At 46.5% G+C, this 60,948-nt stretch overlaps 6 protein-coding genes across 6 annotated transcripts; 1 reads left to right on the top strand and 5 right to left on the bottom strand.

Moving 5' to 3' along the window:
- Positions 1-12,561: 12,561 nt before the first annotated feature.
- J7T54_005263 (Zinc knuckle) lies at positions 12,562-13,683 on the bottom strand (the record flags this gene model as incomplete). Its single annotated transcript, XM_051506204.1, has 1 exon — positions 12,562-13,683. The coding sequence occupies one exon, from the start codon at positions 13,681-13,683 to the stop codon at positions 12,562-12,564; it is 1,122 nt and encodes a 373-aa protein (XP_051362408.1).
- Positions 13,684-18,285: 4,602 nt separating this feature from the next.
- On the top strand, positions 18,286-19,516 carry J7T54_005264 (FAD-binding domain-containing protein; the record flags this gene model as incomplete). The annotated part of the gene is made up of 4 exons (XM_051506205.1): positions 18,286-18,376; positions 18,498-18,794; positions 18,870-19,209; positions 19,276-19,516. 4 exons carry the CDS (start codon positions 18,286-18,288, stop codon positions 19,514-19,516), a joined length of 969 nt encoding a protein of 322 aa, XP_051362409.1.
- Positions 19,517-21,080: 1,564 nt separating this feature from the next.
- Positions 21,081-22,765, bottom strand: J7T54_005265 (uncharacterized protein; the record flags this gene model as incomplete). The annotated part of the gene is made up of 4 exons (XM_051506206.1): positions 21,081-21,183; positions 21,470-21,745; positions 21,883-22,602; positions 22,731-22,765. The coding sequence occupies 4 exons, from the start codon at positions 22,763-22,765 to the stop codon at positions 21,081-21,083; spliced, it is 1,134 nt and encodes a 377-aa protein (XP_051362410.1).
- A 2,100-nt stretch (positions 22,766-24,865) lies between these two features.
- On the bottom strand, positions 24,866-26,065 carry J7T54_005266 (DUF1620 domain-containing protein; the record flags this gene model as incomplete). Its single annotated transcript, XM_051506207.1, has 3 exons — positions 24,866-25,583; positions 25,641-25,780; positions 25,856-26,065. The coding sequence occupies 3 exons, from the start codon at positions 26,063-26,065 to the stop codon at positions 24,866-24,868; spliced, it is 1,068 nt and encodes a 355-aa protein (XP_051362411.1).
- A 4,956-nt stretch (positions 26,066-31,021) lies between these two features.
- Positions 31,022-31,648, bottom strand: J7T54_005267 (uncharacterized protein; the record flags this gene model as incomplete). The annotated part of the gene is made up of 1 exon (XM_051506208.1): positions 31,022-31,648. The coding sequence occupies one exon, from the start codon at positions 31,646-31,648 to the stop codon at positions 31,022-31,024; it is 627 nt and encodes a 208-aa protein (XP_051362412.1).
- Positions 31,649-47,013: 15,365 nt separating this feature from the next.
- Positions 47,014-47,989, bottom strand: J7T54_005268 (short-chain dehydrogenase; the record flags this gene model as incomplete). The annotated part of the gene is made up of 4 exons (XM_051506209.1): positions 47,014-47,042; positions 47,143-47,181; positions 47,238-47,846; positions 47,911-47,989. 4 exons carry the CDS (start codon positions 47,987-47,989, stop codon positions 47,014-47,016), a joined length of 756 nt encoding a protein of 251 aa, XP_051362413.1.
- Positions 47,990-60,948: the final 12,959 nt, after the last annotated feature.

Here is a 60,948-nt window from a genome sequence, read left to right on the forward strand (position 1 = left end):
CTATCTAGGCTACCGTAAGTCCACTACCCCCGGGGAGGTGGACTGTTATAACGATAGCGAGGGTAAGAAGTAGCGTGATCGTACCGAGCTCGCCGCGTACTAACTTTATCTAAGTCGCTAGCACTAAGTGCTAGAAGTATGCTAGTAACGGCCGGGCCTGCGAGCTTACTAGAGGTACTTGGATATGCTCCCTAGCGGTAAAGCTATACGCCGACCCTTGAGTCGCCTCTATATCGCTATGAGGTATCTGCTAACTCGTAACTAGACCGATAGGACTACGGCCCTAGAGCTTAAAAAGCTCTAGGCCGCTACGAAAGAGAGGGCGAAGAAGGCTAAGACTACCCTAGCCGCCGCCGCTGCTAGTACTCGCGGCTCGCGCGCCGCTACCTCGCGGGAGGTAGCTTCGTTATCGCGGCGTATTCGCCGTGCTAATAAGCTAGCCACCCGGTAACTAGCGCTATCGGAGTAGATCGCCCGGCGTCTCTACGCTGAGGATATAAGTCTTGCTTTTCCCTTTATCCTTGCTTTATACTCGCTACTAACTCGCCGGTAGTTCGTGCCGCTCCCGCCTCTATTGGATAAGGAGATAACCGAGGAGGATAAGTCTAAGGAGGATTAATAATAATAGTATCTATCCGTCCGTCCGTGCCCTTATACTATAACCTCGCCGCGCCTTCGTGGCGTGGCGTAGCGTCGTTAATTTTACTATAATTAATTCCCTCGGTGCCCGTTTAGCGCCTTTTACCCCTTTCTATTTCTATATTTACCCTAGCTCCTTTCTCTCTCTTTATAAACTTACTACGATATCGCCGCGTAGGTATTACTTATAATCCTCGATATAGGCGAAGTCTATAAAATCCGATTTCTTTTAATAAGTATTTTCGCTATTAGAGTAATCCTTCTATTTTATAAGATATAACCTTCGTCGGCCGTTATATCGGTAGCCTATAATATATTCTACTTCTTATATTAGATCTTCGAAGAAAAGGTAATCACTCGGCTCTATCGGTACGAGTTCGCTATTATAATAGGGTTCTAGTGATAATATATTAAATACGTTATAGACTTTAACCGCCGATAGTAACTTAATCTTATATATAAGGCTATAATCGCTAATTACTTCCTAAATCTAGTATAGTCTTACGTACTTCTCTACGAGCTTACGGCTAGGTCGCCGTAAGTTTAAGTTCTTCGTAGAAATCAGCACCTAGTCTCCTACCTAGAAAGTTCTTTACGATTGTTTCTTATTATAATACTTGGCGTAGTATTCGCCGGCTATATATAGCGATTTCGCCGTTTCCTCGTGGCTTTTACGTAAATAGCTAATCCTTTCGTCTATAGCCGCCGAAATTCTATCTATATTTACCACGGATCTAATACTTCTTAGTTAGAATCCTCGTAATAACTTCGTAAGTAACTTACTAAGAATACTATATATAGCCGTGTTATATATAAACTCGGCCAAGGGTAGCTACTATACCTAGTCGGTTTAGTGTTTTATGTAGTAGGTTCGTAGGTAGTGCTCGAGGTTCTGATTCTACCGTTCTATCTAACTGTCTGTTTGCGGGTAGAAGGACGTGCTAAGCCGCCGCTTGCACGCTAGTAGGTAGCAGAAGCTTCGCCAGAATCTACTTATAAATAAGACTCCTCTATCTAATACGATACCTTCGGGTATTCCGTACTAGGAGAAAATCCTCTCGAGGAATAAGGTCGCTAAGCCCTCGTTACTAATCGTCTTCGTGGTCGTAATATAGTATACGTACTTCGTGAAGCGGTCTATTATAACGAGAACCGTGTCTTTATTCTTATCTAGCCCCGATAAAGGCGGTAGGTCCGTGATAAAGTCTATCGAGATCTCTTACTAGGGGCGATCTAGCGTCGGTAGCGCTACGAGGTAGCCGTATAGTCGGTATAGTCTAGGCTTCGTCCTTTAGTAAGTGCTATACTCCTTAATATAACGCTTCGTGTCTTTTCTTATACCTCCTTAATAGTAGTCCTAGCGCAGCCGATCTAGTATACGGCGCACTCCCTAATAGCCCGTAGTTAGATCGCCGTGAGTTAGCTCTAGAATCTCTAGGCGTGGTAACTCCGGTATAAACACTTTATTATCGTAATATAATAAGCCTCTCTCGTTAATACCCTAACTTCCTAGCACTCTAGCTAGACTTTCGTAAGAGTTAGCGGCTTAGTCTCCGCGTACTCGCTATATAAAGGCATCCCCTTACTAAGCGTTAAGTAGCTAAGTTACTAAGTCTACCTCCTCTAGCGAAGTTACGGCGACGCTCTTACGAGTCCCTTACTTACTAACCGGAGGTAGCAGGTCCTCGCCGGACGCGCGCCGAGTCTGAGCGCCTTACGGTTTAGCTATTAGTCCTATGTTCCTATCTTAGGCTCGGCTTCCTAGCTTCGACCCCGTAGCGACTACTTTACTTATACGGAGGAAAACTAGGAAGCGCGACTTCCGTAGCCGAGCGATAATACGAGTATCACAGGCCCCTTAAGTATTCTCCGTTCCTCTCGGAGTCCTTATCGTGCCTACGACCTCGCTACGAAAATATTATAAGAAAGTAAGTAATCTATTACTTCTTGCCTAACTTAATTCTCCTTTATCTCGAAGATCAGCCCTTCGAGATAACGCGTCTACGGGGTTTATAGCCCTAGGCCTATATTCGATCCTAAAGTTAAACTTAGATAGCTTATCTAGAGCCTAGGCCTGTTTGTTCGACAGCCGCGTCTTCTTAGCGAGATAGCTATGATTTAAGTGGTCTATGATAATATAAATCTTATGGTTAGCGTAGGCTAAATAATATCTCTATACCTCGAACGACTCTATAATCGCTAGTATCTCTAAGTCCGGTGTCGGGTAGCGGAGCTCTGGCCCCCTTAACTTCCGTGATACATACGTAACGGGGTGCTAGCGATCTCGATACGACTACGAGAGAACTACGCCGATAGCGAAGTTAGATATATCTATTTCCACCCTAATCAGAGCCTCTAGGTCGAAATACTTTAAAATCGGTTCTTTAAGGAATTATTATTTAAGCGTCTTAAATACTTCGATCTCGCGGCTTCTTAGTTATATTAGCCCTTTGCGGTTGTTTTTTTATTATATCCGTTAACGGCGCTATAATCTTGCTATAGTTCTTAATAAATCTCCTATAGAAACCCGCGAAGCTAAGGAATAATAATATCTCCTTTACGCTACGAGGTTCTAGCTAGTTCGCCATAGCGTCGACGCGGTCTTACTCTATCTCGATTCCCTTTAGCGAGATCACGAAGCCGAGGAAGGATATTCGCTTCGTTAAGAACTCGTACTTCTTAGGGTTAGTAAATAGCCCTTAGTCCCTTAATCGCTATAGTACCTCGCGAATATACTACGAGTGCTCGGCAGGGTCGTCGCTAAATACTAGGATATCGTCTAGATAGATAATATAGGTATAGTCTATAAGTCCCTATAGTATATTATTAATATACTCTTAGAAGGTCGCCGGCGCGTTAGTTAGCCCGAAAGGTATTATAAGGTACTTAAAGTACCCGTAACGGTAGTGAAATACTATCTTCTACTTATCGCCCTCGCGGATACGTAGCCGATAATATATATCTTTTAAATCGATCTTTATATATAGCTTCGTTACTTATAGGCGGTCTAGAATCTAATTAATTAACGGGATCGGTGCGCGGTTACGGCGAGTTATCTAGTTAAGCGCTCGATAGTCCACGTATAAGCGTAACTTATCGGTTCCTTTCTTTAGTATAAAGAGCATAGGAGCTCCCGCCGGGCTAATCGACCTCTTAATCTATCCTTTAGCTATAGCGTTATCGAGGTATTCGCGGAGAGCTCGTAGCTCCTTATCCGCGAGGTTATAGATAGGTCCCTATAGCGGTGTTTTATTAGGCTCGAGGTCGATAGCGTGCGTGCGGCCTCTAAGTAGCGGTAACTTACTTACTTTCTCCTTATCGAATATATTAACGAAGTCCCTATATTCAGGCGGCAAGGCCGCCGCTGCCTCGCTATTATCGCTTTTATCTCCTAGCTTAGGTAGAACTTGGTAGGCTGCTTCTAACGAGATCACTACCCTTAAGGCTCGTGCCACGCGGCGAATCTGCCGCGGACTCGAGATAAGTTCGAAGTCTCCCTTTATTAGTAGGTAATTCTACTTTCCTTATTACTATAATACCTACGGGTCTACGAGTCTGAACCAGTCTAGTCCTAGTAATATATTATTAATAAGGTCTATAATAACGATACGAAGTCGGTGCTTCCTCGTGGTGCCCTAGTTATCTATAATCTCTACTATCCTTATATACTCGCTATATATTATTATAGGTTTCCTATCCTTACCCGCTCCTATAAGGGGGGTAGTTAGTAATAACGTATCGAGGTCGCTAATATATCGCGGGTTAATCGAGGTTAGGGCTCTTGTATTAAATACCGCCGGTATATTTACCTAAGATCCGCCCTTTCGGACCTTAATCCTCCGGGTGAACGACTCCTTATTATCGCGACTAGCGCCTTCCTAAGCGCGGCGTGCGTTCAGGGGTTCTCTATTGGTATCCGCTGCGGGTGCGTTACTACCTCGCTGCTATATTAACGTGCCGTCGCGGACTAGTGGTGGCTATTAACGTTATTAATAGGCCTAGTTTTTGTCTATAGTATGGCTATTCATTCCGCACTCCCTATAAGGTAGCTGCGTACACGCCGACTTCATATAGGAGCCTCCACACTTCTAGTATTCGAGTCCGCGGCCTATAGGCTACGAGGTTAGTGTGAATTCGCGGCGCGGAGGATTCTCTCCCTCTCGCGGTGTCTAGTGGTTCGATGGCTGTTATAGGTGTTAGTAGTAAGGTCTGTAGTTATTATAACTTTAGCGGCTCTAGCGTGGCGCCTTAAGATTGTCTATATTAAGAACCTCGCGGCGAAGTTACTACTAGGTCGTAGGGACCCCGTTACTAATAATCCGGTCCTAGTATTACTATGTTATATTTAGGAGCGCTTAGTAAACTCGGTTCTCTTCCGGGCCCGGATTCGGTAGTTCGGCCTCTATAGCTTCCTAGGCGTTAAGGAATAATTAGCCCTTCTATTGTTAGTATATTAAGTAGCTAGCTAGCTGTTTTTGCGTATCGAAGTAGCGGGTTACTACGTCCGGGCTCTGGTCCTTTAACTATTACTTAATTATCGGCTAGGTGAAATATTCCACTCCTCCTTATTGCTGTACATAGGCTATCTATCGCCGCTTGATACTATCTTTCAGGCATAAGCTAGCGTAGAGAACAAGTATCGAGTCCTCCGCGAACTAGTCGCTAGATACTATAAAGATACCCTTAAGGTTAATTAGGAAGGACTATAATTCCGATTAGTTATTTCTATAGTATTACGGTATAAGTATATTGATCTTCGTGAATTAGTCGTGGCGAGCTCGCTTCGGGCGTGCTTCGACTTCGACGGGAGGTGCGTTCGAGATTAATAGGTTCCTAAGGAGTTCTACGTCGTACGGGGGGTCTTCGCCGCGTTAGAGGGCTTCCAGGTATGTACGCTTCTTACGATCCACGTGGACACGATATGCCTTAAGGAGACGTTAGTATAGCTCATCGCCTTCGAGTTCGCTTAGAGGTCGCTACGTGCTTAGCGTCGGTGTTATCTATAAGGCTCTTATTTCCGGCGAGAGGGTCTACGCCGTTGGAATTTCGACCTAAGGTCTTCCTACGGGAGATCCTTGCTATATAGCTACGTCTTCGTAACGTCCGCGCGATTGATTAGAGGCTCGTGTTCCGACTATTATACCCTTCACGGTCCCTTCTTCCAAACGTTAGAATAAAAGAGATTAACCTATTAGAACTAGGTTTAATAAAGAGAGTGAGAAGGTGTATAATATCGAGAGGGCGTAGCTAGATCGCTGCGAGTACGGGGTCCTTAGTGACTATATTAATCTCTTGATCTTCCTAGAAGCATTCCTCGGCTGCGAAGGTTCTTCCCTTAGTGCGTCCCTGTGCACGTGACCTAATCGGGGCTTCCTGAGCCACTCCCAGCCACAGGGCCAGTGGCTTCAGCCACTCCTGATGCCTGCAATAACTTTGGTATGCAACATGTGTCTGACACGTATATAATTAGGTAGGAGTGGGGCAGGGGTTGCCTTTCCGCACGTAAAGGGGCGAGGGAATACTAAGTCCGTAGCTTAAAGAAGTCTCCTTTTGCTAGAGGAAGGATTTCATGGCTCTAATAGAGGAAGTTTGATAACTCCTTTAAGTAGGCTAACGCTAGAGGCTTAAACATCCCAACGTCAAGAGGCTGGAGCCTATGGGTTGAATGAGGAGGATATATAGCAACTAGAATCCTATGGCTGTTGCAATAATCCAGAAAATCTATTGTTACATGAGATGAGTGGCTATTAAGAATAAGTAACTGGTAGCTAGTTCGAGCGTAGTGTGACGTTCGGGTCTAGACTAGCTACCGGGTAGATAGAATAGAAGTCGGGTTATGAACTAGGTACACTAGGATGTCGTTGACTTGAGCGGTCGGGTCACAGTCTATGTGCGAGATAGTAGATCTTGCGTAGACAATTGTATTGATAGCTGAGGAGCTGGTAGAGACTGACTATGGTGAAGCTAGGCTTCCTATATACTAAATGAATGTTGTGTAGTCGACGATAGTCGACTGTCGTCTACGAGCGCCTGTCTGGTGTAGTCGACTGTAGTCGCTGGTCGTCTACAGTCGTCTACCATGCGTGGTGTGCGAGTGACGCATGATAGGCGGAAAAAGTGGGGGGCACGTGAGAGGCGCATGCGGTCGCATGTCGGGTCGTAATATGATGTCTCCCCTTCCGAGATTCTGTCCTAGAATCAACCAAAACCCGTTGGTCGTCCTTCGTAAGTTATGCTCGGCAACTTCTCCTTCTTATTATGCCTGACCGTGTGCAGAAACGCCGTACTACCTATAAGGAAATCAACGACTCTTGTCGCGCCGCGTTGATCGAGGCCGTTCATTTTAACGGAGACGATAGCAAGATGCCTTGCACTCGTTGCTATCGTGCGAACCGTGTTTGTCGTATGAGTGACGACTCTCGTCGTTGCGTTGCGTGCATTGAAGCGCGCAAGGTTTGTGATGGTAATAGCGTGGCGTCGTATCGTACGTTTTTCTTTTTTGCGGTGTTTTCGTTACGTGCTGACTCGGGTGTAGTGACGCGTGCTGTTAGTGAGTAAAAGAAGGTGGAAGCGGATTTAGAAAAATCCGATAAAGAGTTACAAGAGTTGCTGGCCCGTCGTGCTCGGTTGTAGCGTTAGCGTGACCTCTTGCGCAAACGTACCTCGGAGCTTGTGGCTCGTGGTATGCGTGATCTAGATGAGGAGGATGGTGTGCGTTCTCAGGAGGAGGCTATCCTTGAAGAGCAACAGGTTACTGGTCGTGCTCAAGAGTTGGGTGCGTTTGGGATTATTGATTGGAGCGCAATGCCCGATATGTTTCCCTTTGATGATACTGTCGCAATAGGTGGCGGCAGTTCTTGAGGTGTTTGGCGGGTTCCTATGTATTTTCGCTGCTTACATAGCCTTTCTATTTGATAAGGTATCTGACTTCTCCGTTTATTATCTGTTTATCGACGATCCGTTCCGGTTTATAAAGTTCTTCGAGAACTTCTGGTTCGTAGTTTGTTTTTGCGTTTTATGGTGCTTTTTCGAGTAATAAAATATAAAAAACTAGGTACATCCTTATACTTGAGGGTAGTGAAAGTTTGTAGTTGGTGTCTGAGATAGCTTCATCGATTTTAAATAGTCCAAGTTTTTTATGATCGAGCTTTAGTAAAGGTCGAGTTATTATGAAATTTTTGCGTAGTAGGTAGACTATGTCTCCCCTCCGAAAGATCGGTCCCTTCGATCTTTTCTTGTTATAGTATTTCGACATTCGTGTGCGTACGAAATCGAGTTGTTTTTTCATGTGTTTATATAGTGAGCGTAACTGGTCTGCTTTAAGCATTGCCTTTTCAGCAAGTGGTCCATCCCTTGGTGTTTTGCTGCCAAACTCGGGTTCGTATCCGTAGTTCGCGTAGAACGGTGAGATTTGTGTTGATTCCGTAGGTGCACTGTTGTAAGCGAGTTGGGCGAGTGGTAACTTCGAGACCTAATCGTCTTGTTCGTAGTTGATATAGCACCGTAGGTATTGTTCCAACGTTTGGTTAAGTCTCTCTGTTTATCTATCCGTCTGCGGGTAGTAAGCTGTGCTGAGCTTGTGCTTGGTTCCCAATTAAGCCATTAGGGCTTGCCAGAACTTAGAGGTAAATGTCGTTCCTCTATCCGAAATGATTTCTTCCGGAAGGCCGTGGTTGGCCACGATGTGTTTGAGTACGGTGTACGCGAGTGTTTCTGCGTCCGTTGCTTCTTAATATAGTAGGAAATATCCGAATTTGCTCATTCGGTCCGTGATGACGAATATACTGTCATATTCGACGTTGGATCCTGGTTCAATTGACTTGGGTAGTTTTGTGATATAATCGAAGGCTATTGATTCCCATGGTCTTGAAGGCACTGGTAGTGGCTTCAGTTCTCCGTATGGTTTGTGTCGAGCAGCCTTGCTACGTGCGTAATCTTCGCATTATCCGACGATACGTGCGACGTCCGCTTTAATCCCTTGGTAGTCGTACGTTCGTCGAATTCGTTCTAGAGTCTTTCTGACTCCTTGGTGTCCTGCCGTAGGGTGCGCGTGGATATCAGTTAAGATTTCACCACGTAGCGGCGGTGGTATCCAGAGTAGTCCGTTCCTGGTGGGTCCTTTTCCTATTTCTGTTGCACAATCGTTAGGTATTTCCTTCGTGTGCTTAGATACCCAATCCAGTATTTTGTCGTAGTGCGTGGTGTCTGCCTCAACTCTGTACGTGAGAAGGTTAAGTGACATTTGCACATAGTTTCCTTCCTCGTTTTTCTGAAGTATCTGGCCCTTGGCTTTTGGTACTTCGGTATCGTAGTCTGGTCGGCGACTGAGTGCGTCTGCTCTGCCGTTTTCCGATCCCTTCCGATGGATAATTTTAATATTATAGTCCGCTAGGAATTCCGTATAACGGATCTGCCGTTTGCTGAGCTCCTGTGTGGTGGCGAAGTAGGTGATGTTCTGGTGGTCGGTGTAGACTTTGGTCGTGAACTTGGTTCCTAACATATAGTGCTTGAATTCCTTTATGGCGGATATAATGGCCAAGAATTCCTTGTCGTATATGGGGTAGTTTAGTTCTACGCCGTGGAGTTTCTTCGAGAAGAAGGCGATTGGTCTTAGGTTATTGTTTTCATCGCGTTGGCTAATCTATGCTCCCATGGCGTAGTCTGATGCATCGGTCTCCAATTCGAGTGGTTTTTCTGGGTCGAAGGTTACGAGGACGGTGTTTGACAAGATAATGTCTCGTAGCTCCTCGAACGCTTATTTTTGTTTATTTTCCCATTCGAATGGTGTTTCTTTCTTCGTGAGTTTCGTTAGTGGTGCTGCGATTGTTGCAAAGTTACGTATGAAACGCCTGTAGTAATTCGCAAAACCCACGAACGCTTGTACTTCCTTGAGATTGTTTTTTAGTTTAGGCCAGTCCTTGACTACGCTGATCTTTATTTGCTCTATCAGGATTTCGTTTGGTCGAATAGTGTGTCCTAGGAAGATGGTTTCTTGTATATAAAACGCGCTCTTCTTTAGATCTACTAGGAGGTTCGCGTTTTGAAGTGTCTTCAGTACCCAATGGACGTGTTCCTTATGTTCCTCAAGGGTATCCGAGAAGATTAGGATGTCGTCTAAGTATGCCATAACGAAGATATCTAAGTTCTCCCTGAGTATATTGTTTATTATTCGCTAGAAGGTAGCTAGAGCATTGGTGAGGCCGAATGGCATCACCAAATACTCGAATAGACCGAGTTTTGTGCGGAAAGCAGTTTTCTATTCGTCTCCCTTTTTCATGCGGATTAGGTTATAGGCTCCTTTTAGGTCAAGAGCGGTGAACCAGTTCTTGCCGTGAAGTCTATCCTTGAGCTCGTTGATGAGCGGCAGGGGTGTCCGGTCTTTGATCGTAATGTCGTTAAGCTGCCGGTAGTCCACGACTAATCGTAGCTTGCTATTTTTCTTTGGTACGAATATGACAGGGTATCCTGCTTCCGAAGTGGATAGTCGAATGTAGCCCTTTTCGAGCATTTCGTCGATATATTCTCGCAACACTTTGAGTTATTCTCCATTGAGGTTGTAGAGTCTTTGGTGCTTGGTCGAAGTACCGGTTTTAAGACAGATTTCGTGATCCCATCGGCTGTGTAGTGGTAGCCCCGTTTCCAGGGTTTCCTTAAATAGTGAGTGGTATTTCCTGTACTCCTATGGTATATTTTTCAGCCGTTCTTCTTCCGTGATAGGTTTCGTTTTTCTTTCTTTCTGGAGGGCTTGATTTGCTTCGAATATCTTTTGTATGATATTAGCGATGATTCGTTTTCCTTGTTTATGTCGTATACCCGGTTGTAAGGCCTTCTCGGTCAATACTGTGGTCTTTGCCTGCTTCGACTCGCTTGTGTTCTTCTGTAAGGTTTCTCCAGAGGCTGAGTCGTCGCGAATATTCGCTTTGTTCTGGTTGAATAGTGATTGTCGCGTTATCGTGTCCATCCACGCTAACTGGCTATTGCGCCAATCGACTACCGGATTACTTCTCTATAACCATGGGTGACCTAGTATCATATCGTAATCATGTAAGTCCATAATATCGAAGACGATTATCTCATAGTGTCCTTGTATCGAGGCCTTAAGATGATCGGTCTTACGGTCGATAGTCCCACTATTATAATCGAAACTTCCTCCTTCGGCATTATAAAGCTTATATGTTACTTTCTTGTGATTCCATGGCAGCGTGCGTTGGTTAACCACTGCTAGTGAGATGTAGTTTCCCATCGATCCACTATCCAATAGTGCTCGCAATCGATGTCCGTTAATCCAGACTTCTAAAACCGTTTTCTGTCTTCCGCCTGTCTCCACGGAGTAGAGGGTCTTTGGGTTTCCTTCGTCGTCTTATGCCCTTTCTGCAGGCGACGTTAGTAGTTTTTTGACGGGTAGCATTCTGTGTCGATGTTATTATCCTTAGAGCCGTAGTTGCTGTGTGACTCTGATGGTGTGGAGGGTTCTTCGTCTTCCTCCTCGTACGGGTGGTGTGCACACCCGTAGCAGTAGACTCCGTAGTCTAGCGTGCATCCTTCGTAGTGTCTGTGTGCCACGCATTACGTGCATGCCTTTCCGTTCGGAACTTGGCATTCCCTTGCCTTTATTCTGTGGCGTAGGCGTAGTGTTTCCTTGGCCCTTTTATATCGTTCGCGGTCCGTTTCGCCTTTAAAGATATGGCTTCGGTCTGATTCCTCGATTAGATCGTACGGCAGTCGTATGCCTTCGTGGTATTCATCGTATCCCTCGCATGCGTGACCGTACTTTAGTGCGCACTCCCTTTTTATTAGGAATTCCTTCATAAGGTTTCCCTCTTTCTGGCGCCTTGCCTTCGCTATAATGGCTTCCTTTTTGGTGAGTTTGAGACCGAGTAGTGCCTTCGCTGCATTCTCGTGTCGTTGGAGTTCTTCCGTTTCCTTTTGTTCTCTGGTTCGGTGCTAATCGAATACCTTTTCCTTGATGTGCTTGGGACAGTCTATCGATAGATATTTGCTCTATGTCTTCTGGTTTCGTGCACATACTTCAGGGCACTTGGCCGATTGCCTTAGCACCACGCATCCCATGCTAGGTTCTATGTGCACGCATTCGTAGAATTCGGCTTTATCTTTTTCGTAGGGGTCGTCGATAGCTCGAATATCTATCCCTTTTGTCGGGTAGACCTGATATCTCCTTTTCTCGGTCATGTGGATTTTGCAGAAATGATATATACATGAGATCTATGATAATTCGCGATGTTTTTCCGTGTTAGGATTTATCCTTGGGTCGTCCCCTAATAGTATCTTTCGATCCTATTCCGGACTATTTTCTCCGAGTGTCGTTTGTGCGTAGATAACTATCCAGAGGTCCTCTCCTCGGGGCAGGGGATCGTACCGGTCGTTGGCGGCGAAGAGCCAGTCTTACGACGTAGCTCTCCCGTGTAGGAGATTTGTTTCGAGTATCCTTTTTTCCTGTAAGATTTCTTCTTCGCTGTCCATAGAGTCGGTATCTAACGACTCTTCGTCTAATTCTTGAGTTCGTCGCTATTGTTCGACGAGCTGCTTTATTTGTTGTTCTTCAGCGTCGCTGCTGAGCTCGTCTGGCTTATCCGGCGATTCGTCCATGACGTCCGGGTGTCTTACTAGTCCCGTAGTGACCTTACGCATCACGGCCAAAACGCGAGATTGATATAGTGCCCTGGGGAACCATCTTGAGTTTTCCTTGCCGTTTCGGTGAATCTGGTAGCTGTCGTCGTAACAGGCTGTCCAATGGAGTTCCTCATGCGTTGGCGTCCTAGTTGGTTTTCGTTGGATAGCGGAGAGGTAGTCCCTATACTCCCGTTCCCTGTCCTCGATGGCGTCGTGTCGCTCGTTCGTCGTGATTTCGTATCCGGCCCTAGTTATGTTTAGTTGCTTCGCCTTACCTTTAGGTACTGGCTTCTAGTCCTGCTTTCGTTCCTTCTTTTGGGAATGGTATTCGCGCGCAAAGTGTCCCTTCTTACCGTAACTATAGCAAGTGAGGTTCTTTTTCTCGATCGCCGCGAGTTTTCGTTGTATGGCGTCCAAGTCCATGGGTCCCGCATGAGTTCCTCCGTGAGCCGTACTTAGGTGGAACCGGGGTCTTCCTATGTTAGGGTAGATCTTGTTTTTGTTGCTGCGATCGCGGTTCGAGGAGTTGGTGAAGTATTGTCCCCTCTTCTGCTGTCGCCTTTCGAATTGTCGGTTGTCGATTTTAACTGCTATTGCAATATACGTGGCAAGGGCGGCAGGTCGGTCCTCCTTGTAGAGTTTATCCTTGACCTCGTCCTTGAGGCCCTTGTAATAGGCTGCTATTTTGTCTCCCTCGCTCTTCGTAGTTCTGGATGCTATTTGGACAAACAGAGCGCTGTAGTCCGACGCTGATCCTTTCTGTTTTAACGCTTCTAGCTGGTTCTCGGCTAGGCGTTCTTTATCAATGGTTCCGAAGGTCGCCTTTAATGCTTCCTTAAAGTTGTAGTAGTATGCGAAGATGTCCTTTGTATCTTGCTTCCGGTGCTGGTAAACGTGGGTTACGAAATCCCTAAGCGTGGGCTCGAACCACGCCAAGGCGGCTCCCGATAGACATCCCGCTGCATGGCGTACTTTGTCCTCTTCCGTCCTTAGGATGGAGGGAAAGTACTGTTGATAGGCTCTGACCTGAGTCAGGAACCCTTGAAGGTCCTTGGTCGTACTATCGAATGGTCCCGGTTGGCGTGGCTTCATAATCTCTCCTGGGTCCTTGCCGGTGATTTGGCGAATAGTGTTATTGCTTACGTTGTTTATTTCGTTTCTTAACTGCGCGTTCTGTTCCCGTTGTAAGGCCATTCCTTCGTCGAAGTTGCGATACGCCTCATCGTACTGCTCTTTGTCGCGAGTCTGCATGTCGGCGACTTGTTGTAGTTGTCCCCTGAGTTCCTGGATTTGGCCTCGGAGGATATCAGCCTCGTCTTCGGACTCGTCCGAGTTCATACCGATATCTTCCTCTGGTGGGGGTTGGATGGGTTCGGCGTGCTTGCCCTTGGTCTTGGAGGATTCGCCAGCCATGGTGTCGTATTGCTCAAGTACTTGACACGGTAGTATACTGAACAAGAGCTATCAATGTGTGACGTTCGGGTCTAGACTAGCTACCGGGTAGATAGAATAGAAGTCGGGTTATGAACTAGGTATACTAGGATGTCGTTGACTTAAGCGGTCGGGTTATAGTCTATGTGCGAGATAGTAGATCTTGCGTAGACAATTGTATTGATAGCTGAGGAGCTGGTAGAGACTGACTATGGTGAAGCTAGGCTTCCTATATACTGAATGAATGTTGTGTAGTCGACGATAGTCGACTGTCGTCTACGAGCGCCTGTCTGGTGTAGTCGACTGTAGTCGCTGGTCGTCTACAGTCGTCTACCATGCGTGGTGTGCGAGTGACGCATGATAGGCGGAAAAAGTGGGGGGCACGTGAGAGGCGCATGCGGTCGCATGTCGGGTCGTAACACGTAGTGTACAGTCTCTCTTTCAAAGACCTCTTTGAGCCAAGCTAGGCCTATATCGTTGTTGGTACATCTAGAGGGTGATGAGGTAACAAAGACTGAGTGCTTGTTTGGATGAATAGCCTCTACCTAGGCTGATTTTAGAGCTCCAGCGTTCGACTGGAAGATAATAGATAGAGAGAGAGGTGTACTATCTGAACAGATGCAGGGCAGGGTTGTAACCCACTCTCTAGAGCCATCCTGTAGGCTAGAGATAACTCCTCCTCTTTCATAATGCCTCTTACTAAAGATCCTTTTAGACCTTCCAAGGATCCTAAGTAAGAAGCCCTTTTCATCCATATTGAAGATGTGAGAGGGCTGTATATTGTACTCCTTCATCTTATTGTGTAACAGCTCAAAGTATAACCTATACTTAGTTGCTGAATCAGCTTTGTGATGCTTCTGGTCCATAGGCCTCTGCTAGCGAGAGATGAGATGAGAAGAGTTCCTGTGGAGGAAGCGAGAAACCCAGCTTTCTGAGACCTCTACCGAGTAGGGAGGACGCAAGTCTGCGTATTATTGTTCGGGAAGGAGGTGTACGCCTCTTAGTGAGGGATTCAATGTATTGTTCAAGCTCCTTTTCGTGTTGTGGGTGGATAGAGAGGTGGGCGAACGCGCGCGGCTGAGTTTTGCCTTGGTGTCTTCGAGCTCGCGAACGCTCATTAATGCTGTATTTTTTTTTTGCAACTTGGCGATACGTAAAAGGTGCGTCTGGTTCGCGGGATTCGATTGCTTCAATTGCTTCCTGAATCGGGTCTATATTGGTGGAGTTATGATGCGTTTTGTGTAGGTGGTTGGTGTTGGTGGGGGAGGCATTACGCGACTAGAGGCATTACGCGACTAGAGGCATTACGCGACTAGAGGCATTACGCGCACAGACAGGTTACGCGACCTGTTTCATTGCGCGCACAGACACATTATTGGCTTTAGTCGATAGGAACACGCAAAGTTGAATTTGTGTCAAAATTCAAACTACCTTAAATCCTGGCCCCGCAATAACAACTCTAGCTAACCAAATGATACAAGCCCCTAGAACCATTGCAGCCCCAGAAAACAATTGAAGGCCTAGAAAATTACCATCCATAGCAGTAAGAAGCTGGCCTCCAATAGGATTTCCAAAGAGCACTGCGATACCAACGCAGAAGTAAAGGACTCCGTTTCGCATGCCGATTTCTGTGATGTTAGATAATTGCGCAACAACAGAAGGACCCAGGGATACGTAAGCGCCTGAGGAAAAGCCGTACAACCCCGCATAGACAAAGACTGATAAACTACTCTTTGCAGGAATCCATAACGCTAGTGTTAAGATGCCCGAGAAGATGGTCGCAACGAAGATAACGTTTAAACGACCGAACTTGTCTGCTAGAATGCCTGGTAAGAATCGGCCAAAGATACTGTAAACTGAGTTAGCAACGTTAATCGAACAAAGATAGTAGTAACTGCTCACCTTGCGGCATTGAGGACAGGTATCAAGTACTGAGACAGGTCGACTGGTATGCCAGCTGCCTGGCCCTGAGTGATCAGGAAATTGATTGGAAGCCAGAGTCCGAGGGAGAATATCGTCATTCCTGTGAGCAAGATAACGAAGGAGACGTCTTTAAACTGGTCGATGTATTTCCGAGGCGAAAAGACCTTACGTGTGTGCACCAAGAGCGACTCGACGGTAGAGATGGCGACGATGTTGAGAATCAGCACGATAAGAGCGACAGCGCGCATCGTCCACGGAAAGCCGATCCTACCAACAAGCCTAGTCACCATGATCGGGAAAAAGACCCCACCGATTGAAGCCCCCGTTGCCGCGAGCCCGAACGCCGTAGCTCTTTTTTTCAAAAACCAGGTTGATATTGCGCCAGCAGACGCGTAGTAGATGCAACTCGCGCCAATAGAACTGCAGATGGCCTGCGCAAGAAAAATTTGGTAAAACTCGGTGCTCTGGGCTGTCATGAGGAGGCCGAAGACTTGCAGAAACGTGCCAGCGAGGAGGAGCCAGCGGGGCCCGTTGTCGTCGAAGAGTTTGCCGAAGATAATTCCACCTCCAAAAATAATTAAAATTTGAACCGAAGATATCCATGATATGGTTGAAGACGAGTATGATTGGAGAAAATGGTTTTGATAGTAGGCTTGGAAGACGCCCACCGAGTTTAGCCAGCCGAAAGAGGAGGTGAAGGCGCAGAAGGTTCCAAAGCAGACAAGCCAGGCGTGTAGACCGCCATCTGGCGGTCCTGAGGGTATCATAGTCTGTTCTATATCGGAGGACTTCTGTTGCTTGCCATTGTTCGATTGATAGTTTGCAGAAGCCGATGGTACAGGAGGCAAAATGGTATTCCTGGTAGGATTTTTGGAGAAGTGAGATGACGCAGATGACTGATCCGAACGTTCGACTGGCAACCTGTCCTGGAATGCATCTGGACCATGTATTGGCTCGGGATCCTGCCCGTGTTGGATATCCGGATTACTCATACCACCGATTTAATGGCACTGGGGACGCGTTTAAGTAAGATTTTGAGTGAACGAAGTGCTTCAAGTATGATGTTTGATGATTCCGCTAGAGCTAGAAAGTAACCTCAGCATGCGTTCAGGTATTAAAGCATTTGACTCCTTCTACCATTTGTCAGACAGGACCAAGTTCAACTGAAGATGCAAGGACGATTCACCGAACCAACTGCCACCTCCGACGCCCTAACCACATTGGGCATAGTGGCGGCCGCCGCTCGGATCTCATTGACTGTAGCGGCGGCCGCCGCGCTAATTCTCTTGATTAGGCTGACAAATTCGCTTGGCAGGCCCAGGCAATGAATGTGTAGGTTAGCAAGCCCACACAAGCTGTCATATTAAGCTAAACAAGCCACGAAACCTTCGCATACGACGGGATGTTGTGGCCTCCTTTTTTTTTTTCCCACTTTGCTAAATCAGAGATACATCTGGAATCATTAGGCAGGCTCATCCTCTCAAACGAAAGATACATCTAGAACTATCAGGCGTACTCATCCACTCCAACTCAGACATTCATCCGAAACCATCAGGCGTACTCATCCACCCCACTCAGTATTTATCGCCTCCTCGGGTAATAAAATGAACCCCGCTGAGCCATTCACAAGGCATCAAACGAGCTATGGTGACCTCTTTGGCCCTTTCGTATCGTACCGCCACCGCCCCTTCTGTTTCCCCTAATCCTGCTCTGACCACCACGTGGCGAGTTCCTAGGTTGAACGGCAGGCAGCCGTAGGACCTAGGTCAACTATACGTCATTGGTTTCAGCTCTAATCTAGCACGGGCTATGCTGACTCACGGGCACATCTAACAGAATTCGATGGTTGAGACCGAACGACAACTAAGTGATTGGAACTGGAGAGCATACTACTCGTAGTGACTCATCACTCAACCAAGGTAGCTATCGACAGCTGAACACTAACCCTAATACTATTATAGATAACAATTTCTTCTTCGTGGCGCAACCTAGCGGTACGCCACGGGAAGCCTTGTGGGTCTAATTTCTCTATAGCTGATATGAGCAGTATGAATCGTGGGAATATTGTCAGCACTTGAATGTATCAGCGATAGTGTTTGTTCAGCTGTGAAGACTGCGATGTTATAAATAAGACTTAGAGGTGAGTATTCCAGAGTTGTATCATACTGAACCACCCAGGTTTCTCTTACTACTCGCCGTTTCTAAACGTCTTTGCAATCATTCGTCACCATGGTTCTTTTCTCTAAGAATGTGGTAACTTTCACGATGATCCTGTCGGCCGGTAACGCCGTCGCGCAGACATCACAAATAACCCGAGATTTCCGTGGAAACCTCTCTCAGGAGGCAGAAATATACTTGCCTTCGGATGCCAATTGGCAGACCGAAACAATCCAACGATGGACGATATTCCAACCCTCAACCCCGGTTTACGTAGCAGCGATTAAACCCGCCACGGCAGAAGATGCGTCTTCTATTGTAAGTGCTTGTCTATTTTTGTCATTCTTGTTTGATGTGAAGACGACTAACCAGATCTAGGTGAAAATTGCTGCACAACGCAACATCTCGTATCTAGCTACAGGTGGAGGTCATGGACTCCCCATATCTCTTGGTCAACTCGATGACGGAATCTCTATCGATCTGAGTAACTTCAAAACTGTGACTATGGACACCAAGTCTCAGACGGTGACCGTTGGAGGGGGTGCTCTTTTCAGCGATGTCATCCCCACAGTTCTCAATGCGGGTTATGAGATCGGTATGTTAGTTCCGAATACACAGTTTGGAATCGCCAACTGAGACTTATAATAGTAACCGGGGTTTGTTCATGTGTAGGCATGACAGGCGCTACTGTTGGTGGGGGTGTCGCTCGCCTTCAGGGTCGGACCTGCACGGCCTCACTGCCGACACTGTGGTTTCCTACAAGGTTGTCACTGCGGCCGGAAAAATCATGACAGTCTCCGACTTCCAGAATGCAGATCTATTCTGGGCTATGCGAGTTGCCGGTCAAAACTTTGGAATCGTCCTCGAAACTACCTATAAGATTTTCAAAGTGACCAACGGCGGCAAGGCTTTGAATGTCGACCTTATCCTGCCTGCCAGCGCCAATGGTACGCACTGGGGACTTATCAAGAAGTTATCCATCAACATGCTCGACGAACTCTCCATGTTTACGGGTATCTAGTATAGCGATTAGTACGGTGGACTTAGTATTCTGTTCAACGCTGTCTATTATGGTCCCGAGAAGAAAGGGCGCCAACTCCTCGCGCCTATCATCGCCAACAACCCTCTCGTAACCAAGATCAGTTACATCAACGCTATTGATTTAATCCCTACCTCGTTGTTTGGACGCTTCAACGATCCGATGTGCAAGAAAAGTAACCACGTCAGCACCTACACGGTTGGCCTCAAGCAGATTGACATATCCACGTTCAACACCATGTTCCACGACATGGCAGATTTCTGGAAACAGTATCCCCAAACGACAGGTAGCACAATCTATTACCAAACTCTTCCGGTCCAGGCTGTGAAGGCCGTCCCGTCCGGCTTCAACTCGTACCCGACATCGCATCGCGAAATTGAAACGCATGTGTAAGTGTCTATGTCTCTAATTTACTGCACCCGAAATCAAAGACTTATTCTAACTCGCAACTGTAGACTTATGACGTACAACTACAACGATGCTAGTATCGACGCGATCGTGAGCGACTTTGCCGACAAGAACCGTCAGAACCTCGCCAAGACGAGCGGCTTCTCGGAGCTAGAGCTGTACACGACCTATGCTCATGGCGATGAGGGCGCTAAAATTTGGTATCGCGACAGTCTCCCTCGTCTTCAGGAACTGAAGAAGTATGATCTGGAGAATAGGTTCCGTTTCTTCAACCCCATTGTTGCCTAGATAGCGGCCTGTTGTTGCCTATTTTCCTCGGTCTTTTGTTTTTGTAGATTTTGTTTTCAATCGTTGAATTCACAGGCGCTTTATCCAATTTGTTATTTACATAGTTCTAGACGATCTAGCCAGAGGTAGGCATGTTACTCAGTCAGTTTAATATACACACATGTTCTGACGGTTTTACTCGGCCACTTATTGATTATTGAGAACTGGTTTCTATCTACTATCGATTCTGAGCCTGCCCATTATCACAGCTGTGTTCGGGCAGTAAACATTGAAGCAGGGTCTGCGTGATGAATTGCCGACTTCCCATAGGTGAAGTCAAAGCGACTAAATCTACCAGGACTTCCTCCAGATCATTGATTACAGATTTAGTTGCCGTCTAAATTAGATCAAGGGGGCGAGAAAAGGCCGTTCACAGTAAGATCCCAGAGGCAGTCTCGTTCTAGACTCCTGGGTGGAGTTGACCCAACAAAGAAGTCACCGAGAAGAAAGTCGCCGCTAGCGTGCACACGCCAATCATGTATGACAACAGGGGTACAGACGATATGATAACGAGTAGCCTCGCGCACTCGCTATTCAAACTGTTCTTTTGTTTCGAAAGTCCCCCTAGACACGATGTGGCCAAGCGACTTATTGACAGGCGTAGTTCTGTCCAGCCTGAATATGTCCGGTACGCATACCACTCCTCTGTCAGACTTTGGGAAGTAGTTGTGAAGACTAATCTGTACAAGAGCGAGTGCATGGATTTACAAGCCCCCCACCCGTCGTCGCTTCCGTCAACAATGGTGGCACTCCTCTCCGTGTGCTCGCTCTGGGAGATTCGATCACATTCGGCTACAACGATCCGACCGGCAACTCATACCGTCGCGATCTAGCCTACTTGCTGTGGACCGGTGGCAACCCAGTTAGCATGATTGGTTCGGTCAAAAATGGGAACTGGGACAACAACGAGAGCGACTCCTTCATCTACCATACCCTCGACGATATCTTAGATTCTGGTAGTCCCGAGCCTACTCGCGAAACCGAAAAACCCAATATCATCACAGTCCACGCTGGCACCGTCAATGTTGTACTGGACAAGAATGTAACTAATGCACCGGAACGGCTGGGGAACCTCGTTGATTTTGTCACAAGCAATAACCCATCGGCACTGCTGGTCGTGGCGCAGCTAATACCAAATACCAAGACAAATGTTAGCGCGTACATTGACTGGTACAACGAGGAGATTGTTTCTGTGGTGGTGAGGCGAGCAAGAGAAGGCAAAAAAGTAATTCTTACATCGATGCACGGTGTCACTACGAAGCATGTTCCCGACCATTCGCATCCTGGCCCGGCGGGTTCACGGGTGATGGCTCAGCGATTTTACGATGCTATTGTTGAGGGAAGTCGGAGAGGTCTTGTAAGGGCGACAGAGGGTTCATTCGAGGATCATGGTGCGTCTTCGGTATCACTGTCTGGTAAGTGCAATGGGTTGATAGGGGACAGGGAGGAGTGATCGGAGGGTGGGCTTCAAAACCAGCCTGTAGCCCTTATCTCAATCGCTAGTGTAGACTCATATCTTGTATGTCTAGATATCAACCTCTTCACGGTGCTGGGAAAACTCGTCCAGAGACGTGCGAAGACGTTCTTCAGCGGACTGCAACAAGCCATCCTTTTCCCATTCGGTCTTTCTGTATACATGTTTGAGCGTCGCTCGAATCAGATATGGAAAACTCGGAGCTGTGCACAATGTGGTGCACACTTTATGCATCTCGACGATATCGAGAACGATGTTAATAGCGGTGTTCAGAGCAGCGTGCGACTTGCAACAGTCCTGCTGACGTTGGCGCCTTTCGATAGCAAGACCTGCTTGCAGGTCAAGTATGCGCCAGTGAAGAGCAAACAGCGCTCTGTCCATTTTCTTAGTACATTCAAACCGCGTGGCAGAGCACGGTATGGCGTTAACAATACACTGACCTGATGGTGATTGCTATCGCCTCGCAGAACTTTTCTTGTCCAGCACTGCACTGTTGCATAAGCGCTACGAGAAAGGATTGTAGTGTAGCATCCAAGCCGTGGAGCTGAAACAGCTGGCTACTGGCATCTGAAATATCCAAGGCTTTCGTAACTTGGTCGAGAAGCCACGCTGCTTGAGCAGCACGACCAAAACTCTCAATACCAACAGAGGTCAGATAGGAGACGGGTATGTGGGGAACAATCTCGGCGTCAAGGAAGTCATCCCGTTCCAGTAAGCTAAGATCAATGGGGAGACGAGCAGTTTCACTTGCAATGGATGCCACCAGCGGTTGGCCAGTGACAGTGATGTCAGAGTAGAAAATCCTGCGCAGGATCAATCTTCGTAAGCGGCTGTAAAGAGAACAAGAGCTTACCGTTCAGAAATGAAGATGCCCCACCACGTGTTGGCTGCTTCTTGGACTTGAAGCCTGTAGGCCAGAGCGGTACAAGCCGCATCTATGGGGCGCCAAGGCGGCTGTGGCGACTGCTGGTTGCATACGTGGATGCGGGCTGCGTAAGCCATGCGGGCACAGCCGGAAATGGAGGCGAATGCCTTATCTGGACGACCGCTGATATATTCGTAGACTGCCAGCAACAAACCAGCCTGTAGCAGGTAGAGAGACGGTGGACACTGTGCCTGGACCTGCACGAACAAGGTCATGGCAGTGAGATGGAGCGAATCATAATCGACCTGCGAGGGGTTTCGCGAGCTGGCATGAGCGCGTCGCTCCAGCGTTGGGCAGGAATGAGTCAGACACATGGCTAGGAGAAGGACGGAGAACCCGGCCGACGGGACGGCACCCGGGCCGATAAGATCGTGCTGAAAGCGTGACCGGGAGATGGTTGGGAGATAGCGATGGATGCCCTTGAAATAGCGAGAGCTGACATCGTCGACGAATAGGCCCGCAGCGCGGATGGAGCGCTGGACCAGGACGTGGAGATTTATCTCCGACACCGCAGGATTGCCTGCTGGAACCGTGAAGTAGTGCAGCGGGCGCGTAGATAGGAGACCAGCCGCAACGGGAAGGTCTGGACCTCGTACGGCGAGGGGAGTGGGGGTTGGAGCGTTATGGTATCCGCACCTCAGGCCCTTCCTGCTCGTGTCAGATGAGGCCAGGTGGATAAGTGCAGACGATAGCGAGATGTCTCACTGAACACAGAAGCTGCAGCGTGGAAATGCTTTGTTGCACTTCTTCTTGCGGGCCTTGCAGGCGGCGCATACCTGGGCAGCGCGGGACTGGTGGGCAGGACGGGCATGGGAGTTGTCGGCACTGGAGCTGCGCGCGGAGGGGACTGAATCAAAGGACGATATGGCTGCCATATTCGCAGCGTTTGCCATCCACAACTTGTTGGTGATGCACTAAGGGCAGATCAAACAGGTGGAAAAGGGATGATCAATTCAAACGTCCTTGGGCAGCCAGTCGGTCAGCCTAAATAGCGGCTGCTCCTCGGATCGTGTGCGCGCAGCCTGATTGGCTGCGGCGTTATCAATGCTATCTTATCGCTATCGTACCTATACGTGTACGTGACCAGCACGTGACACCCACACACAGCGCAGATACATCTTGGTTGAATGGCCACACAACCTCCAAAGTGTATCAAATAGCTGCTCTCTCTCTCATCGCTGTAATCACAAGATCTAGGTGCCACGGGTGGATACCCGTTTTCTTGAAGGCTGAGAGGATCGTAGACCTCTTAAAGGCTTGTTGCCGTACACTCTCGATCATACCTAGGAACTCCAGCTTCGTGATATTCACTACCCCGTCTCGCACGAGGATATCAAGGGCTTTAGCGTGGTAGTGCTTCAAGGGCTAGGAGACCAAAAAATCCAGAGGCTGGAGAAGGTATGTAAGTTACGGAGGCATCGAGAACGGCACGATTTTATGCTATTTATAGTAGCTAATAAACTCCTTCGTGTGGTGTGACCCGTGCCTATCTAGGATTAAGAGGCGGTATCCGGATAAGGAGGCGGCGTGCTAGTTAAAGTGTTTAATCCACGAGAGGGCGATTTGCTCGTTTAAATAGCCCAATAAAGAGAGTGTGATCTTCGTAGCTAGATAGAGTTCCTTTACTCGGTACCACTGATCTATACGAACCTTACTAGAGAGGATCAGGAAGGTAGGGATAACTTGGCCGCCGGCGGAGATAGCCTCAATCGTGTTACGGTTCTACTAGTTGCTGGCGGCTGGGTACAAGACCTAGCCTAGTTCACCCAGGCACGTGACGCGTGCCCACGAGGACGCACAGACCTCGCAGGGTCTTCACAGGAAAGGGGGACCGTAAATTCCCTCTTTTTTCTATTTTCCTACCTTATCGTTAGATAGACTCAATCTAAGCTACCAAGTTGTTCCAACAGGGCTTAGCCCACAACAAATCGCATTAGCTGATTCCCTGTTTTCTGGCATCGAGAAGAGATGCTCTCTCTTTCGCTTCGTCACGATAAACTAGTTCTTGCCTATGCCTATACGAAAGCCCGTCTCGTCTATATTCCAGATGTTATTAGGAGGGATACTGTACTCCGTTATCGTGGCCTAAAGGCGTTAAAAATACTCCTCCGTACGATCCTTATCTTCCGAAGCCTTACGCTTAGTATTAAACTTCCTTTGGAGGACTTTAGTATAGCCGTGGCGCTTAATAAAGCGCGTAGCCTAAAGCTGGCTAACTGCCTCGGAGTTATCGCCGCCTAGCCTCTCGCGAAGAAGCGCGTTTATAGCGTCAGAGATAAACTCAACACGCACAACAAAGTTGATCTTATTAAGGCGATCAACGTACGGGCAGATCGCAATTTCTTCCTCGTTCGTAAGCTTCGTATTCGTGGTAGGGCGCCCTTTCTTCGGACCGGCACCCTCTAAACGACGGCGTAGTCGGCTTCGTGGGCAGCCGAATTTCTTCGCAACGGTGGCAATTGGGGTATTCGGGTCTTTTCGTAGGTAATCGAGGGTATCGTTTACGCGTATTTCAGCTTCAGAAAGAGCCGTAGAAACGTGTGGTGTTGGCATTATCGCGAGATTGATACGTTGCTACGAATGAGTGGCCGGTGTGGTGATGAGCACCACCTTATTGGAGGTGGGGCGTGGCACGAGTATAGTCTATGTGCGAGATAGTATATCTTACGTAGATAATTGTATTAATAGCTGAGGAGATAGTAGGGACTGACTATGGTGAAGCTAGGCTTCCTATATAGTAAGGTGATTACTGTCTTGGATAATGATCTGTTCTGCTTGTTCGCAGTGATTCGTGATGATCGCAATAATCGCGGGCGCGATTACTCGTGTGAGTGGTGATCGTGCTGTGAGTGGGTAGAAAGAGTGGGGTGTGCTCAGAAACACGTGAATGCCGCATACTGGGTCGTAACACTTATGCAAGCTCCTGCGTATTATTCTCCCTTCGCTCATTCGGCCGCGCCGGCGCCTCATAAAACACACCCGGCTGCTCCGTCGTCCCCTGCTGATCCTTTGGCGCCGCATTCCAGTACGTCGGCGGACTTTGGCCACTCATGATATTGATCCTGGGGTCCGTTATCGTTGGGCTCCCGGACACGGTCATGTACTCGGTCGGGGACTGGGGGCTTCCAGCACCCATGTAGGATTGCTGGACTTGAGGACCCTGTGTCTTTGGGTATTCTTGCGGATACATGGGTGGTACTGTCTGCATCGGGGGGTACTGGTTTTGCTGTTGCTGTTGCTGCTGCTGCTCCCCTTGCTTCCGCGTTCGGCGACGACGCATGTAGCAGAAGAGTGCCAGTGCACCTATTGCAATGGCCGCAACACCGCCAACGACGCCACCAGCAATGGCCCCAACGGGCACATCATCATCGTTGGGTCCTGGTTTCGGCTTGGGGTTGCGCGTCGTTTCAGTCGGAGTGTCGCTCTCGGATCCTGGATCTAGAATGTCTGTCACGATTCGGGTCGTGGTAGTTCCGTCACGTAGATAAAACGCAGTGAACTCCCTTTCCCCTTGTCCGTCGTAGGTGATGAATGCCTTCTGATCGGTGGAGGTGTTCGTCTGGCCACAGACATAATCCAGGATGTCGGAGTAGATTGACACAGTCTGACAGAATGGGAACTCGAGGTCACTGCGAGTAAGGGTCAGTAAGGCAGCACTGCCTTTCTAAGGCTAAGAAAATACGTACCAGTACATCGCATATCTGTCTGAGCTAGTTGTGGTCATGGCTAACCGCTCTTCCAAGTCGTAGCAAGTCGTCGCAACTCCGCAGTCGTTGCCCTCATCATCACAGCACATGGCCCTTCCATTGCCCAGAGCCGAGGCAGTCTGAAACACGCAGTGACGTGTTGACTGAGCGCACGAGTACAAATCGGTAGAGTCGGCATTAATATACGCACAAACGTTATCGGCAGCAACATATCGAGTCTCGCCATCTACCAGGTCTCGACGGCGAAGCTCGGGAGCTTTTGGACCAGTTGTCGGCTGTGGACTAATTCCAAGGTCGTCATAGTGGACGGCAAGGTCGGTGGCAATGGGCAGGTTTGGCTTGATCAAAGCTTTGGCCTTGGATGCTAAGGCCAAGATGCTGATAGTTGTGCTTCCGGATCTCATCTTGCGGTAGTTAACGATGCTCAGGACATGAAGAGCTCCTGGACGAAAACAGGTGTAAGTCAGGTAGGTGCTTTTGGGCACTACACACTATTATACAAAAGGCGCCTGGGGCTCAATCTGGGATTACAGAGCGCGATATTAGTACATGCCAGAGTCCAGAAGCCCCGTGACTGGTATCCAGCCTGATCAAGCCAGCCACGTTCACAGCTCTCTGTCTTAGAGGCGGCTGGCTTGCTCTTCTCACACAGGTCGAGGCTCGACTAAGTCGGGAGCAAAATGGCCACATTGCGTCTTGGCCCTGCAGATGCCTCAATCCGAGGCGCGGTTTATCGCTATGCATTGTCTTCTTCATTGGTAGGATACACCTTAGCTCGGAGAGCTGAAAGCGAAGACGGTGCTGGCCCGGCTACGCGACCAAGCCACCGCATGATGTGGTGCAAGGTATACCCTGCTCGTCTTCCTGGATGCACAGCAGACTCAACGTGGTCAACTCGATCTTGCCTTGCGAGACAAGATGATCCATGAAATTCACAACGTGTGAAGACACATGTCATTATCGCCCTCCTTCACAATTCAAGCACCTAACAATATAATGAAGCACTTGACAACTGGAAGACGAGAAAGAGGGATAGCGGCAGGCGAGGCTGGCTCAGGATGTGACATGCATGCTAAGCAAAAAAAGCGCCACGCCGCTGATCAGCCGCAGTATTACTCAGAAACGGACTAGAGTTCATTGCTAATGTCGCAGTTTCTGCCCCCCTTCACTCGACGTTCAAACGGCTATTTAGGTGGCTACCTCTTTAGGGTTCTTTATTAATAAGTTCTATATCTAGACGAGGCCATGTAATATATACATATGGGTTCTGCACCGCACGGCGCCCTTGTCCCGGGTGTAGTTAATATATGTAGCAAATTCTTCGCAGAGAAAGTCATACCTTAAGAGAGTTATAGTTACTCCCGCCGTTTACCCGCGCTTGGTCGAATGGCTTCGCTTTAATATTTAGAGCACTAGGCAGAAATCATATTACATTAACACCACTTCTTGACTATCGTAATTCTATGTTTTAATTAGATAGTTAGATTCCCCCTGTCCGCCCTAGTTCTAAGTTATTCGTTAACCGTGCGCCGGACGGCCGAAGCCTGCCAAGGACATCAGCACCTAGATGCTTCAGGTCACGTGTAGATAGCATAGATAAGTGGTTGCAGCCAACTAGGCTGCGCCTATTCGATCCGAAGAGCAGCCGCGCGATGGCCGACCGAGCGCCTGCAGTAGGACGGACGTTTGACTTGATCATCCTTCCTTCCACCTCCATCAGCTTGGGCCCAAAGATCCTAGTGACGGCGGCAATGCCACCTGTGGTGGTCTTGACCTTGCCTCCTCGCCAGGTGAGAAGGACCTTTATCACATCCTTCCCGCTCTCCCAGTTCCCCGCCGTGACTCTGACGATACCCTCTGTTATCATAATTTGATCTCCCTTCCTATTAAGGGCCTCTACCATGCCCGCGAAGATAATACCTATCATAAAGCCCGTCTCGTCGAAGTTATAGATATCGTCATCTAGAACCCCGTGCTTAGCCTATATATTCCATACAAGGTTAAACCAGCCCTTAATAAGTCCAGGATCCTCGCATTTAGCCCGTTAGTGATTATATTTACGAACCCAGCGCGTGCGAAGTTCTTAGTAGCGTTTAATGAAGTTAGAAGCCTAATGCTTGCCGACAGGTGGCGCGTCGCGTACGCGTAGTAGTTGATTGGCCATATCCTCAACACCAGATAGTCGAGGAGGAAATGATCGCGATGAGGCTAATATTACCCTGGATTCTTTTGCAAGTTCATCCATTGTTTAATCGTGGTGATAATTGGCGAGGAAAGTCAATGTACGCGATGGGTGGTGAAGATAGCCCGCTCGCTTGGGTGGTCCGCTCGCTTGGGTGGTCCGCTCGCATGTGGATTAGGATGTCGTTGACCAAAGCGGTCGCACGAGGTGTTGTGGGCTAGGCCCTATTAGAACAACTTGTTAACTCAGATTGAGTCTATCTAACGATAAGGTGGAAAAAGGAAAAGAATAAGGAAATTGCTAGCCCTTTCCTATGAATACGCTGGGAGGCCCGTGCGTCCTTGTGACGGTTGGGTCAAACCAACTACAGGGTAGGTAGATCTGAGGTCGGTTTATGAACTGAGTACACTAGGATGTCGTCGACTTGAGCGGTCGTGTCACAGTCTATGTGCGAGATGGTAAATCTTGCGTAGACAATTGTATTGATAGCTGAGGAGCTGAGTAGAGACTGACTATAGTGAAGCGTAGCTTCCTATATACTAAGGGGATCATTGCGCGAAGCAGATGATACTCGTGAGATGATCCGGATCATGGCGACACGTAGATGATCCAGTGTTATTGGTGGAAATTGGTGGGATATGCGTTTTGTCACGTGCGGGCCGCATGTCGGGTCGTAACAGTCCTTGAGGGCTCACACCACGTTTTTAGGTGGTCCGGGCTGGGTCTCGTACCTAGCCGCAACCAAACTAGTAGAACTATAACACGAGGGCTCGGATTAGGATCTAATATAGTCGCGATAAGATCCGGAAAGAAAGGAAGAATATATATAGGACCGGGGGCGAGTAATCGGGATCCAGCGCGGATATATCAAGATCTAGAGCGGGGGCTTAGATCGCGACCTAAATTAGGGAGGCGTCGTCGGGATCTAGTATCGAGGTGTCACGGTTCCACCAGTAGCTTGCGGCTAGGTACGAGACCCAGCCCGGACCACCTAAGCACGTGACACGAGCCCGAGAAGACGCACGGGCTTCGTAGCGTATTCATAGGAAAGGGGCTAATAATTTCCTTATTCTTTCCCTTTTCCTACCTTATCGTTAGTTAGACTCAATCTGAGCTACTAAGTTGTTCTAACAGGGCTTAGCCCATATGAGAGGTGGGGTGTGACCGGCCTTAACGACGGCGCTTAGGCCTCCGATCAACCCCACTTGGGTCGCGTAGATCAGGCTCGTCGCTAAGTGCGCTAGATATCGATATCCCTTTAAAAACTGTGAACATCAAACTCACCCCCGCCGCCAGCCTATCTGTGTATTCTGCTTTCAATCTTCAAAAAGGGTGGACCTATTGAGCACCACTACTTTAATGCTAGAAATTACCATAGCTACCGTTGAAACGACCAAATCCCTGCGTAGCACTATTTATCGAATCAAAGGCCGCCACAAGATTGTATAGAGGTTACAGGAGGAGCTTGCAGACCTTATCAGTATTTTAGAGACGCTATAGGCAGCCGAATACCTCGAACCCTTGATACTACCTCTCCTAAGAAGTCCTATTAGTCGATGTAGCGAACTATGCCATGATTTCGAGATCGCTATAGAAGGGTTTCACGGGAAATCACTAAAGATAAGCTTCCGAACCTGGGTTAAGACGCGTTTCATAACAGACGATATCAATCAGTTCATAGAGGTCCTAGGCGTATATGAAACAACCTTATCGGTGGCTTTGGCCACTATAACTATACTAGTACCCTATTCCGCCGTTTCTGTTCTTTACTGACACTCCTAACCCATCCTCTTAGGCACAATTCTACTCTCTCTCAGCAGACCCTAGAGGAGTGTAGTAAGATAATCAAGGATATTTCGCATAGTCTTGAAGTTTACTTATAACGAATTAATAAGAAGTTAGCGATATTATCTAAGGGGAGCGCCGAAACATTAGGGATAAGAATAGATATAGAGGACAAGAGAACGATAACGACGCAGCGCCTTTAAATTGGTGAAGTTTCGAGGTCTGAATTCGTGTCACAGCTGGTCAAGAGCGGGGACCCACCCTGCACCTGGCAGTCACGTGAACTCGCGCCTGCCTTTGCATTTTGTCGCGATCCCGACCGTCTTCTGTTGTAGCTCTTCGAGCTACGTCTTGTACATAGAGCCTGCCCTACCTGAGGAGTGCCTATCCGTAGCAATAGACCAGATCAGCCTGACCGAGTGTTCCCCGTCCTACCTGCCGACCGACCCCCCCTGACAATTCGAGTCCTTGATAGATCGAGAACCTTCTCCCTAACCACAGGCGACTCCATATCCTACTAAAAACGCTCAGAATTAGTTCGAGGTATATGATTTGACTAGTAACGCGTTAAGTGGCAGCCGAAACGACTCCGTAGAGATTATCAACCGCTTGCAGGAGCGTCTTTATATACTGACCTCGGATATAGCTCCTAAAAATAATAAGGGAAGGTTATAGTTCTAGGAAGATATTAAAACCATAAAATAGTGTCTAGAGGTATGTAAAAAAGCTTCTAACGAAATCTCCTATATTAGTACCGACGTAGTTACGGATGTAAGTAGCGATAAAATTATAGTCACCGCTAAAGTAAATATATTCAAAGCCAAAAGAGCGATCCCTAGCGGGGGGGCGAGGGCGATTGGTGGTCAGATTGTTGGTTATATGTCGGATAAGATGCTTTAGAAGATATTAAAGGGTGGAGATTCTGGCATACTTATGAGCATGAAGGACGATAGAATAGACACCAGGGCCCCGTCACTACCTCCTAAGGCTTATCCCGAATCCTTAGTAGATCGAGAACCTTACCTTCTGCCCTAGTCGATCCCCGACTCTAACATAGATACTCCGATTTAGTTCGATATACGGGCATTATCGTTTAATATCCTAGATAACCACGGACACGTCTTCGCCGAGACCGTTAGCCGTTCAACGGAGCGCCTCGATACACTCACTTTGAATGACATAACGAGCGGCGACGATGAGACATCACCGTTACACAGAGACTTGGAAACCTCGAGATAGGCTATAGAAGCCTTTGCTTAGGTGAACCGGGCTGGGTCTTATACCTAGCCGCTAGTAACTGGTAGAACCGTAACAACCACGAAGGACTTATATTACTTAAGTACTAGTAAAACGTCTTACTACGTATACTTAGTCTTTAATATAATCGCCTAGTCTAGAGGAAGACAAAGAGCGACACTGCTAGCCACGCCGCGTCTAGAACTGGCGTGCGCCCGCCATTAACCCCGTCGTCTATTTCGTCGGTGCCGCCACCTCCTTCGACGTCGCTGCCATTACCTCCATCGACGTCGCCGCCATCACCTCCATCGACGCCGCCGCCGTCACCTACACTGCCGTCGTCTCCTCCGCTGCCGTCGTCACCATCGATGTCGTCGCCCACCGAACAGAGCCCGTCCCCCATGCACGTCTCGCCAGCGTCGCAGTAGTATCCGGAGCAGCACGAGGCGCCCGCCGGCATGCAGCCATTGCCGCATTCCTCCAGGCTATCGGAGCAGCCGTCCGGGACGCCAGTGCAGGTTTCTCCTACAGGGCAGCAGCCGCCGTTGCCGCATACCGTGCTTATCGCACACCAGTTCCCGTTATTATCGCAGCATCGGCCACCCAAGGGGATGCAGCCGTCACCACACTCCTTTTCAGAGATACCGTAGGTATCCCCAGCTTGACGGTCGTGCAGCTGCGGAGCGTGGCGGACGAGGCGGGACCCGCCGACGTGCAGAAGCTGGGGGATCCCCGAGAGGTCCATGAGCCCGTGGGCGATCCTTTGGGCCGCGAAGGGACCCATGGCCGCGGCTAGGTGGAGGAAGGCTGCCACAAGGCAGGTGCTGATTTGGTACTTCACAATCGTATCGGTGGTCAGGTCTCGTCTGTCTTAAGAGGGGCTGAGAGGTAATTGCAAGTAGAGAAAGGATAGCTTAACTAATCAACTATTCTAAACATTTTAGAGGGGGGCGCGGCGATAAATAAATAGAGTCGAGGAGGACGCCGTTTTCCTAGTGCCTGGGGCTGTTCAATCTAACAGACCAGGGTATCGAGTCAGCGACAAGGATGGCGCCTCAGCTCATGCAGGCTAGGACGATCATTATCTAGTGGGGAGGCGGTGCGGCTTCGCCTTAGTGCGGCTAGCGATACCTAGAACATTTTAAGGTAAGACATGCCTAGTTAAGAACTACTAGCTATCTAGTCCGTATTTCCTCAAGATTCGTCATACCTAAAATCGACGTCACGATCGTCCCCGGATATGAAGGCATCGCTAGAGGCCGGCGTAATACTAGACCGCGCTGCTAAGGAGTAAGTCCCAAAATATATACGGTGATGCTATAGACCCCGGTTTCTCCGCGGACTCGTAGGGCTGGCGGTCTTCAGCCGTTAGAGCTAAAGAAGGGCTTGGCTAGCCGTCTCTCAGCTATTCAGCCTTTCACGAGGTGCTGCATGAGGGGCTGTGGCTGTCATGCTTCGGATTGGTCGGTTAACAATAACGACTCACTAGTGGGCGTCTTCCACATTCGCGAGCAGGGCCTAATAATAAGCATAACTATTAATTCTCTTCTAGACAAAGCCGTCCTGTACCTGTTCTAACCGTATACATGCTAATAGGGTCCTCTAGCACCGCTATATCCTCGTGACTAGTAACCTCGTATAGATGTCACTGACCGTGGCTAACTCCGCACTGCCAGCGCCTCTTGAGCTTCTTGCGCTTCAAAGATCGGCTGCGCAATTGTTGCTGACAGTTGGCCCGGCACGAAATTTGTCCAATCGCCAACAGAAGCGGACTACCTGGCGGGGTGTCTGGGCTCAAGAGTGATTTTCGGTGAGGTTCGTGGGATGAGGACCAGACGTGTGCTAAGTGCTACCACGGTGCACAAATAAAATCACCTTCCTGCACTCTTTCCGCTCTCAACTCTCCTAATCACATCGTACTTCTATCAATTCGTCGGCCAAGGCTGTTTTTAAATTTCTTTCAGTGGGTCGTTCTTTGGAGCGACGAAAAGTGCACTATATAGGTAATTTGACAGGATAACCTTCGCTTGGGGTGATTAGGACGCATACACGTCGGGACAATGGTACGAATAGGGTAGTCATTTCTAGGTCGATGCCTGGTCCGCAGCAGGTACGGATACAGCACTCTATCATATCTCGCAAGCCTATATTAATAACCTCATCGACTCTTAGCGGAGGCTCCGTGAATATATCCGCGCAAGGGAATATTACACACACTACCAAACTCCAAGATATTCCATCTTCAGCGGTACTATTAGCTTCAGATTTGATTTATTTTTGCTATTATAATGATGTCTTGAAGTTGGAGGGTGTGCCACTCAATCTAGGTGGGCAGGGCTCGCGTTCGCAGACTTTTGAGACCCTATTTTACTTTCTAGAAAAGGATTAGACACCTCGCAGCAAGTACGCAGCGCATAGATTAAGAACTGACAGCGGCGGCCTCCTTCTTGGCCTCGGCGGCCTTAGCCTTAACGTCGGCATCGTTAATCAGCTACGCAAAAGGGGTTAGCGGCGAGACCGTAACGCGAACACATTTAATACGCAGAAAGAGACTCACGGTGGTACCCTCGGCGGCGTCCTTAGCGTGGGGAGAGTCGGTTAACTGAGATTTCGTGTCAGAGAGTGCGAGCACGTAACGCCCTCGCTACGCGAGAACGTTAGGGTCTTAGACTCACGTTATTATTGTTACTACTATTAGTAGCGGCGGGGGCGCAGATGCGTAGATAGTATATCTACCACCACCGTGTCAGCGCTACGAGCGCGCGGTATACGCGATACGCGTTATATAGTAGGGGTAATACTTACGTATTGCTATTATTACTATGGCGGCGGCGATAGTACAGGGAATATCAAACTATTACGTATTAGCGGCGAATTCGTAATAACGAGGTATTAGGCTATATACTTATTCGAAAGGTTAAGGAAGAAGAAAAGAAAAAGAATAAGATTAGCGATATAACGAAGATTTAATAATATTAGCGAATTAATCTACCGGGCGGTTAGAACGTTATAATAAGATAGGTTAAAGGGAAGTTAATTATACGGTTAAAGTCGATTAAAGATTAGACAAAACCACCGAATACCAGCCTCGCCGCATGGACCTAGCATAGTCGCTATGAATACGCTGCGCATGCGTGGATGCCGAGGACGGCATACGTGGAGAGGGGCGTTCTGTCAGACATATTGCAGTCTACCGACAACCTGACACCCCCCCCGACGGTATTCTGTCACCCGACAGTTGGGCAAATAGAAGCCTGTCACCTGTTAGTACTAGAATAATTTATATCAGGTGATAGGCTAACTAATAGTCTGTCACCCATAAGCTACCCCTATATAAGCTATTATTAAGGAGACGTCCGAGTCACGTGCTAAAGAGGGGTATAAATTAGTTCTAAACTAGTTCTACGAAAAGTTTCTATAGAATCTGTTTAGATTTAATTCTAAATTAAATATTAATAATACCTTCTTATCGAGAATCCGTAGGCTACTAAGTATATATTAATCAGACGGTACTACCGTCTCCTCCTATATATAATATAATTAATAGTAAAGTCTTTCTTTCCTTAGGGGAGGTTTTTTACTAATTCCGCGACGAAAATAGCTAACGATATCTCTAAACAGGAGTATTTAGTTCGATAATAAACCTTTATTACTATCTTCGACGCTATAGGCTATTAATATATAGAAAAAGCGGTGTTCCGAGTCTCTAAGCTTAAGCAAAAGTATAATATTAATATCGTTAATTTACGATAAGTTCGGAAATTAGTATAGGAAGAAAAAGCAAAAGGATAATAAAACTAGGATATATTATATCTATCCGATCTAGTCGATCTCAGGGAACCTCTAAGAAACGCCTTTATTAGGAAGGATACGACCGAGGAATCCTAATTAATAAGGCCCGAGCTACCCGTGCGTCCGAATTTAATTCTAATTCCGAATTAGTTCGAAATATATCTAGAACTAGTCGATATTAATTCCCACGATTCGCTACGTTCCTTATACTCATAAAGGTCGCTTAATATTATAATAAGCGTCTCTAAATCTCTTCCCTTACCGCCTCGTTTTAAGAATCAGAAATTAGATACTAAGTAAATAAAATAAATAGCGGGTATTAAATTAAAGAGATATAAAGTATACGTAACTAGAAACCGACCTTATCTAATAACGATAAAATATAGCGTAGATTATACGATCTAGAAATTATTTTAAAATCCTTAGGAAACTAAATAAGAACTAATTAAAAATTCTTTCCCTTTCTAATCCCTATCTCCTCTCCTCTAGATTAAGCTCTTCCCACTCGATCTCTAACTATATTCGACGAAGTTCAAGTTCTACCCGTCGGTCTTATAAGGATAGTTACTAAGTACTTAGCGTTATTCTTCGTGATCGAGTTAAGCGCTACTAAATAAGGACTCTTAATAAAGAGACTAATATAATAGTCCGGGCCTTATTATCTATTAAGATATCCCCTTAAGAGTAAAGTCCTTACGAAAGTAAACGTGACCATAAATATATATTCTCCCTTTCCGAAGATATTTCCTCCGTTACTAGACGCCGAATACGTATTACCTCATCCTCGGCGCGTTAGTCCCTTTCTTTACGTTATCGACGTACTTTATAATTAGTAAGAGATAGTAATATAATACTTATACTTATAATCTCGTATTTAGCTCTATTAGTAGCGGCCTATAATCGATATATTTCGATATATCGAACGTATACTATACTTTCGGAAAGTAGTATCGAGCTCGATAATCTCGCGGTTATATATCCGGTTACTAACTAGCTTAGAACTAGTTCCGAAACGGTTTAAGAGCTTACGTTTATATATAATAGAGCAAGGCCACGCCCCTTATACCCTAGAGATATATAATATTATATATAATCTCTATAGAGTTAGTATCCTTCGCTATTTAGACCTAGTCTTCGAATAATATACTCGAGCAAGCTAGGTTTAATCCTGCACGAAGTATAGGATTCCTCTTATACTTAACCTAACTAGCTAGGCCAGGTTCTAATACTATATTAATTAGTTTAAGATTAATTAATAAAGGAGAATATATATTAGATCGAAATATAAATCTATAAGTTCTCTAGTTACGTAGATACTAATAATAAACTTATTAAGCACGTGGACTTTAAGTCTAGGCCTCTATCTCTACTAATACAATATCTCTCGATACCTCGTTAAAAGTAAATATAGCATAAGCGTACTAAATACTATACTTACTATAGCTATAGTCGTTCTTTAGGGTCGATAAGCTTTAGATACTACCCGAATGCTTTATAGTTATATATAGAACTAGTTTCGAACCGATTTAAGTTAAAACTTACTAATAATTGACGACTAGTCTTAGTCTATAGTTACCCTAAGCAAACCTATCCCGTGGATATGCTTTTATTAAAATAAAATATAATAACGGTCGTATATTATTTAAAATATAATCCGGAATATATTCTTAAAAGCTCTATAGTCTCTCTGATTTATAAATACCCGAGCTAAAGGGAGTACTAATATTTTTAGTAAGGTTTTACGTAAATCGAAGATTAATATTACTTACCTCGCCGCGTTTCCTCGCTATAGTATGTCTAGATTAATTCAATATCTTCGTCGCTAATAATATACTTATAATTTATATTAATTATAAAGCTTTTTAAGTTAAGTTTCTAGAAAAGCTGAGCTTATTATTAAAAGAAGCAAACGGTAATATAAAATTCACTATCGTTAGATATATATTAGATATACTAAAGATATCAGCGAGGAATTAAATTAGAACTAATTTAGAACTAGCTTAGAACTACTCTTTACCTATGATAGGGGATCCTTATACTACTCTTAGTAGTCTAGAAAGATAGCTATCCTTAAGGAACCTATTGGTCGATAGATAAGAGTCTATTTTTATAAAAGATACCGTAAGAAATCGTGGTTTATAAGGCTTTAGTAGACTTAGGATAGTATTTATTACTTATATTATTAATAGAACTCCTAGACCTCGGGCGACTTTAGAAACGGGACTTTTAATAATTAATTTTAATTTATTTTAGAAAGATATACTTAACTTACTTGCTATAAGTGCTACCAGTTCGGACATATTGCAGCCGTATGCGGGCAGGATACGGTCTGCGGCCGGTGCGGAACCGTCCCTCATACTACGGGTGACGAGAAATACAAGGAGACCCCGCGCTATGCTACGTGCGGAAAGAAGCACGAGGCCTGGTCGCGGGCATACCATACAGTCGCCGAACAACATGCCCGAGCCCTAGCCGCATACAGAACGAGACCGACCCGGTTCTAGAATATCGCCCAAACCGCCCTTAGCTTTCAAGGGGCCCAAGAACCTAGAGAGACCGAAACCGAGGACCTAGTCGACCTCACTATATCCCTAAAGAAACAGAAGGTGAACGGACGTCCGCCTACTAGGACCGTCCTGGCCCGTTCCGGGAGCCAACCCACGTAACTTCGCCTCGATAGCCACTTCCGCATAAGAGCTAACGCGGAACCGGTTAGGAACTAGGCCGGAACCACCCCGGACAATAACAATATAACCATAGATACCCCTTCTTCCGACCCCTTCTATAATAGAACTTAATATTCTTTACTAGAACACGAACAAGCAAGGACCGAACTCGAGTATAGTGCTAAACAGCCGGGCCGGATACGACCTAATTACGCTCTAAGAGCCGAATATTAAAGGGAGCACACAAGAACTAAAGCGGCCCCCGGCAAACTACTATAGGGTGTGGGGAGGGGACAGGAGAGTGGTCACGTACGTGCACAAAAGACACAACCTCGATACATAGTCATCCGAGACAGGGGAGGACTAGATCCGGGTTAATATCGGCCAGAGATCGATCTTTAATATCTACTAAGACTAAAGTAGAGGAAGCCGGAGACCGATCCGCGCCCTCGGCGGCAGGGAACCCCCGAATAACCTAATCGTGATAGGAGACTTCAACGCCTATCATCCGCTCTAGGACCGGTACGAAAGGGAGTCGGACGAGGCACGGTACCTCCTCGAATAGGCTAGGAACTAGGGCCTCTAACTAGTCATACTAAAGGGGGAACTAACCCGGGTCTTCAGGGGCCAGAGGGACGGGACAATCGACCACTACTAGGCATCCCCCTCTATATTCACGCGCTACGCCGGCCCTACGCCGTTCTCAGGATTAGACTATATTCCGTAGCTAATCCGGACCGGAGACAAACAGCACACCGACCAGCACGTTAAGCCTAACGACCTAGGGGTAAATTAGAGAAAACTCGACACTAAGAGGGCCGAAGCCGAGGCATAGGTCAGGTTCCGGCCCGAACACTAGCCGGAACCAACTAATATAACACTCCTTAACTACAATATACACAAACTCATAACCGCGCTCCAAGAGATTGCTAGAGTCGCAGCACTAAAAAGAAAAGGGGGCTTCTCCGGATCGGTCCCGTAGTATAACCGGGCCGTATATACGGCTATCGAGAACGCTAAAGACAAGTCCCGATACTATTATCGAACCCGGACCCAGGACGCGTAGGAGGAGCTCCAGGAGGTACATAAGATCCGGGACCGAACCGTAACAGAAGCACAGAGAGAGTCATAGAGAATAGCACTACGAGACGCCGCGGATAAAAGAGAATCCCTCTAGAGATTTAAGAGATAAGCAAGGCTACGCAGCGGACTACCCCCGGAACCGCCAAGGATACCGAATATAACGACCCCGATAGGTACCGTAAAAACCTACTCCCAGAAGGTAAAAGCACTAGCCGTGAGATTCTTCCTAACCGTCCGAGTGCCTAGGGAGAATAGGCAGAACATAGGAAGGACCCGGCCAGGACCCGACCAGGAACCGCCCTAGACTATCACTTAGGACGATATTAAGGCGATACTACGGAAGCTTAAGCCGTAAAAAGCACCCGGAAAGGATAGTATACCGGCAGGGCTACTCAAAGTATACGGCGAGCCGCTATAACGGCTCCTTAGTAGACTAATTTCGGCTAGTTTCCGGCTAGGATACTTCCCGGAAGCGTTTAAAGAAGCAATCATAATCACGCTACGGAAACCAGGAAAGGACCGGGCTAAGCCAGAAGGCTAGCGACCTATCTCCCTCTTAAGCGTCCTCGGCAAAGTCTTTAAAGTAGTAATATAACGCGTCGTGTCCGGGACAGCAGAGGCCCGGAACCTCCTCCTAAACGGGCAGATAGGCAATAGAGAGGGCCGCTCTACCGAAAGGGCAATATAAATCGTCGTTAACGCGATTAAGGATTCCTAGGAGTATAAGAGATATATAAGCCTGCTCTAGCTTAACCTTAGTTCAGCGTTCGATAGGGTTAACCACTAGAAGCTCCTAAACTACCTCGAAGACTTAGGAATACCGGGCTAGATCCTAGGCTAGACGAAATCGTATCTTATAGACCGAAACGCACGGATCTACTTCGACGGAGAGCTCTTAGACCGGTTCCGGACTGAATCAAGGGTGCCCTAAGGCTCGCCCCTTTCCCTAGTTCTCTTCCTCCTTTACCTCACGGCCCTCTACGATAGGCTCGGTACTATTAGCGGAATAATAGTCGTGGGCTTCGTAGACGATATAAATATCCTAGTATTTAGAAGAGACCCGGAGGATACCCGGCCCCGGCTCGAAATAGCGTAGAAGATTTACGAACGGTAGGTAGAAGAGTTCGGGGCGATCTTTAACCCACAAAAGAGCGAGCTTATATACTTCACGAAAAAAAAGAAACCAGTGGTCACGACCCGGATCCGGGCCGGAAATATAACAGTCCCGCCGATAAACGAGGTACGCTTCCTTAGTCTTTAGCTTAAGAGATACCTATCTTAGAAGCTATACCTTAAGGAAGTAAGCTAGAAAATAGACCGGCAACGGTGCGCACTCTTAGCGATTACGGGCAGCACATAGGGGATACCAGTCCTATAGGCGAGAGAGATCTATACGAAGGTTATTAGGTCGACGATCGCCTATAGCTACCACGCGTACCATACCCCGACGAGGACGGACGGAAATATAAGAGGAATCGGGGCGGATTTAGACAGGACCTAGGCCGAATGCCTTAAGGAAGTCCTCGGGGCATACAAACACATAGCGAGGAGGCACCTCGAGACTAAGATAAGAATACCGCTAATCGACCTCTACCTTAATAAGCGAGCCGCCTAGGCATACGACCGGATAAGGACCGGACCCGTTCAAGAAGCCAGGAAAGCCACAAGGGCCTAGATCAAGCAAACTACGAGAAGGATAAGAGAACTACCTAATACCGAGGGATTAGGCCGGTTCCTAACCGATATTACTAAGTAGATAGAAGGCTATAATAACGCCTAAGAAGCCTATACTTAAGAATAGATTCGGAGGTGGGAAAAAAGGGCAAGGGTTAGGCGTAAAAAGGCGGGACTAGATAGACACCTAGCCGATTACGAACCGTTCGTAAAGGAGGCGATCTCTCGATATAAAGGACTCCCCCGGCATACTGCCTTATACGCGGCCTAGATCAGGACCGGATATATTAGCCTTAGAGCCTACTTATTCCGTAGACGTATGCCGGATATACTAACCCCGCTATACGACTATAGTCGGGGGAAGGAGGACGCTTTTTACTTACTTTTATACTACGAGAACGTTTCTAGGCCGGATACGGGCTAGATAACCACCGCATAAGACGTTCGGTAGCGTGCCCACACCCGGCCTGGTTTATAATAGATCACGAATTAGCTCTTAAAAACAGCTAACCTAGAGTAATTCAAGCTTGCCCGATAACTCGACCTCGCGTATAACGAACGGAAACAAGACTAAGGATAGGAGGAAGAGTAGCGGATAAGACACAGATCGAGGACAGACTATAGTAAAGCAAGGGCAAAAACACAAGACTATACAAGAAGAACATAAGGTACCGGGCCGGATATAACACGGACACACATAAAGCACCAAGAAATCACGACTTAATTCACCCCGCCACGGCGAATCCGGGCCAGGCCGTAGGTAAAAACAAACTACCTCACTAACCTACCCTAGGATCCGGGCCGGATCCGCACAAGAATAATAACTCAAGTAATAGTAGTGCGCCTCTTCTTACCACTACCAGAAGGACGACTAGGTCCATATCGCGGCGTCGCCGGCCTATATCCGCCCTATTAAGGGGCCGGAGTCTCCCTCTTCTTCTTAGCAGCCTTACCCTTCCCTTTACCTTAGGCGGGCTTAGGCGTAGGTTTAGCGCTAGATTTGGCCCTAAATAGCGAGCTAAAAGAAAAATCAAAAATATTATCGTCCTCCTCCTCCTTATCCTAGTTCCGGGCCGGAGCCGTAGCGAACCGTACCCTTTTCGAAGGCGTTTCGGGGTCAGGACGCTCGTCTATAGGAATACTAGGGCGGGCGCGCTTCCGGGACGAATCCCCTCGGCTCGCGACGCGGCTAATAGAGCGCTCCTCGAGGTACGTCTGCATAATAGCGCGGATAGTAGCGGGCTAGGAATAGTCAGGATCCGGCTAAGAACCGGGCAGGATAAAGGACTTATAGGGCGCGCGGGGTCAGGAGGCTCGCTAGAGGTGGTGAGAGACTCGTGCCAGGCGATCATAACGCGGGCGACACCGAGAGCAGCTTCGGCCAAAGGGCCCTTAAAGGGCTATAACAGAATCAGAATATATTCAGGGACGAGTCCGGGCCGGAAACATACGGGAGCGTAATTAGCAGCGCGTTAGTAACGACAGTCGGAGCATAAACTAAAGCCAACTTTAACAATATATCAGCACCGCGCGAGAAAAGCTCGGAACCGGCCAGGAAACGTATAATACGAGAGGCAGAGGCGGAGAGTAGTGGTATCGAGCTCACGTAGGTATCTGCCTACGATAATAGCGTTAATACAGGTCCTACACCAGCGCTCACCGGGGCGATAGTTACTAACCTTACAGGACTCCTAGTCCTTACGAGGGGGGCAGCGGCGAGACATAGCAGGATCCGGGCCGGAATCGAGAAGGAATAAAGCAGAATTAATAGATTCTTTAGGTAGATAGGGAAAGGCGAGAGGATCTAGGGCGATAGCGACACGGATCCGGGGCGGAAATATTTAATCGTGAGCGTAAAGAAGAAAGAAAAAGAGATATAGGGAAATAGAGGGGTAGGGGGCAGGTAAATAAAGTCTACGCGTAGTAGGGGCTAACTCAGCCAGAATCCGGGCCGGATCCTCCCGGAACCCCACCACGACGGTTGAATTCCGGTAAAACACAGCATATACCCAGGATTACGATAGATACGCGGGCGGAATCGGCCCTAGCATAGGACTGGCACTATAGAAGCCAGCATTTTATTTCGTATTTTACTATAGTAGATAGAGGAGGACTGCACTAAGGTTTTTACTTAATTTTTCCTTAGGATTATTTAGCCTAGATAGCCTGGCTAGCTAGCAAGAGGCACCCGTAAGGGCGTATAATTTATTATTATTATTATACTTAACTTACTTAAGGCAGGCCGATTAAGAGATATCGAATAGATTAGTGACTATAGTTATTAAATAGTATAATTAGGCGTCTTAGATAGTATTAGTGGCGGGTGATAATAAGTACCGGTTAAGACTATAATAATAAAATCTATACTCGAGTATCCTTTTATAGGAGTAAAGTAATAGAATTTAATATTATAGTCAATAGAGACAATTTCTCGCCTACTATATAAGTAGTTAATAGCTAGAATTATTAGTAAACTAGTTCGGAATCGGTTTAATTATTTATAGTAAAATTTCGCTTTAATAGAATTTTTATTAGAGTAATAGTATTCCTCCTCTTCTTCTTCGTTATTATTCTCGTGGGTATTATAAATAATCCTCTCGATTAAATTATAAAGATCCCGGTACCTGAATAATATAAGTTTAAATACGTGAGTTTCTCCACGAGTACTATACTAACTATATTAAATAAATCGCTAAGGTAAAATAAGAAGATTCTATATATGTTAGAAAAATCATATTAAATTAATCGTATATACTCTATAGCCTACGGATAAAAATACTAGGTAGCACCGATCCGAAAAATTATCGTAAGATCTTTTATTAGAGAAACTCTATAAAATTACTCGTATAAAGCTTTATAAATTTAGAAATAGTTTAAGGTTAAATTATAAATAAACTTACTTTATTACCTTACGTCGAATACTATTAATAAGGTCTTCTCGTAGCGATCTTACGCGAGAAATCAATTCTTCGCTAACTTCTATATAGTCCTATAAGCCGCGGACTTTCGAATAATATTTTACGCTAGTGCAAGCGTATATATAACGTATGCATAGAATACTATTAAAGAGAGTAGTAGAGCTACGCTAGGGCCGGACTAAGCGCCGAGCGTAATATTATACCTAAGAGAATTAGTTCTAAACTAGTTTATAACTAGTTTAAGCTTACTTACCTTAGTCTGAGGCTTTTTAGTCTATACTTATTTAAGTTTAGTATATAGAATTATATATCTAAAGCTATAGTTCGACGAATTTAGGAACTCAGGAATTCAAGGTATATATAGTAAGCTCTTAACTAAGATAGTATAACTAGGAATATTATCTATTTCTACTATATAATCGGGGCTCGCCGAGATAAGTATTCGTGCTATTAACGAAGTCGATAGATCGGGCGGTTTTAATATTTCGATAATTAGCTAAGTATAAGTTAGTAAATAAGTCTAAATTAATTCTAAATATTACTTATAACGTGGTCCACCACTAAGCGACGCACACCCCTGAGCGACGCACTTTTCCACGACCATAGGATAAAGAATATCAATTACACCACTATAATAACTATAAAACACCGAAACTATTCAGACTTATATATATCAGACACTTCCGTATCTTCCTAGCACGTGCGCGTATTATACCTAGGCTTTCTATACTTACTATAACGCCGTAGAGCCCTCTCTGTCCTAGTCCGCCGACTATTATTCTCACGCGTTTCACGCTCTACCTATTCCTATACTTCCTTCTAGGCTAGTATATTATATATATCTCCTATAGTAAGTAATCCTCTAAGACATATACGTGTTTTTTTAGCCCTCCGGCGCTTACTAAGTGCCTTATTTACCTTCTATAATATACGTATCTTAGCCGTTATAAGGGTGACCGAGTACGCTAATACTTACATCCCTTTCGTAAGCTAGTCGATAGTAATAAGAATCAGTATTAGCGAGCTTCCTTAGTGACGGGTAATCCGATTTTTAATATATTCGGATTGCGAGACTGCCTCTATTAGGTTCTGTGGCGTCTAGGAGCACTAAGGATCGGTAGCTACGGAAAGGGGACTAGTTAGTGTTAGCGTCCGTAACTTAATATCTAGCTTAGATATTATAGCTTTAGGGTTAAAAGGTACTAGGCTTATACCTCTAAAACCTCCTTTATTATTACTCTCTATTATAGCGGTAAAGTAGGCGGCTTTAAAGGCGAGGAAGAACTCGACCTTAGTAATATTGTTAATATACGCTCTAATAAAGTGCTCGATTTCTTGACCGTATGCTTTCTTTAAGGCACTAAAACACTTAATATCGAGTGGCTAGGTTAGATAAGACGAGTGAGTAGGTAGGCTAATAATAATAATATTATTCTCTTTATAGAAAGCTTTAAACTAGACCGACTAATAGCTCTTATACCTATCGAGTATAATTATCCGATATATACCCTTTATATAAGATTTTATATACTTTTCGAAATATTTAATTTATTCGAGGCCGGTCTTATTATCTATCTACCTATTAGAAGTTAGTTTAATAGCTTAGTCGAGTAAGAGGCCGCCCTCTATATACTAGTTAGCGAGGTAGTACGCGCCTTAAATAATAGGAAATAACGGGAGGCACTACCCTTCGCTATTAATATACTTAATTACTATCGCCTATTCCCGATTACTAGGCTAAACTACCTTACTTTTTTTATATCGATCGGCGCGTATTATTACTATAGATACGTAGATAACGCCTATTATAAAGCCGGTCTTATTAAAGTTATAGAAGTCATAGTCGTAGATACTGTACTTCGCCTTTATATTATATATAAGCTTAAACTACGCGCGAATAAGCTCTAGATCTTCGTAAAGGGCTCTCTAAAAGTTATATATACGATTAAAACGCGTCTTAAGTTTAAGTTATTGCTTAATAAACTTCTCGCCCTAGTACTTACCGACGCGTCCTCTATCGCGTCCCGCGAGTAATAAATTAGCTATATCTTTAATACTAGTGTGTTAGGGCGCGAATCCTCGCGTATCTAGGTCTAATATATATCGAATAACTACCTCCTTTTTAGTAACTATTAATCGATAAGCTATATAACGTGACTCGAGCTTTAGTACTCGTCTGTTTATCCTATAGCGGAGCGTAGCTTCGGGTACTCTATAGATTACTACGGCTTTCCGGCGGCTAAGTCTTTTGTCTTACCGAATAGCTTTAATTACTAAGATGATCTAGCTTTCTTTATAGAGGGTTACTATTGTTAGTTATAGAGGAATATTGTGTATAAGATAGAAATATACGACGCGTAGAAAAGTGCGTCGGTTAGGGGTATGCGTCGCTTAAGGGTGGACCACGTTATCCGTAAACTATTTAGTAGTCCTCTTATAAGTAGAGAACACGTTACTACGTATAGTAAATAAGGTATTAAGCAAGCGCCGAGGGGTTAAAAGAAGCTATCTCTAGCATAGAGGCACACTAACTATATAAGATAGGAAAGATTTTATTAATTAAAAGAAGGTTAATAAATAGATTCAGGAAGCGAAGCGCACGAAAAGGCGCCCTTAACTACTAGGTAGTCCGAAGCCTGCACGCTATAGTAGATACGCTAAAGCAGGTCATAACGTGCGAAGTTATCTAGAAGATATATAAGACTTACGCTATTAATCTATTTATTATATCTATAATTTAATTTATTATATTATTCTTGATTATCCTTTTCGTACGCGATAGGTGATAGAGGTGGGCTACTCGCTTAGGTGGGCCACTCGCATGTGGTTTACGTTAAACCGACTTCTATTCTATCTACCCGGTAGCTATTCTGGACCCGAACGTCACAGTAAATTTCATTCAAAAAGAATCTCTCAAAATTGCGAAAGTGTTCTTCTTTACCGAGGCATCGTTTGAAAACGTAATCGTCCTGGAGGTCCAGCACCACTGGGTCAACGATTAACATAGCAGGTCGCATGTAACGACCATTACGTTCATGCTGCGATCTTAATGTTTCTGGAGATGTTCCCAAGGCCCAGATTGTCAAGTCATGATGGGCAACATGGTTGTGTATGTATACCTTTCGGCAGTCAGGGTAGTGATTTTAACTGTTCGGTAGGCTGGAAACTGCGACTTACGCCCATATGATCTTCCATCGTGAAGAAGATGTGGTAATTTTCATTGTTGTGCTTCAGAAGCTCCTCGGTCGTTTTTGCACTATCTGCGGTCAAATTCGCCGCATGAATGATGCCTGGCGTCTCGATGTGATCAATAACGAAAGTTTCTGTTTGCAGGATTTGTTGAGCCATCTTGAAGAACAATGTATCTAGCGAAAAGGGAGTGTGGTAGTTTATCTAGCGATCTTTAGAAGGACCGTGGCACAAGGTGATCATGTCCGTTGTGATCCCATTTTCCTGCTTTACCCTTATTAACAGTCGATCCCCAATCCTCATTGGTACGGTCATTACCTTGTGAACGTCCCGTGAGAAAGGGCCGGATAAGTGTGTGTGTGACAAGGGTCTGAAGAGGGAATCCGGCGGAATATCTGAATTGAGGCATAATGTCGCCAAGCCCACAAACATCACTACCTACTCTTGGCTGCTCCTACCAGGATGGTAAATGCTACCATGATGATCTGCGTACCTCTAAAAACTGCCCGAAAGTATGAGACCCTTATATGCCGAAATAGGGATATTAGCATTCTTTTGTTCAGGAAAAGAAATGAGTCACTAAAATGCCCGGTAGCAGCACTTCACAGTTAAGTCTGATGTCAGCCCTTCTATAAAAACCCAATTGGCAGTAATAAGACGATATCTGACAGACTTGATTGACATAGTAAGGTGCTTTCACCAAACAGAAGCTGTTATGTATTGATAAGATGGACACCTTGGAAGAACACCCTGCGATTGAGACTGCTTTCAACATGCCTAGTACGTTCCTTGCATGACAGATAAACGACCACCATCTGTAGTGAGGATCAAGCCGTTAGAGTAGCTTCCGGACCGGCTGGAAAGAAACAAAATGGCCCCAGCCATCTCCTCATCACTTCCAAAACGTCTGGCGGGAATGAACCTCGTGTCATCATATGCCTCTTCTTCCGGCTTACGGCTGTTGATAAGGACGGAAGCGAGGTCAGAGGGGTAAACTAAAACAAAGCGTGTTAGCTCTTTGAGAAAAGAATTAGAGTCTAGAATGACTTACGTCCAGGCGCAATAGCGTTCACGCGGATGCCATACTGAGCTAACTGAGTGCTGGCGTGCTTGGCCACCTGCATAATGGCTACCTTACTGGTAAGGTATGGAGGCGATGATGACCAATGCCTGCTGAATGCTGACACACTAGTCGTGAAGATGACCTGACTCTGGATCAGTGGGACCACGCTGCCTTCCTTGGGCTTCCCCCATCCACCTTCCAATGCCTTCTTGTTTCCTGCATCGAGAAGCTCAACAAATGCTGTCATGGTGAAGAACGCCGCGGTAACATTAAGATTCAGAGTGTCGTTCATGTCGTCGGGGTTGAAGTTGGTGAAGAGGGTCTCGCGAAGTTCTGAGACAGAGTGGCTTGGGTTGAAGCGAACTGCAGGACCGATACTACCCGAGTTGGCAACCACAAGGTTGACATAGCCAATATCATTGGCGATGTGGTCGACAGCGGCTTGGAGATCCTTCTTGGAGGTCACATCACACTGAACGGGTGATATACACTCATGCTCCTTGGCTGCATCCTTAAGCACCTCAAGGCGGCGACCCAAAATGTATACTTTCCGGGCACCGTTGAAGGCGAGGGCACGGGCCATTGTGAGACCGATACCTAGATCGTGTTTAGCAGAGGGGTCCATGAACAGCGAAAGACAGCATAAAATGGTTACACTAACCAGAGCCTCCTCCAGTGATTACGGCCACAATACCGTCAACCCGGAAGAGTGCGTTTGATTCGAAAGCAGAGGACGACATGTTGATGGGCTGGTGGATGATAGACGCGTACGGCTGGGTGGTGATTGATCAGGAAAAAAGAGAATCCTAAGTTTTAGTGCTAACTGAACAACCAGGAATTGGGCTTTTCTGTTCTTTATATAAGTTTTCGGCTTGCGTTTTGATACTCGCGCAAGTTCACTATTTCGTAGATTTACGGATTAGGCTTAGTGGCGGCCGCCACCCTGCCGCCCACAGCCGCTCCCTGTTCATCATGCCACAGCCACTAAGCATGCTCCTAGGTACCGTATTTTCTCGAGAACAAGACTCAACGCTAAATTAGCTTCCGCAGTCCCAGATTCAACGAGATGATTGGCCCTGGATTTATCCGCTGCTCCACTTAGTGTTAATTGGCTAAAACGCCTACTATTACGGGGCGCGCTACGTTAGCGTTGAGTCTTCTTCTCGAGAAAATACGGTACCTAGGAGCATGCTTAGTGGCTGTGGCATGATGAACAGGGAGCGGCTGTGGGCGGCAGGGTGGCGGCCGCCACTAAGGGTTAGCTAGCCTAACTTTCGGGTTTCATTGGATTAGCGCTTACTATTAGCAAGCATCCTGCACGAATTAATCCAAGAGCGTCGCCCCGTGGACGAGGAATCAGCATGACTGGGTTGTGGAAACACGCCGAGATATAGACCTTGGTTAACGGCGAAATGCTTGCCTGGAACAGGTAGGGTAGGATGGATACATAATGCCATGCACCTCTTGGTGCACAGCTTGATAATGTCAATATCAATGTCCGGCGACGACAGGACACTTCATCTCCCTCGCATCCTCTGCCTCCATGGTGGGGGTACCAATGCACCGATATTCAAAGCTCAGTGCAGACGACTCATAGCCCAGCTAGACTCCGAGTTTCGTTTTGTCTTCGCCGAGGCAGCCTTTGCGTCTGACGCTGGATCCGACGTCCTCCCGGTGTACAGTCAATGAGGGCCCCTCAAACGCTGGCTTCGCTGGCTCCCTAAACAACCATGGATCCCTCCCGAGACTGTCGTCGCCAATCTAGACTACCAATTAGCGGAGGCCATGCAACAAGACAATGAGCGCGGCGGTACAGGAAAATGGGTTGCTTTACTAGGCTTCAGTCAGGGCGCCAAGGTCGCTGCCAGCCTCCTCTACCGCTAACAAGTGCGTGAGGAAGTTATGGGAAGGCATCACGCTGGCTCAGGTTTTCAGTTCGGTATCTTGATGGTAGGACGGTCGCCGCTTGTCTCACTTGTTTCTGGAACAAACTTGACTCCAGCCCTGCCCAATGCCGCAGAGATCACCGATTCTCCAGATTTAGACAAGCAGAGATAGTATGAATGCCCTGTTCTGCGAATACCAACACTTCACGTACATGGGCTACGGGATAAGGGCCTACACCTCCACTAATAACTGTTCGAAGATTTCTGCGATCCCGCCAGCAGGAGGTTAGTCGTGTGGGATGGTGCACACTGTTTGCCGCTTAAGCTCATTGAGGTCTCTCTAGTCGTTTATTAGATTCGTGAGCTTGCGAAATAATTGGGAATTTACTGAGGGCCCCTAAACATTTTTTGGATACAATGATGAAAATTAGAATTAGATAGACGTATTCCATATGTAAATGCAGGCACACTCCTTGACCACATTAGATCTCCGAACTGACGTATAAATCGATGCAACTAGCTAACTTGCGAGACCAGCAATCGATTCGCAGTATAAGGCGGGTTCATCCATAGTTTCTGGTATATTGTAATATTCCTGTTAAAAAGATTAATATTGAAAGGAGAGAGAAAAACAGTATCTAATTTTCAATCACCCAAAACTCACCGTAAAATGATCCGAAAATGTGGTCTGTTCTACGTATGCTAAAACAATTTGCGGCCACTATTTCCTAAATAATGCCCAAAATAGAACTTCAGGCAGTATCGATAGCCTCAAAAGAGTGAACTTCGGGTTAGTGACGGTTATTTTCATATGGAGTTTAAAACTGTTATTCTCCGGGCCGTAATAACCGCCCTTTTTTGGCTATAGGTGCCGCCGGCAACAACTCATGCATGAAACAGGCTTCTACGCAAGTCGTGAAATTTCTCGATAGTATATGTTTTACTCCTGTATCGCTTGCTGCTCTTCAATTCCTCAACGACCCTAATAGCGGTGCTTTCGTGCAAGTCAACTCAGCGTTACTTGCCTAACAACAACACTATCATGACGGACACTTCTTCCACTCCGAAACCAGCGTCCACGGTGCTCATTTTCGGACCACAAGCTTTGTCTTTCAACCAAGATTCCTTCACCAAACTTTGCAATCAATTGCACGAGCCTGATAATCAAGGGCTCTTTGATGCCGTATCTGGTTTGTCCGACTTTTGGACTGCTCTATCCCAGGACGTTCCGACACTGCAATGCCTGCATGGCCAAGCGCTTTTGGAAGAATTAGCCTTGGGGCTATAGACCGGAGAAATGGGCAGGTCCCAATTTCCGCTGCCAAATATCATGCTTTCGCCACTCGTCGTTATCACTCATCTGACGCAATACTTGGCCTTTGTCAAAGCCGGACTGCCAGCTCTAGCGGAGACAGAGGATCTCCCTTCAACTCTTCTAGAGAGAACAGAGGTGCTCGGACTATGCACCGGCATATTGGCGGGCATTGCTGTTAATTGTTCCTCCACTCTAGCATAACTGAGGCGTCATGGCGCCAACGCAGTCAGATTAGCAATGCTCGCGGGCACTCTCGTAAACGCGGAGCAAGCAGCTCCGGATTCGGAACCAGCAATATCATTCTCGGTATCTTGGAGCGGCACGGAGACCATTGCTAGCGTGGAGAAATTGCTATCGGAGTTTCCAAAGGTGAGTCAAGCTTCGGCTCTTGCTATTAGTTTCAAAAACTCACAATCTATCCCAGACTTATGAATCCGTCTCTGTCGATGAAAAGAGATCAACGATAACGACAAGCAAGCAATCAGCACCCAGCTTGGTCAAAAACCTAAGATCAAATGGCCTGCATGTCATCGAGATTGCCTTGTCAGGACGCTTCCACTGGCGCCAACACCAAGAGGATGTAGAAAAGCTGCTTCGCTTTTGCGACAGCAATCCGCACTTCCAATTTCCTCAGGTATCGAATCTAGCGATGTCTCACAGGGCAAAGGGTGAACACGCCCCTACAGATAGGCTCCACGCAATCGCCCTACATGCGATCCTGACTAGCAAATCAGAGTGGCTGAGAATGTTCAGTACTACCTACACATCTCATGTCACTGCTGATGCCAAAGTAATAATCTTCGGCCCAGAGCGTTGTTTACCACCAACCATTGCTCGGAAACTTGGCTCGCGCCTCGTCCACATTCCTCAAATCGTTTTGTCGACTTCCTCAATCCCCGGTGTATTGAGATGCAATATAGTCCCAGATGACCATATTGCGGTAATTGGGATGTCGTGTCATGTACCCGGTGCTTCCGACCTCACTGAGTTCTGGAAAGTCCTGGCCAGCGGCCAATCACAACATATTGAGGTGCCTTCATCGCGTTTCGACATAGAGACTGCATGGCGGAATGTCGAGAAGGACCGAAAATGGTACGGTAACTTCGTGGACAACCATGACACTTTCGACCACAAATTCTTTAAGAAAAGTCCGCGCGAGATGGAATTGACAGATCCTCAGCATCGAATTATCCTGCAGCTCGCGTACCAGGCCGTCGAGCAGTCGGGCTACTTTTTCGCTTCGAGCAAGGCCATTGACAAGCATATCGGATGTTATATTGGAATTGGAAATGTCGATTATGACCGAAATATCGGCTGTTATCCCGCCAATGCTTATTCGGCCACGGGCAACCTGGGGAGTTTTGTCGCCGGAAAAGTGAGCCATTATTTCGGTTGGACAGGACCAAGCATGTCAGTAGATACGGCGTGCTCGTCATCCACTGTGGCAATCCATAATGCTTGTCGCGCCATCTTATAGGGAGATTGTACCACTGCGCTCGCAGGTGGAGTCAATGTAAGTTATATCTGGGCTACAATCTTCGGAACTGCTGCAAATTATGTCTAAGACATTTGGATCTTAGACAGACTCTGTGCTGCCTAAGAAGGGTACCCAAATCTCCAGCTTGACCTATTCAGACATTCGCTAACATTAAAACCTAACTTAGGTCTTGACAAGCCCTGAGTGGTTCCACAACCTGGCGGGTGAGGCTTTCCTCAGTCAACCAGGACATTGCAAGCCTTTCGACGCTAATGGCGATGGATATTATCGTGGAGAGGGCGCGGGTGTCGTGCATTTGAAGAAGCTCTCCACTGCTCTTTCCGATGGCGACCAAGTTTTAGGCGTAATAGCCAGTTCGCGTGTTTACCAGAATCAGAACTGTACCGCCATCACCGTACCCAACGCCGATTACTTGTCGCAGCTCTTCGTCGACGTAGTGCAACAGTCCAAGCTGGAGCCGCAAGCTATTTCCGTGGTTGAAGCCCATGGAACCGGAACCCCAGTGGGTGACCCTGTCGAATACGATGGGATCCGACGAGTGTTTGGTGGCTCGGCTCGATCCGACATGCTCTCTCTATCTTCTGTCAAAGGTTCACTGGGCCACACGGAGTTTGCCTCTGGGGTGCTATCTTTGCTGAAAGTATTGCTCATGATGGATGCAAAGGCTATTCCTCCGCAGGCCAGCTTTTCCTCTATGAGTCCCGGTCTGAAGGCCACACCAGAAGACAAAATCGTGATTCCAACGCGTTTGAAAAATTGGGACGTGGATTTCCGTGCTTCTCTGATTAACAATTACGGCGCATCTGGTTCCAATGCATCCATGGTGATCACCGAGGCGCCAAAATTGGGCTTTAGGAATCTTTCGCTACAGTCGACTTCTGCCAAAAGTTATCCATTCAACGCGGGATGTGGCAGAGAAAGCAATCAGGAACTTTTCGTCATAAACTTTACCAGGCTATCCGAGTAGTCTATCGCGAACGACGCGATAGGAGCTTTCTCTTCTCCGTTCGCTATACTATCTATCGCATTCCTCTAAGCGGCGTCACGGGACCTAGGTAGGTCGCCACGGTCGCCGGTAGACTTGATTTAGATAGCGCGAGCGGCTAATCTTAGTACTTCCGATCTAGTAACCTACTTAATAAACTTCTTCCACGGACGCGATAACGATACGCTAGAGTCCTATACTATTCTTATAGCCGCCTCGAGCCTCCTACTAGACTAGTACCCACCCGGGATATACTGTACGCCACGCCTACTAGGAGCGTACTAGCTAAGTAATTGATAAGCTCCCTAGATTTCTATCCTTAGGATGTATTTCGATCCTTATACTATAATACTTACGCTTAAGCCACCCTTAAGCTAGAAGAGATTCGAGTAGTAGCTAAGATACCGCCGCTACTATTCGACCTTAGTTAGTCGCTAGAGCGTAGTATAATAGAACTATTCCCCTAGCTCTAGTACCTTGATTCGGCAAGAGATGCTTATCGACATTAGTTAACGAGTATATACTAGCGGCTTCCGTCCTCGGAAAGCACCTGCTTTATTTATATTCGATATAACGTAATCTACATGCAAGCGGCGCACCCAAGCGAGCGGCGCACCTTCCCCGTTATCTATATATGAAAAGGTCGATCAAGAATAATATAATTAATTAAGTTATTAATTAAATAAAAGTATCGATAGAGTGAGACTTTAAATATCTTCTAGATAGCTTCGTATATTATAACTTGTTTTAGCGTATTTACTATAGCGTGCAGGCTTCGGACTGCGTAGTGGCTAAGGGCGCCTCTTTATACGCTTTTCTTCCTAAATCTATTTATTAACCTTCTTCTAATTAATAAGGTCTTTCTTATCTTATATAATAAGGGTGCCTTTATACTAAAGATAGCTTCTTTTAATCCCTCGACGCTTACTTAATGCCTTATTTACTATACGTAGCGATATATTCCCCGCTTATAAGAGGGCTATGTTAGAACTAGGTTTAATAAAGAGAGTGAGAAGGTATATAATATCGAGAGGGCGCAGCTAGATCGCTGCGAGTACGGGGTCCTTAGTGACTATATTAATCTCTTGATCTTCCTAGAAGTATTCCTCGGCTACGAAGGTTCTTCCCTCGGTGCGCCTTTATGCACTTGACCTAATTAGGGCTTTCTAAGCCATACCTAGCCATAGGGCTAGTGGCTTTAGCCACCCCTTATACCTATAATAACCTTTATATATAATATATATTTAATAAAACGGCCCTCTCTACGTATGCTATCCTCGGTATCTACGTATACGTAGCGTATTCGTAGCGACTATACTAGGTCTATACGGCGAGGCTAGTATTCGGTAGTTTTATCTAATCTTTAATCAACTTTAACCGTATAATTAACTTTCCTTTAACCTATCTTATTATAGCGTTCTAACCGCCCGGTAGATTAATCCGCTAATATTATTAAATCTTCTTTATACCGCTAATCTTATTCTTTTTCTTTTCTTTTTTTTTACCCTTTCGAATAAGTATATAATCTAATACCTCGTTATTACGAATTTATTACTAATATATAATAGTTTAATATTCCCTATACTATCGCCGCTGCTATAGTAATAATAATAATATATAAGTATTACCCTTACTATATAGCGCGTATCGCGCGTGCTACGCGCTCGTAGCGCTAATATAGTAGTGGTAGATATACTATCTATATACTTACGCCCCCGCCGCTGCTAATAGTAGTAATAATAATAATATAAGTCTAAGACCTTAACGTTCTTATATAGCGAGGGCGTTATATGCTCGCTCTCTTTGACACGAAATCTTAGATAACTAACTCTCCCTATAGTAAGGACGCCGCCGAGGGTACTATTATAAGTCTCTTTTTACGTATTTAATATATTTATATTACGGACTTACCGCTAACCCCTTTTACGTAGTTAATTAACGATACCGATATTAAGGCTAAAGCCGCCGAGGCTAAGAGGGAGGCCGTAGCTATAAGTTCTTAATCTATACGCTACGTACTTACTACGAGGTATTTAATCTTTTCTAAGAAAAAGAAGGAGAAAAAAGAGAAGTTCGCCGTTATTATTACTATAAGTTACCGACGTTTGCGTAGCGTACGCTTAGCGAATTTAGCTAAACTATTATAGAAGAGAAAGGCCGATAACGCCGCCGCCGCCGCCGTAAGTTCCTCTATCTATATCTTCGGGTCTTTAGCTAACTATCTTATAGAAGCTAAAGGCGTAAATTACTACCGCCGCCGAGGCCGAGGCCGCTATAAGTTCTTTACTTAGTTATACCGAAGTCGTTACTAATTTGCCTAGTAGAAGGAAGATAAGGCTAAGGGTAAGGCCAAGCCCCCTAAAGGCGAGCTCGTCGAGTAAGTTCTACTATTTACTAGCGAGTTCGTAACTAATTCGTTATATAGTATTAGGGGGGGTCGGTCGGTAGGTAGGACGGGAAACACTCGGTCAGGCTAATCTAGTCTATTACTATGGATAGGCACTCCTTAGGTAGGGCAGGCTCTATATATAAGACATAGCTCGAAGAGCTATAATAGAAGATAGTCGGGATCGCGATAAAATGTAAAAGTAGGCGCGAGTTTATATAACTACTAGGTATAAAGTAGGTTCCCGCTCTTAACTAGCTGTGATAATACGCCCCCTGTCAGGGGGGGTCGGTCGGCAGGTAGGACGGGGAACACTCGGTCAGGCTGATCTGGTCTATTGCTACGGATAGGCACTCCTTAGGTAGGGCAGGCTCTATATACAAGACGTAGCTCGAAGAGCTACAACAGAAGACGGTCGGGATCGCGACAAAATGCAAAGGCAGGCGCGAGTTCACGTGACTACCAGGTGCAGGGTGGGTCCCCGCTCTTAACCAGCTGTGATAATACGCCCCCCTTTTAAGGGCGAGCTCCTGCGAGTATTCATCAAGGACCAGGTTTATCGGGATATCGGCGGTGGTAGTTGGCGACGATCTATTACGCGTTCTCCAGATACTCTGCGGGTTCTTTAGTCGGATTATCATACCCAACCCACTTTATAGTATACCGTAATCGTGGGTTACCTCGGCCTCTTCGTTCCTAGCGGGAATCTACTATCTCTTATACCACAAACTCTTCAGCCCTATCAACTTCAATAGGCGGCGGGGGTGCGATACGTTATCCGGGATGGGGGTTATTAGTAGCGGGTCGGAGTAGGTTAACGTAGAACATAAGGTATACTCTTATACTTATAGGTAGTTCTAGTTTATAGGCGTACGGCGACACGGCTTTCTCGACCTTTAAGGGGCCGATATTCTTCTAGTCTAGTTTCTTCTACGGCCGTAGGGTTCGCAGGTTTCGGGGGTCTAGCTAGACTAAGTCTCTAGTACGATACGTGCGGGTAGGTCGGCGGTTCCGGTTCGCTTGGTCTTCGTAGCGGGCTTAGGCGGCGGTTGATTCGGACTATAAGTGTTTATTGATCTACTTTATCTTACGAATAAAGCTTTCTGCGTCCCGGGAGGCGGGAGTATTAGCGGTAGGGATATCTGGTTCGAACCCTATCCGGGGGTGGGAGCCGTAGTTAGCAAAGAACGGCGATATGCTAGTAGTCTCGGATTTCCAGGAGTTAGCAGCGAATTCAGCTAGCGGGAGCCAGGTAGACCAGTTGTCTTATAGATAAGATACGTAGGATCGCAGGTATTGTTCCAGGATAGTATTAAAGCGTTCAGTCTGGCCGTCCGTTTGTGGGTGTATAGCGGTTGATAATAGGCTCTTGATCTATAGCTATCGGTTTAAGCTCTTCTAGAACTCAGAAACAAACTAGGGGCCTCGGTTGGATACAATAGTTAATAGTAGGCCGTGTAGCTTCCAGACATAGTGTAGGTATAGATAGGCAGTCTTAGCCGAATCGTAAGTTACTTTACAGGGTATTAAGTATCTTATCTTCGTTAGACGGTCTACTACGACGAGGATTGCGTCGTATCCCTGGCTCGGAGGTAGGTGTGTGATAAAGTCTATTAACACGTCTCTCTAGGCGCGTTCGGGGATCGGTAGCGGCTTTAGGACTCTTTGGTAGGCGTCTCGGGACGGGTTAGACCGGCGGCAGGTGTGATAGTTCTTGATCTATCTTTCCACGTATACTAGCATGCCTGGCTAGAAGTAACTTCTAGATAGGATATCGTAGGTGCGGGCTCGTCTAGGGTGTCCGGTAACGGGTGACTTATAATAGCGGCGGAGTAGTTCAGCCTTTAGTTCGTCGTGGTCAAGGACGTATAAGCGGTCTCGGAAGTATAGGCGGTTATGGTTCTCGGTGCACTTAGATAGTATGATACGGGTATAGCGTCGCTTGCCTTTACGGATCGCTTCTTGAATAGATTCCAGGATTTTATTAGCGGCATAGCCTTTATTAAAGAGGTCGGATAAGTCGGTAGGAAGTTCGGTTAGCAAGCGAGCGGCGTGGAACCTTACCCTCGGGTCCAGGTTCTCTCTCTTTAGTACTATCTGGCTCTAGTGGAGAAGGCGTTTATCCCCCTCCTTTAGGAGATCCTCTAACCTCCTGGTTAAAGCGTCGGGCTTGGTACCTTACTTCCCGGGTCGGTAGGTAATCTGAAAGTTAAATCGTGATAGGAACTTAGACTAACGGGCTTGTCTTCGGTTTAGTAGCTTCGTTATAGTAAAGTACTCTAGGTTACGGTGGTCGGTGATCACTTTAATCGGTGAAGAGGCTCCCTCTAACTCCGGGCGCTATTCCTCGAAATAGCGAATTATAGCTGTTAGTTCTTTATCGTAGATCTCGTAGTTATACTTAGTAGTAGTGTGCTTCTTCGAGAAGAAGGCAACAGGTCGTAGTATCCTATCATCCCCTACCTAGGATAGCACCCTAGCGGAGATATAGTCGGAGGCGTCTGTCTCTAGGATAATATTCTTTTCCTAGTTAAACGGGGCTAATATCGGGGCGGTGCTAAAAGCGGTTTTCAGGCCTTCGAAGGTATTACGGTAGTTAGTAGTCTAATAAAATAGGACTCCCTTTCTAGTTAGGCGGTTCAAGGGTGCGGTAATCTTCGAGTAATCCCGGATAAATCTCTAGTAGAAATTACCGAAACCTAGAAAGGCTTGCATATCGGTAACGTAGGTCGGCGTCTTCTAGTCTCTCACGGTCCGGACTTTCTCAGGGTCTATTCGGATTCCCTCTCGGCCGATAATTAAGCCTAGGAATTTTATCTCGGTCACGAAGAATTCGTACTTTAATATCTTGGTATATAGCCTAGCGTTCCTTAGGGCTTTTAGGACTATTCGTAAGTATTCTTCGTGTTCGGACCTTGTTCGGCTATAGATCAGGATATCGTCTAAGTAGGCGGTATAGAAAACATCAAGGTATTCTCTTAGTACGTTATTAATATACCTCTAGAAGGTTATAGGGGCTCTAGTTATTCTAAATAGTATAACAAGCGACTCGTATAGTCTAAATCGAGTACGGAAGGCGGTTAAGTACTCTTCCCCTACGCGCATCCGGATATTATTAAACGTAAAGATAATATCGATCTTCGAGAAATATCGTATACTAGCTAGGTTATTTAGGGATTCCTTAATTAACGGTAGCGGGTATCGGTCTTTAATAGTAACGTTATTTAGAGCGCGGTAATCGACATAAAAGCGTAGTCCGCTATCGTTCTTCTTAACGAATAACACAGGGACGCCACAGAGGAGGAGCTTGGTCGAATAAATCCTTTTCGTAGGTTCTCCTCTAACCACTCCTTTAGGGTCTTTAGTTCCTCTCGAGACATCCTATATAAGGGTCTAAACGGTAGTGTGCTTCCCTCTTTCAACTAGATATAGTGGTCTCTAGGTCGGTGCGGCGGTAGTTTATTAGCTTCTTTAGGCGAGAACACGTTAGCGAACTTAGCGATCTCTAGGGGTAAGGCAGGTTCTTATTCGGTAGGTTCTATAATCATCTCTTCGATCTAGGCTATAGTAATAGCGAATAGCCTTATATCGCTCCTTCGGGTATATATAGATATGGCTCTTAACGATACTAGAAAGATATCGCGTTAGCTTAGTGGTCCGGGGGCGGGCTTTAGATACTAGCGGATTTTCGCAGGAACGGTATGCATAGCTATAACTTTTAACAAAAGTCCGGGTATGTTATAGTACTGTTAGTAGTACGGGCTATTAAAGCGTAGTATATGGCTTCTAAAGCTAACGAGAGGGTCGTGTTATTTTAACCAAGGTATCCCAAGCACGATCGGGTAGCTTCTAAGTTAGGTTACGTATAATATTATATTCTTCTATTCGTGGTCGTTTATCCGTATCCGGCTGCGGATATAGTGTGTGATCTGGCCGCTCTCTACGGGGCGGCTATCGAACACCTCGATCGTAATCGGGTGTGTTAGTCAGTGTATTCTTAGGTTATGGTTCTCGGCCTAGCTTCTGTCGATAAAGGCCTTCCCCTTAGCTCCGCTGTTAAGTATTGCGGGGGCGGGTAAAGTAATATTATCGGGTAAAAGTAGTTTAGTAGGCATAATCATTAGGTTCGATCGTTGGTTGTATTCCTCCTTAATCGGCACGCTATATATAGCGGCCGAGGAGATTTAAAGCGTTCTCTAAGCGGTTTTCTCGGGGATAGTAGTTATACGTTCTGCTAGCACCTGCCGGTGACTTAGGGCAGGCTCACTCCGTTTTCCGTGCGGTCTAGGGAGGGTGTTAACCTCCGACTATCCGGCGCGGGAGAGTCAGGGGATCTAGCAGGGGACAGGTCTTCGCTATTTAAAGCGGTAAATCGGGCTTGAGTGCGTCTGGTGTCTGGCTTCCGGCAATCTCGAATATAGTGACTATCGGAGCTATAGCGGAAGCAGAGGTTGTTTTCCCTCCGGTTCGGGCCCTATAGTCGGCGTTGGTTGCTCAGGTCTATAGGGTCGTTGGCGGTCATAGCGGCGGGTACCGTGCGGCGTGAAGGGCTGCGGTTCGGAGGGCTGCGTCCCTTGCGCGGGGAGGTTTGTCTCTGGTTTTGGTGTAGAGCCGGTCTCGGGGGTTGGCTACGCTGGATTTGTTACTAGTGTTGGCGGTATCGGTTGTCTAGAGTCTGTAGGTGGTTGGCGTATTGGTGGAACTCCCGGCTAGGGGGCGGGTTGTGAAGCAGCATATCCTGCAGTTCACGGGATATTCCTTGGAATAGTAGTGGCGTTAGGTTGCTATCAGCTATTTCTCCCTCTAAGGCGAGGCGTTAGAACTCCGAGAAATACGTGCTAAAGTCTTAGTGCCTTTAGCGGAGCTAGTGTAGGCGGTTCTAGGCGTTCTAGACGCGGTCAGGGTCGCCGAACGCGTTTTCGAGATAAGTTAGGAGTTCGGGGTAGTCGCTAAACTATAGGATTCTAAAGATAGTGCGGGGGAGTATTAAGGCGTATACCTTCCCGGTAAGCCTACCGGCTACGTACGTCAACCGGCTCGTAGCGGTAGGGAATCGGTCGGCGTTAGCTATTATTTTCGCGTGGATTTAGTATAAGAAACGGCGGAGATCGGGGCGGGATCCTTCAAACTTATCAGGGTCGGGAAGCTTCTTAGATAGTCGGGAGGAGGTGGTAGATCCAGTAGTAGGCGGCGGAGTCGTTCCTAAGTAAGGAGCTATAACCTCTTTAGCGGGGGGGGTTCCTAAAGCCTCTAGAGTGATTACTCGTACGGTCGGTAAGCTGGCTTGCTAGGCGAGTCGGGCGGTCACGGTTGCCTCGATAATCTATATATCCTTATCCTTTATCTAAGCAAGAAGGTTCCGGTTAGCCGCGCTCTCCTCGATAATCTTGGTTTCGAGGGTAGCTGTTTTCTCGTCTAGTATAGCTATATAATCGGTGAGGTTCGTAATCTAGGTATCTTAGGATTCTATATAAGCGTATGCCTATTAATAGAAGTAAAACCATTCAGAAGGGTTACTAGCTACGGTATCTACGAAGGCGCGCGTATCCTAAGGTAACTCTAGAGGCGTCGGGCGGGAGGTTATCGTGTTTAGCGTCCTATAGGTAGGAGCTACGTAATATCAGGGGGG

This window comes from Emericellopsis cladophorae, assembly GCF_022114955.1.
Source record: "Emericellopsis cladophorae strain MUM 19.33 chromosome Unknown NODE_20_length_315653_cov_120_781897, whole genome shotgun sequence".
Taxonomy (NCBI): Eukaryota; Fungi; Ascomycota; class Sordariomycetes; order Hypocreales; family Bionectriaceae; genus Emericellopsis; species Emericellopsis cladophorae.